Source organism: Antechinus flavipes, chromosome 2 (assembly GCF_016432865.1).
Source record: "Antechinus flavipes isolate AdamAnt ecotype Samford, QLD, Australia chromosome 2, AdamAnt_v2, whole genome shotgun sequence".
Lineage (NCBI taxonomy): Eukaryota > Metazoa > Chordata > Mammalia > Dasyuromorphia > Dasyuridae > Antechinus > Antechinus flavipes.
Window position 1 is genome coordinate 650,790,732 of NC_067399.1, and position 72,089 is coordinate 650,862,820.

Below are 72,089 nucleotides of genomic sequence, written 5' to 3' on the forward strand. Positions count from 1 at the left end.
TGAGAGTTAAATAGTAGCTATTTTATAAGTGTTTATTAGTTGAGTCCTCAAATGGGCAAGAGATGGAATGACTGTGCTAAAGAAACAATTTTAACTTCACTTAATTATCTATTGTCTACAAAGAGCAGTAGAGCAGTACATGTACTAGCTGGGAGAAGGTGAAAGACTGTGAACATTTGTAAGACTTCCTTCAGTAATCCATCATTGCCTGGTCTCTCCTGCGCAATCACTGAAGAACTGTTGGTGGTTTTTGAGTAGAAGAGTAATAATTAACATCACAGCAGCACATTAGGAAGATTCCACTAGACACATTCCAAATGATATTGGGTAAAGATTAGAGTCAGAGGACCTGTTATAAGGTTATTGCAATAGCCTTGCAATATTGCAATAACCCAAGTGAGAAATTAAAAGAGCCTGTTTTAGGGTGAGAAAAAGAGGGAGTACATTAAGAGATGGTGAAAAGGCAAAAAAAAAAAAGTCCACAAATCTTGTATCTGCAGAATGAGAGACAAGGAAGAGTCAAAAATGATTCTAAGATTTCAATTCTGGGTAACTGGGGGATGGTACTACCAATAACAGAAATATATTAACTATATAAAGAGATTTATATGATTTAGTCCTTGAAAAATAAATCTTTTTATGGAGCTGGTACTAGGAGAAAATATGTTCTTATAATTACTTCAGTGAATTCATGACCTCTCTTCAGTGTGATGACTATTTCCAGCAGTGCAGACTACAATCCATCGCACTTATGTTTAGATGGAGATCTTTACCAGAATGCCACCATGCTTTTATTCAAGGTCTTATTTCTTTTGTTCATCTTCCATCCCACTGAAGACATTAGCTCCTCAGTCTTGCAATACACCATGTGGATTTTGCCAGTGAACAAAGGACATCTCATCTAGGCTCAGAGACTTCTGAGAAAAGCAGTGTTAGAATGATGAGCAAGTATCCAAATATACACCAATAAATCAATAGAGCTATGACCTCATCAATTTGGGTACTCTTCTGAACCCATCCACACATCCTCATTTTTTGCACTTTTTTTGTACTTTTGCATTTTTCCTGAGTTGTCAGGAAATGGAGGTGGGATGGAACAAAGTGTTGTGTGTGAATTGTTTCTTCTGAGTAGTCATAGATTTTATCAAAGAGGCTCTATGGTATTCTGAAGCTCAGAGCAATCAGCATTAAGTCATTATAACCCATATTTCATGATAGCTAGGTCCTGCAGTGAACAAAGAGCCAAGCCTGAAGTCAAGAACACTCATCTTTCTGAGTTCAAATCAGACCTCAGCCACTTGCTAACTATGTGATCTAAGCAAGTCCCTTAACCTTATTTGACTCAGTTTCTTCATCTGTAAAATTAGCTGGAGAAAGAAATAGCAAACCATTTCAGTATTTTTGCCAAGAGAAACTCAAATAGAGTCATGAAGAGTGGGAAATGCTTGAAAATGACTGAACAACAATAATCCCATGTATCATGGATTCCCCAGTGCTCTCTTTTCTGAAGATTGGAAGGTTTCAGTTTTAGGGTTTTAACATTCAGTCTTTCAATCTCTCTTAACAAGAACCTCTGTGATTTGTTGCTACTATTCAGAAATCTCCACTGGGAACATCAAAATCTGACTCACATTTTTCATGGGAATATTAATCTTGCAGCAGGCTTTGAAAGCATTAACATGAGACAAGCCATTTAAAGGGAAACAGAGATGGAGAGGGATAGAAACAGAGACAGAAACAGACAGAGAGAGAATTCATTGCTGAGCTCTAGTAACAATACCAATTCATCACAGGCTTGATTTCATAAAAGCCTGGAAAGACTTAGATGAACTGATGTTGAGTCAAGTGAGCAGAACCAAGGCAACACTATACACAGTAAGTGATAAATAGAAAAATAAATACCAAATAACTTGAAGAGAGAGTGGCCTTTAAGAAAAATACGGTTCGTGTTTACAAAAATACTTAGAGTAGCTCTCTTTGTTATAATAAAGAACTGGAAACTTAAGAGGTATCAATCAGTTGAAGAATGGCTAAACAAGTTAAGGTGAGTGAATGCAAAGGAATATTACTGTAATGTAGCAAATGATGAAAGGGAAAGAAAAACCTGGAAGATTTGTATGAACCGATGCAAAAGGAACAGAGCCATGAGAATAATAGATACAACAATTTTGTAAAGAAAAACTTTGAAAAAATCTCATCAGTGAAATTCTAGAATAATAATTAAACACACTAGACTTCCAGCCAAGATGGCAGAGAGAAGGCACATAGCTGTGTAAACTTCACGTTTTCTCTCAGAATCCATTTCATTATAAGCCTCTGAATTAATGCTTGACTGAAAAAAAAAAAAAAAAACACAAATAGTTACCAAGAGAAGACATCCTTGAAATTCACCAGGAAAGATCTGTTTTTGCTTGAGGGCAGGGAAGCTTTTGGATCGGGAGCAGGCTGAGGGCAGGCAGCTCACAGTGAGCAGACCAGAGCCAGGTGGGGTGTGATCTCAGTAGTCTCTGCGGGAAGAGCTTTGCTACAGGATTGGATACTTTGCCCTGGCAGCAAGCCAGCAGACAAGCAGAGAAGCTAAAAACACCGAGGATGAAGAATACAACTCTAAACAGCTGGAGTCTCTCGGGACCTGGCCACCCCCCCACCCCACCCCCTCACAGTGACTCAGCATGCTCTGGGATCTCAGAAGTGCAGGCGCTGGACAGTGATAGCTATTGCTGTCCTGTTAGAGCCTCGCTGCTATCCCCCCGCCCCCCAGTCTGTAGAGGAAGCTCGGTAACACCACCCAGCCCCTCCCCCCAAAAAAAGCAGATTCCATTTGTTTTTTGTTTTTCTTTTTTCCTTTGCTAGTTTGTCTTTGATTCTTCTCTGACAAAATGAGCAAAAAATTGAAAAGGACCTTAACCATTGACAGCTTCTTATATGAATAGAAAGCAGACTTTAAATCCTGAGGAGACTAAAAGCACACTGTTCTCCAGGTGAATCCCCAAAGGAGGAGATCATGTGTTCCTCAACACAGATGAATCTCATAGAAGAAATTTAAAAGGCTCTCACAAGAGAGCTAGAAGAAAAATGGGAAAAGGAAAGGGAGGCTTGGCAAGAGAATTTGGAGAAGTCATCCCACTCATTTAAAGACATAGTGGATAAAGAAATCAAATCCTTGAAAAACAGGATTAGTGAACTGGAAAGAGAAAATAGCTCTCTAAAAAATAAAATTGGCGAAATGGAAAAAAATTCCATAGAACAAAACAACTCACTTAAAAACTCAATTGGACAATTAGAAAAAGATATTTTAAAAGTGAGTGAAGAAAATACTTCATTGAAAACCAGAATCGAACAAATGGAATTGAATGACTCAAGTAGACAACAAGAATCAGTCAAGCAAAAGCAAAAAAATCAAATAATGGAAAAAAATGTGAAATACCATCTTGGGAAAACAACAGACCTGGAAAATAGATCTAGGAGAGACAATCCCGAGAATTATTGGACTCTCAGAAAAATATGATGAAAAAAAGAGCCTGGACACTATTTTCCAGGAAATTATCGAAGAGAACTGCCCAGAAGTCATAGAAACAGAGGGCAAAATAGACATTGAAAGAATTCATTAATCACCTACTGAAAGGGATCCTAAAATCAAAACAACAAGAAATATAGTGGCCAAATGCCAGAACCCTCAGATGAAGGAAAAAGTACTGCAAGTAGCTAGAAAAACCGAATTCAAATATAGAGGAGCCACAATAAGGATTACCCAAGATCTAACAGCGTCTACATTAAAAGATCGAAGGGCCTGGAATATAATATTCTGAAAGGCTAAGGAATTCAGTATGCAACCAAAAATAACTTACCCAGCCAGAATGAGCATCTTTTTCCAGAGAAAAAGATGAACATTCAACGAAATAAGCGAATTTCACCTATTTTTGATGAAAAAAAACAGAATTTAATAAAAAGTTTGACCTACAAATATAGAACTCAAGAGAAACCTAAAAAGATAAAAAGAAATCTTAGGAACTATATTTCAGCTATAAAGATGTATAAAGAATACATGTATGCCTTGTTCTAGAAACTAGAGGTGGAAAGGATATTGTACCAGAAAAAGAGTAAAGTGGGGATACTACATCTCATGAAGAGGCAAAGAAAACCTATTATATCTGAAAGAAAGAAGGGATGGCGTGAATATAGTGGGTATCTTACTGCCATCAGAATTGGCTTTAAGAGAAAAATTTTAGACATATTCAATTCATGGTGAAACTTGTCCCACCTCATTAAAAAGTAGGAAGGGAAAAGTAAAAAGGGAAGGAATAAGCTAAGCAGAAGGGAATATGGAAACTGTGAGGAAAAGGAGTAAGATAAGGGGAGGAACTTTAAGGTGGGGGGAGGGATATTAAAAAGGAAGGGCTGTGAGAAGCAAGTGGTGCTCACAAGTTTAATACTGGGGAGGAGGGTAAGGGGGAAAGAAGGAAGAAAAGCATAAACAGGGGTGAACAAGATGGCAAGTAATACAGAATTGGTCATTTGAACCATAAATGTGAATGGGGTAAGCTCCCCCATAAAGAGGAAGCAGTTAGCAGAATGGATTAAAAGCCAGAATCCTACAATATGTTGTTTACAGGAAACACACCTGAAGCAGGGAGATACATGCAGGTTAAAGGTAAAAGGTTGGAGCAAAATCTATTATGCTTCAGGTGAAGTCAAAAAAGCAGGAGTAGCCATCCTGATCTCAGATCAAGCAAAAGCAAAAATCGATCTAATTAAAAGAGATAAGGAAGGGCACTATATCTTGCTAAAGGGTAGCATAGACAATGAAGCAATATCAATATTAAACATATATGCACCAAGTGGTGGAGCATCTAAATTCTTAAAAAAGAAATTAAGAGAGCTGCAAGAAGAAATAGACAGCAAAATTATAATAGTGGGAGATCTCAACCTTGCACTCTCAGAATTAGATAAATCAAACCACAAAATAAATAAGAAAGAAGTCAAAGAGATAAATAGAATACTAGAAAAGCTAGATATGATAGATCTCTGGAGAAAATGCAATGGAGACAGAAAGCAGTACACTTTCTTTTCAGCAGTTCACGGAACCTATACAAAAATTGACCATATATTAGGATATAAAAACTTCCAACTCAAATGTAATAAGGCAGAAATAGTAAATGCATCCTTCTCAGACCACAATGCAATGAAAATTACATTCAACAAAAAGCCAAGGGAAAATAGACCAAAAAATAATTGGAAACTAAATAATCTCATACTAAAGAATGATTGGGTGAAACAGCAAATCATAGACATAATTAATAACTTCACCCAAGAAAATGACAATAATGAGACGTCATACCAAAATGTGTGGGATGCAGCCAAAGTGATAATAAAGGGAAATTTCATATCCCTAGAGGCCTACTTGCATAAAATAGAGAAAGAGAAGGTCAATGAATTGGGCTTGCAGCTAAAAATGCTAGAAAAGGAATAAATTAAAAAACCCCAGTCAAACACTAAACTTGAAATTTTAAAAATAAAAGGAGAGATCAATAAAATTGAAAGTAAAAAAACTATTGAATTAATAAAACTAAGAGTTGGTTCTATGAAAAAACCAACAAAATAGACAAACCCTTAGTAAATCTGATAAAAAAAGGAAAGGGGAAAATGAAATTGTTAATCTTAAAAATGAAAAGGGAGAACTTGCCACAAACAAAGAGGAAATTAGAGCAATAATTAGAAATTACTTTGCCCAACTTTATGCCAATAAATTCGACAACTTAAATGAAATGGAAGAATACCTTCAAAAATACAGCTTGCCCAAAGTAACAGAGGAAGAAGTGAAAATCCTAAACAGTCCCATTTTAGAAAAAGAAATAGAACAAGCAATTAACCAACTCCCCAAGAGAAAATCCCCAGAACCAGATGGATTTACATGTGAATTCTACCAAACATTTAAAGAATAATTAACTCCAATGCTATATAAACTGTTTCAAAAAATAGGGATTGAAGGAGTCCTACCAAACTCCTTTTATGACACAGACATGGTACTGATACCTAAACCAAGTAGGTTGAAAACAGAGAAAGAAAATTATAGACCAATCTCCCTAGTGAATATTAATGCTAAAATCTTAAATAAAATATTAACAAAAAGATTACAGAAAATCATCCCCAGGATAATACACTATAACCAAGTAGGATTTATACCCAGAATGCAGGGCTGGTTCAATATTAGGAAAACTATTAGCATAATTGACTATATCAATAATCAAACTAACAAAAACCATATGATCATTTCAATAGATGCAGAAAAAGCATTTGATAAAATCCAACATCCATTCCTAATAAAAACACTTGAGAGTATAGGAATAAATGGACTTTTCCTTAAAATAGTCAGGAGCATATATTTCAAACTGTCAGTAAGCATCATATGCAATGGGGAAAAACTGGAACCTTTCCCAGTAAGCTCTGGAGTGAAGCAAAGTTGCCCGCTATCACCATTATTATTCAATATTGTATTAGAAATGCTAGCCTCGGCAATGAGTCAAGAAAGAGATTAAAGGAATTAGAGTAGGCAATGAGGAAACCAAACTATCACTCTTTACAGATGATATGATGGTATACTTAGAGAACCCCAGAGATTCTACTAAAAAGCTATTAGAAATAATTCACAACTTTAGCAAAGTTGCAGGATACAAAATAAATCCCCATAAATCCTCAGCATTTTTATACATCACCAACAAAATCCAACAGCAAGAAATACAAAGAGAAATTCCATTCAAAATAACTGTCAACAGCATAAAATATTTGGGAATCTATCTACCAAAGGTAAATTAGGTATTATATGAGCAAAATTACAAAAAACTTTCCACACAAATAAAGTCAGACTTAAATAATTGGAAAAATATTAAGTGCTCTTGGATAGGCTGAGTGAATATAATAAAGATGACAATACTCCCCTAAACCAATCTATTTATTTAGTGCTATACCAATCAGACTCCCAAGAAAATATTTTAATGATCTAGAAAAAATAACAGCAAAATTCATATGGAAGAAAACAAAAGGTTGAGAATCTCAAGGGAATTAATGAAAAAAAAAATCAAATGAAGGTGGCCTAGCTGTACCTGATCTAAAACTATATTATAAAGCAGCAGTCACCAAAACCATTTTGGTATTGGCTAAGAAATGGATTAGTTGATAAGTGGAATAGGTTAGGTTCACAAGACAAAATAGTCAACTATTGCAATTTGGTGTTTGATAAACCCAAAGATCCTAACTTTTGGAATAAGAATTCATTATTTGACAAAAACTGCTGGAATAACTGGAAATTAGTATGGCATAAATTAGGCATGGACCCACACTTAACACCATATACCAAGATAAGATCAAAATGGGTCCATGATTTAGGCATAAAGAAGGAGATTATAAATAAATTAGATGAACATAGGATAGTTTATCTCTCAGAGTTGTGAAGGAGGAAGAAATTTGTGACCAAAGATGAGCTAGAGACCATTATTGATCACAAAATAGAAAATTTTGATTACATCAAATTAAAAAGCCTTTGTACAAACAAAACTAATGCAAACAAGATTAGAAGGGAAGCAACAAACTGGGAAACATCTTCACAATTAAAGGTTCTGATAAAGGCCTCATCTCCAAACTATATAGAGAATTGACTCTAATTTATAAGGCATGAAGCCATTCTCCAATTGATAAATGGTCAAAGGATATGAACAGCCAATTTTCAGATGATGAAATTGAAACTATCTCCACTCGTATGAAAGTGTTCCAAATCACTGTTGATCAGAGAAATGCAAATTAAGACAACTCTGAGATACCACTACACAACTGTCAGATTGGCTAAGATGACAGGAAAAAATAATGATGAATGTTGGAGGGGCTGCGGGAAAACTGGGACACTGATACATTGTTGGTGGAGTTGTGAATGAATCCAACCATTCTGGAGAGCAATCTGGAATTATGCCCAAAAAGTTATCAAACTGTGCGTACCCTTTGATCCAGCAGTGTTACTTCTGGGCATATATCCCAATGATGATCAATTCTGATGGGCATGGCCCTCTTCAACATTGAGATGAACCAAATCAGTTCCAACAGAGCAGTAATGAAATGAACCAGCTACATCCAGGGAAAGAATTCTGGGAGATGACTATGAACCACAATATAGAATTTCCTATCCTTCATTGTCCACCTACACTTTTGATTTCCTTCACAGGCTAATTGTACACTATTTCAAAGTCCAATTCTTTTTATACAGCAAAATAACTGTTTGGACATGTGTATATATATATATATAGAGAGAGAGAGAGAGAGAGAGAGAGAGAGTATTTAACTTATACTTCAACATAGTTAACATGTATTGGTCAACCTGCCATCTGGGGGAAGGGGTGGGGGGAAGAAGGGGAAAAGTTGGAACAAAGTTTTGCAATTGTCAATGCTGAAAAAAATGCCCATCCATATATCTTATAAATAAAAAACTATAATATTAAATAAATAAATAATAAAAGGCTTTAATTAGAAAAAAAGAAATGGTTTTATAGGACTACAGACAGATATATACAAACTTGAAAATTCTAGATAGTATTACAGGGATGGTAAATGAATATCTATAAAGAAAAGCAATAATCCCATGGAATCAGTAAGGTGTCATCAATTAGGAAAGATTACTAGATGGGCAGACCAGAGAAATGTGAAGTTAACTTGGCTTTATTATAATTTTTAAGATTTTTGAATTTTTTTGTTCTTTGTACAACACAATTGTTTTTTATTCTTTACACTACAACAATTTCTTCCCAGGTTTTTTATAACAAAAACAATTTAAAAAAAAAAAAAAAAACAAAACCAACCATGCCATGTTGATCTTGGCCAGTGTTAGGATTTGGCCTCCATAGCCTCTCAATCCCATCAGAGAGGAGAAAAACTAGTCACAGTCAAAGCAGATAGATTCCCTATCTTCCTCTTGTGAAAAAGTTAAGTAGACACTAATATAATTAAGTAGATTCAAAATACATTGAATGGCCAAAGCCAGCTTGGAAGGCCTCTGGCGAATTACTTGATGATCTGTCCTAAGTTCTGTGATATTTAACATGTTTGCAGTGATTTAGATAAAGTCATGAATTGAATTGAAACAATTTAGGGTGAGAATTTGGCCCTATCCCTTAAAATAGGTACTTGAGTATTTTCATCTTTTTTGTTCTTTTGTTTGCTTATTTTTTCTTATTTTTTTCCCTTTTGATCTGATTTTTCTTGTGCAGCATGATAAATGTGGAAATATATGTTTTAGAAGAATTGGCACATGTTTAACCTATACTGGATTAATTTTCTGTTTAAAAAGGAGTGGGAAAAGAAAAAAGAAAAATTGGGACACAAGGTTTCGCAAGGGTATGTGTTGAAAACTATTTTTACATTTATTTTGAAAAATAAAAACTATTATTGAGTAAAAAAAAATTATGGAACTTGACTAGTCCCAGATTACCTCTGCTTTAGTATATATGGCCTTGTTGAGAAGCACAGAGGCTCTCTGCACGTGAGCTAATTGCAGTATCACTGTCCATGATCCCAAGTACTTCCTGTGTAGCCTCTGGGAAGCAACAGCTTGCTTTTATCAGAAGGAAGGCTAAAGGCTGCCAGAGGAGGCCACATCTGCTGCCTCTGGTGCAGCAGAGGAATTTAAGAGGGCCGGTCATGTAGTTCCTTCTTTCTGATTCACATTCCTTAAGAGAAGCAACTCCAAACAAAGAGAGGTGAGGCAGGGATTTTTTTATTAGGTGAAGGAAGGACCGGTTCAGTAGCGTTGGGTCAGCCCCTCCCTTTATTTCTCAATATACTCGTAAGATGAACACATTTCCTCCCTTAAAAATGTTGTAGGCCATATCAAAGGCACCATAATTTTTAAAAACGCCCCACTGGCGGGCAGAAGATTCCAATTGTAATTCTCCTTTGGGTTAAGGATTGCGTGTCATTTGTTCATTCATACAACAAGCATGGATAAAGCATATCTTATATGCTTCCCTCAACCCAGTCATGATTCATCAAAGACCACATTTTCAAACCCCCAACATATCCCCTCTAGAAAATCCCCTTCTTAATATGTGACCCAAACATAGGGATGACCCCGACATGTTCTGAGTCAGGTTGCAGGCAATCCAGCTATTCTATTTCCCCTGACATAATTGGTTAAAAAGACACAATTGTCAAATATCGTTACCAAAGATGGCTGGAGCTGGAGAAAAGCTCTGCAGAAGTGAGGATGACGAGTGTCCATGTTTTGGTGTGTGCGCATGTGTAGTATAGTTCCTGATAAGGACATCAGGCCCAGGTGGGCAGAGATCCACTGCTGAATCGTTTTCTGTATTGGTACATCCCACACGCCCTGAGAATGCTTGGATAAGCTCTCAAAGTCTATTTACAAATTTGGGGTTTCCATTAGGTATGTTGAGAGGAGGTGGCAGACAGACCATGGCTTAGTAGGAAGTCTAGGACAAGAATCATGATCAGAGAAGACAAAGATTGAGCTCAACCTGAGCCAGGTGGTGTTTATCCTGCATAGGACTTTCTCCACCCTGGGGTCAAGAACTGGACAAATTCCTACGAGACTGTCACCCCACCCTCTTTCTAACTGACCAACTAGTCTTGTCCTCAGCCCACTACTGGCCAGGATCCAGGATGCACACTCAGGATTTCATGAGATATTAGGTCATCGGGGGCAGCTGGGTGACACATTGGATAGAGCACCAGCCCTGAAGTCTGGAGAACCTGAGTTCAAATCTGGCCTCTGACACTTACCACTTCCTAACTGTGCGACCCTGGGCAAGTCACTTAATCCTAATTGCCTCAGCAAAAAAAAAAAAAAAAGCTATTAGATCATCAATTGCCCTGTAATTTTTTTGACTTTTCCTAAGATTAAATAAATGTCACAAGAATACAACATATTACTTGCAAAAGTAGTCCCCAAAAGGTAAAATTACTGAGTTTTCTTTGAAAAACAACATGTTAAGTTAAAAAAAATTTTTTTTAAGCATCCACTGCCAGGAATCTGAAACCCATATTGTCAAGGTCCCATAGCTTCTGATTTCTGGATCTCAGTCTCTGACTGCTGGGATCCCACAAGCTTTGACAGTCAGGATCTCACAATCAATTACAAGGACCCCATGACCTTTGGTTCCAAGGATACAGACACCTCTGATTGCAAGGGTCCTTTGACCACCAAGGTCTCAAGACCTCTGGCTGCCCAAGGTTTGCGAGTTCAAGGCCAACCACACATATTGTCCAGATCTCCTCTGGTGATGCTATCACATTTTCTTCATCTTGGCCATTTTCTGATGCTCTCCACAATATCTCTCCCCTAGCTGAAACAATCTAATCAGCTCCAAACACCTTGGCTTTGACTATGTTATTCTTGTATTTATCATCTTCAAAACAGCTTCTGCCTGAATCACAGACCTTTCTTTGGAAGCATGATTTCAAATCTCAGAAAAGGTGGTGTCAGATGGGAGAAGGAAGAAAAACCACGGCGTGCCCTTCCAAGAGCGGGGCAGACCTTTAAGAATCCCACGCGCCGTCTGCAAGCGATAACAGAAACCCCATTAAGATGCAGTCGGCATGATATGGATCAGAGTTCCCTGCCAGCCCTGAAACAGTTCTGCTACTGGTGCAGGAAGACAGGCTTTCTCCCTTGGGAGAGGCTGAGGGGCCTCATGGTATGCAGAGAGTTAACATGGCACAATCACAAGAACTGAATTCTCTGAAAATCTGCATCTGAATCCAGGTTCTAGATATCATGACTTAACTTTGCAACGTTGAGCAACTTAACCCCTCTGAGAAATGAAACAAATGATTATTAATAACCAATAATCGGGGAGATTCAGAGTTCTCCCTCTTATTATAGTTCTCATTTCAAAGTTCATTTCGAAGGACATGACATATGAGACTGAATTAACTCTCCTCAATCTCAGTTCTCCTCTTGGAAATCTTCGAGACTGGATCATCACTTGTCCGGGATAGTATGGAGAGGATTCCTGTTCTGGCTCTGAAGTCCATTCCAACTCCAGAATAGAGAGTTTCAGATTCTGGGATTGTGTTCATTTCTTGCTCTCCTTACCCAAGCTCCAATCCCACCTTATTCCCACTGCCCACCTGAAGACACAGACTAAGTTGGAAAGGACTTCGGAGATAATCCAGTCCAAGCGGCTCATTTTGTAGGTGAGCACACATCCCTGGTGATTTCGTCTGTGACAGATTTCCAGTGAGACAGAAGCAAATCAGTCTATTTATAACTGGCTATCTTAAGGTGGCTTGAGGCACAGGGTCATTCAGTTCCTTGCCCCAGGTCACATGGCTAGTGTGGAAGCACTGTATAAACCCAGATCTGGTCTAACTTCAAAGAAAGCAATTTATGGAGATGTTAGAAACAAAAATGAGCATTCAAGTAAATTAATCCAAAAGGAGAAAGTTGATGGAAAATCGTGCTCCAAGGTAAGGAAGGAATGATTTGCGCATAAAATGCTTACTGTGTAAAAAGTCATGAGCTAAGTAAGCTTGGGGATATGAACAGAAAAGCACTGAAGGCAAGGACTTTGCATTCTAACACACGGAGACTATGAGCTGGTGTGTAAGCTGTGGAAATGCTTCTGCTGACTACATGACAGGAAGACCGCCTTGGGGGGCTCTCCCTTGGCACCTCTCCCTCTGAGCAGCTCCCCATTTCCTACTCTGCCTTGCCTGTGGCTTCTCAGATCATGTCCCATTCATACTGAATATATTGTGTACACACAACTATATGCATGCCGTCTTCCCTATTAGGCTGTGAGCTCCTTCGAGGCAGGGACTACGTTTTTGCCTTTCTCTGTACGCCCAGTGCCTGGAACACAGGCCATGTGTTGTCACGCTTGTCGACCGTTTTCCACCTTAACGCGTCCAGTTCCTCCACTCGATCCTCAGGAGGTGCCTTCCAGTTCTACCTCAATTACCTTAGGCCTACCCCCCACCCCAACATACACACCCAAAGAAGGTAGATCAAGAGCTCAAAAGAACCCAAAGAATATCTGGGCCAATTTAATCATCTTACAGGTGAGGAAACAGGTCCAGTGAGGTCCACCTGTCCAAGTTCACACGAGGCCCGTTTGCCCTCTTCTGGGGCAAACCTTCCAAGGATCAAATCCAATACACCAGCTATGACTTTACTGGCTAAAGGCATGGCAGGCACCACTTTCCTAGTCCTGGACACTCTTGCCTTCTTAATCCAAGTCCCATCGATATTTTTGGCTATTGGCTTTACCTCATTGGGGATTTACATTGAGCTTAAAGCTAAAATCTTTAGATCTTCCACAAAAAAATTGCTTATGTTTCCTCCATCCTGTACTTTTAGGAAGGTCATTTTTTTGAACCCAAAAAGATTTTTCATTAATGACCAGCTAAAATGCAGATAACCCTTTTAAGATTTGCAGAGTTCTTTACAGAGAATATTTCATTTGATCTTCACAACACCCCTGGGAGGCAGGCATTACTAGAGGAAGTCTGTACTCCATCCACTTTACTACCTGGCCACCATCAGTCACTATGAAACGCCATTGTGTTACAGGAGGAAGAAACAGCTAAAAGGCTCTTCAAGAGATATTCTGAAGGACCAAAAAACCTCATGTCCTCCAAGCAAAGAAGACATGGGCCCACAGGAGCAGTTCACCGAGACCATTCAATTACCTGAGAGGAAGAGATGAGTTAAGTGTAGAACAAAGTGCTTCAAGGAGGGATTTTTTCCAACTGGTAGAAATCAGGAAAAGCTCCATGGCATCTATGACATTTGTTCAGGGTCTTGAATGATGGGGAGGTTTTCTAGTAAACAAAAATTTGAGCCAGCCTCTCTACTTACTTTTGAAAATATAAGGGTAGTTTTTATGCATCATTTAACTAATATGTACCTAACATTTTATGAATAGTACTTTGTTTGATCTTAAGACCAACTCTGTGAATTATGTACTACAGGAATTTGCACCAAGAAAATATTTAACAAATGCTTTCTTGAACTAACCCCTCAGACCTTTTAAATTAACCTCTAACTTATCAGTGCCAACCTGCATATCATCAGGCACTCAGTAAATAGTTAACTGATTTTTCTTCAAATTCAAATCACTCGTCAGGTTCATCCATGTTTAACTTTGTAAAAAATTGTCTTTATTACTCATTTAAGGAGAGGACATTTTTGATAGAGGTGCACCCAAGACTAACTTCTATGTTAATATTACTCTAATTCCTAAAGATTGACAGTGCAAGGTACGCTGGACTTTAATAAATATTAAATGCTAAGAAAGCAATTCTCAAACCATGTAATCTCTCAGGTCTCCTGTAGTTCTAATTATTATGATCCTATAAAAAGGACATCTGGAAAGTAGCTAACCTCATTAGGATTGGTCCAGACAGCTTATTTTGGTGTCATGTCACCAAAAAACTTGGTTTCCTTCTAAGCCAGATGGACTCTCAAATCAAAGCTACTTTCCAGAGCACCATAGTATTCATAGCAACCCAAAGAGACTCGATTTAGCTGTCCTGAACCTGCAACACAAATTTTAGTGTTTGGAGTGTTGGCTTCAAAAATGAACAATATGTGATTGTCAGGAATGTGCAATGCACAGGTGAAAATCAACAAATTTAAAATTAACAAATGAAAAAAATCTTTGGCAAAAGGATACTGTCATTAAGTAGATCCTACAGAAAAAAGGTAATTGCTGTGATAGGACAACTTTCGTAAGGATAACTAGGGAGGCAAATGTAGATTTTTGCTGGAATTTGAAGCAAAGCTATTACACAGACACTGAATCAGGATATATATCAGAGTACACAAAACAAACTTTTATATTTGAAACACTACACGAGCACAAAACTGTTTTTAAATAAAAAAAGATTTATTTCCAAGACTTGTAAAACAGCTCCTGAAAGATCAACTTTTCCAGAAAATCATAGATACACAATAATGCTTTTTTCCTATTGTTAGAATGTGCACATTAGAATCAAAATACGAAAATGGTAACACAAATCACCAGTCTTCAACAATGTGAGCAAGGAGAAAAAAGGCTGAGGAACAGCATGTTTACTTCAAGCACTAAGAAGAAAGATGAGCACAAATGAATAAGTCATGAGCTATATGTGAATTAAACCTTTGGCACTAGGAATCAGGGTGTTTTATCACTTAGCATTCACGGGGGATCATCAAAGTGCTTAGTGTCAAAGGAATGAAACCACCAGAACTCAAGCAGCTTTGTCAAATATACACTGAAACATCCTATATACAGCATATCACTCTCAGTGTCCGTTCTTGCACACACTGGCAGCAACTCTGAAAGGGAAGGAAGAGCTGAAGCACCCCACCTTTACACTTTCTATTTCAAACAAAACAGACTATCTAAACATCAGTCCTGTTTTACATAAACACAATTTTAAAGTACGATATTTGTGCAAGAGAGGGACTAATAGAACATATAGATAGGTTAACAGAGACCCAAAGAAAACAAAAAGCATCTGACTTCTTAGACGGCTTTCCGATGATATTCAGGAGGGGCAACCTCATAGTCACTGGCACTAAATAGTGCTGAAGAATTCTTCGCCAAATATCTAGACAAAAAGAAGAGTTTATAGTTAAAGACACACTTATAATCTTAATCTACTCTCAGAAACAAGCAAAACCTGCTACTCCTAACCCACTCCCACTAATGCCTATCACAAATATTCATATTATACATGATTTATTCCCCTTTAAAAAGCTCCTTAAAAAGCCTTGTTCAAAGAATCTGAGTTTAACCATCAAAGATTAAAAGCCTGAAAAGATACTCTTTGATCATTTTGTCTCTTTCTGGTCTACTCAATATTTTTTTTTTCAAACTACTCTAACCCTCATTTACTTTAAAATTTGGAAGCACAATTCAGATAGTTTAACTATTTAAAGACTACCAAAAAATGGATCTACAAAACTGAATAAAAAACAATAATCAGAAGATATATGAGTAGACTTAGTTCCTATCAACTCTGACCACATACAGACTTGTAGCATGATAATACCTAAGATGAAATCTTCCAGTGTTCTAAAAAACAAATTATCAAGTTACATACACTTTAGAAATTAAGATCTGAAATAAGGATAGATCCTGTAACTCATTTCACTAATACAAGGGACTGACTCCCCTCTAACAACATAGGTCAACTCGTTCTCTGTAACAACTAATCTTTCTAGCTCCTAAAGTCCCTAAAATTGAGGCTTAGGGCATAATTTTGGAGGAAAATCTGATCTAACCCCAACATTTTACAAATAAAGACAATTAGGTCAAGAAGGGTGGGCCCTGCACAAGGTAAACCTGTCAGTGGCCCAGCCAACATTAGTGGCCAAGTGTGCCTTCCGTCTTAGCAGCCTCTGCATTCCAGACCCACCCTTACTTTCTTGAAGCGCACCACCATACTTACTTTAAGAAATCATGCAAATAGTTTAGCAATAAAGCCAAACTCTTCTCATCAAGGGGTGTATAGGCCAGCATTGCTCCAATTCTCACTATTTGAAACAAAAGAACAACATTAGCATCCGCATTTCCACTGAAAACAATAACATCCTATCATGTTTGAAAATAAACTCAAGCAGGCATAACTATATCAAATTCTATTAAGTCTGGATTTAGAAAACCAGCACCTCTGACTTTTACAGACTATGACTGCTAATACTTTAGAGATCTAGATCAGAATGCTATGGCCCGTTTTAGATGATCGTTTCAGATGATCGTTTCACATTTATCATTACATCTCAATCAAACAAGCAAGCATTGCTTAAGCGTCTACTATGGGCCAGGCAGTGGGACTACAAATAACAAGCGATCGGCTGAGAGGCCAAGGAACGAGGCCCACATACCGAATAACCGCAGCAGGTGTGGCGCCCCGTAGACCTGCGACATTGGTGCATCAGGGTGATCGGCGAGGATCTCCGCGTACTGTGGCCTCTCAAACTTGTAGAGCAGCTGAGTGCCCAACATCACGTTGAAGTATTCTTTGATCCCTGCCACCACTTCATTCACAGCGTACTCCCTGCAAACAGAAGCCACCCTGAGCATGAGTGGATGCAGAGACCAGCGTCATAATGAAGAAGAAATCTGAGAAACAGCTTCCAATGTGGGTCAGCCCTGGGCAGCCCGTCAGATGCAGCTTCACTCAATGGTCATTCACATTTAGCTTTCATTTCTCTGTGAACTATCTTTCTAATGAGACTACCAGAGCATTACCAGTGCATCCCCAGACTGCCCTAAAGCAGAGCTATCCGTCATGGTTTTTTTTTTTCCCCCCCACATCAAATTGACAAAATTAGAAGGGAACTTCTCAAAATAACTCAAAAATTTCTCTCCAAGATCTAGATAGGTGAGAGCTCTCTTCAGCTATTTAAGACTTAACTAGAATATCTATTTTACAACATTAAAATCAACACTGATGAATTTGTTTTTTAGTTCATTCATCAAGTAAGATGGTTTCAGAAATAAGCACAAAAGACTAAACTGAAAATTGTTAGATAAGTCTCCAGGAACTTTTTTCAGAATTTAAAGGCAGAATTTAAAAGCTAAAGAAATAAGAATATAAAGATTCCAATGAGGCCTTAGATCAAAGATTTGTCATCATGATGATCTTTCTTCTCTTACTAAAGAGCTCATAGAAAGTTTTTCCAACACTGTTACTTGATTGTCTATCCCGGGACTGCCATTTCCTGGGGCTGGATATCAAAGGAAATAACCTGTAAAGCACTTTGCAAACCTTATGTTCACTCTTGCTATTGTTCTTACATGGTCACTGCTACAACTAAAGTCAGACCCACAAGTTGAATTATCCACAGCTTTTATTCATTAGGCCAGTTAGACCAACAATCTCTTTCCAGGACAACCTGAAGCCAGGGGTGAGGTCAATGACTCTGGAACAGCAATACAGCTGAGCTGAATAAAAGCCAGACTTTGTCTCACTACTACTTAAGTAGGTAGGTTCTGATAAAATTCAGTAGCAAGCAAATCAATCTCTACAAATTCAGAACAAAAGACAGAACTACTATTTGGAGATGTTTTTCTAGAGACTCATGAAAATTTTGATATCTAGATAATACTATCTAGACATCCTAACATCTATGTCAGTCCCCAATTCCATTTATTTCCAATTTCACTGAGTCTGTTTCTAGTTTGAACAGTGACTATAGAAGATATAAGCAAGTAATTTTATACAGCTGGTGGATTAGATATTTAAATGGAATGTTATAGTACGGCCACAGGCTACAGGCTACTCCCTTTTACAGGGAATTCTATTACTGGAACAGGCGTTAGGAAAGAATGTGAACAGAGGAGCATACTAAAAAAGGAAAGCCTAGCTCAATTTTAAATATTAAGACATACTAATTGGCCAGTCTCTTATGATAAATATTTTTAAGCTAAATAAAAACTCCAGGTGACCCATCTAAATGAGAAAAATAAGTTATAAAGCTATATTTAGTGCATAAAAGCTTTATCTAGGACTTCTAAAAGGAGCTTTTTATTTAAAGTTATTTTAATCCCCTAGAAAATACAAAATGCTTACTTGTTATCTGTGTTTCCACGAGATTTCTTGTAACTTGCATAATCTTCCAGAATTGAGTCCACATTCTTTTTGGCAGGAAGATAAAAAAGCTACGAAAACAAAAATGTAGTTTAATACTAACACTCTTAGTAACTAAAAAAAGAAAAAAACCAAAAAACCACTATGGTAGCTTTAAGGCATTAAACTCAAATAAATAAAGGTCATTACAAGGCAACAATAGGAAAATTTTTTAAAACATTCATATAATCTGCTAACCTGTGTAGACTATAATGGCAAAGATAACAATACACTGACGGCCTATTCTGTCTCCTACTTTTAAGAAGTTAACTACATCCTAGTTGTAATATATGCAAAATTTCTATTCTGCACCAAGGAATAAGTAAACCAAATAAATTAATAAAAAAAATTTTTCTCATAAAAACCTTGATATCAAGCTCCATTAAATGTATAATACCAAGACAATAATACTGTTCTCCTATACTCCTGAAAGCATTGGACTGAGTGAGGTAAGAAAGGTTTTTTTCAAAACACAAAAGCCCTTTATTTATACATAAAAAAACAGTAACTCCTAAAAGATTCAGGAAAAGTTTCCTAAAATACAATTATAAAAAAAGTGAAACCAAAAGAATTATTGCCCTACCATTAAAACAAAACTATGTACAAAGTTATAATAATCAAATACATCATTTACCAGTTTTTTTTCAGTAATCAAAACTTAATCTGAAATACATGCATTTCTTTCAGGTTTGCCATTTGAAAGTACTCTTCCAATAATGCATTTTTAACACAAATATAAGAATTCCATTACAAATGATATATGATATTCCTTTTATTAACATGCTGCAATAGCTAAACCAGCTTCAGGACTGAAGTGAGGATTCCTGTCCTGTCTGACACAAACCTACCATGAAATTCTGGAGAAAACAGGGCACCCCCCCCCCAAGGTAGTTTCTCAATTATACAGGTTCACTCAGCTGGATTGGGAGTATTCCACTTTAGGAGTTCCATACACCAATGAAATCATAGGAAGGGCCACCTCTCATGTCTCCACAATTATTCTCTGGGCTATATGAGTCATTTCCCCTTCAACCATTAATCAAAAGAACATGAATTTGAGTTTAATAGTATTATAAGCCTATTATGCTGCTCCTATCCCAACATGAGTATTAAAGGATTCAATACGTGAAATTGACAAATCAACTCTTTGGATTCAGAAAGTGCTCCGACAGATCTGTGATCTTCGTGTGCCCTGAACTGTCTACCTGTTGTCCTACCCCTCAAAAGGCGCCCTACCTATTTTCTGGCACTTTAATTCTTCCAAGTACTTTACTCATTTCATTCACACCAACAATGTGCCTCTGATTCCCTGAGACACTAATTGCTTGGAGACTGCTGACTCCTATGACTCACTCTCACACAATATCCTGAGAATTTCATTGTTAAAAAGATGGATTTTTGTTTCTAGGGAAAGTCTCTGAGGCCCTAAATTTTAAAAAGTTCTGGAATTTCCTGAATATACTGATTCACTTGTGACCCATTACTACTGCCTATTCATGACATTTATGTTGATAGAGATAGCTCTCCAGGTTCTCTCCAGCTTTTACTGTGTGACTGGTTAAGTAGAGAATTTTTTTTTAAGGAGTTCCAGATCTCTTTCAGAAGGCTTTACAATGTTCAGGGGCTTGATAGAACATCATACCATTCACAAAGAGAAGTTCTCTTCATTTTGGGCTTATGCTAGAATTCCTCTCTGAAAGTGACACAAGCATCTCTGGTGAATAAGTGAGACTTCCTGTATTATTTCTAAACTGATCTTTATGATCAAAAGGCCATAACTAAGTTCAATGGGTTTTGCTTTTCAAGAAATATTGAATAATTTTTATGTATAAATGTTAGAGTTCAAATGTTGGAGTTTGTTCTTCTCAAAGCACAGCCGGTTTAGAGGCTTAGAGCCCTTCGGATGTCTCCAAATCCAAAGGTTCTGTCCTTCAGCCTCTGCCTCTGCTTTCTTCTGCCTCCAACCAAGACAGAGATGGAAGGTCTCTCTTATCTCCCTCTGGGGAGCCCAGCCACCAACTTGCCGCGGAGAGAGGGCTTCTGGCGTCCAGCCACCAACTTGCCGCGGAGAGAGGGCTTCTAGCGTAGCTCCCCTGGAATCCGTCAAAAGTGTTCTCTGCACCAGAGTCGTTCCTCTCAAGTCCAGCGCGATCAGCCAGCCAAGAGGAAAAAGTGTATTCTGGAATGGCTGTCTCGCCTTATATGTGAACCTTCTGAAAGAATGGGATTATGGGTTTTCTCCCATAGTGCTCTCTGGCCCAAAGAGCTTTAAGGTGTGGACTCTCTTGAAGTTAGAAAGTGTACTTTGTGAAGCTAGCATACTTGTGGACTCCAATGAGTAATGGTGGGATCACAAGCCTTGTCTTGATTAGTTCTACTTAGTACCTTGTTTCAGGTTCTGGCCAAAACAACTTCTTGTAAGATTAGATCAACTCTAATTACTTAGCAGTTAGTAAGGATTCCAACATATAAATATCACAAGTAATCCTGTAAGGTAGTGTTTTGCTCTACACCAAATCAAAAAGTCATTTTCTTATGACCAACAACAAGCAGAAAAGAATTGTATACTCTCTACCTCTTTTCAATCAGTTACATGATGCAAGACATAGTCTACTGTGGATTAATATTTGTGAAGGCTTGCCTCTTCTCTACTAATGCTCTCACTGAAGAAGCCCCCAGAGGATGTGCGTAGATGATTCTCAGAAATTCTGGGGTGATGGCCAAGCAGGCACACACATCAGTTGGTGTTGGGGTTTTTATTAGGTTTCTACCAGGCCTTTGGTATAGTTTTCCTCATTCAGATATCATGTGATTATCCTTTTAAGTTGTCACCATCACATTACTTCCAGAAAAAGTCTCCTCTCTGTATACCTAGTCTCATCCAGTTCTTTTGCCCATTTCTGTCCTCATTTCTACTTCTTGAAACACAGGACTATAGCATTAACAGCTACAAGGGACTAAAGACTCTTCACTTTATAAGTAAAGACATCAAGATCCAAAAAAGCTAAGGATCTTGTCCTAGGTCTAAAGCAGGGTTTGGAGACAAATGCCTAGTTGTCCATCTCACCCCTTCTCAAATTGCCCTGAATAGTTTTTTCTTAAATGACAAAAATATGTATGCAGATCTTTCCCATTTTCACCCATAAGTCTCTTTGGGATGATTTTGCTTTGTTGAGTCTCTCAATAGACTTTCTTTAAACTGGTTTTGCATGGAAGAGAAGAGAAAGGAAAATCAATCAACTGGATTTCTCAATCACGTTTGGTTTACTCCTCCACAGAACAGACTGATTTTTAAACAAGTTAATCAACTATGTAATCCTTATGCAATTATAATCTATCTCTCTCCTTTAATATAACTACTTTGTGTTTCTCTTCATAAAAGATTGGCAAAGAAAATACCATTAGTGCCTGATTTCCTGTTGATCAAATATGAATATAAATAAAGCACTCTACAAATCTTAAAAGTCTCTAAAGTGAGCTGTTATTACTACTTTAACATAGCATGGAATTATGTATAGTATCTTTAGGATAAAGAAATTTGTTATGGGCCAGAACTCTGAAACAGGGAATCTTATACAGTGTTAAGTCAGTGGAACTTATAAAGACAATAGTTATCTAGTTTAGCATGGTACTTAATAGTTCTCTAGTATAGTATATGTACTTAGTACTTAATATAGTTCCATAAGATTCACATGTATGATAATGGAATATGTAACAGCCAGCAAGGACTGCATGAGATTCATTCTATCTTTGGTCAGGCTCTTGGTGGCAGTCCTGGGGGAATGAGAGGCTGGAGATAGAGCCAGGGAAGACAAGCGGACTGGAAGCGGGAGCCAAGGAGAGAGAGATTCATTTGCATCTTCATCAGCCTTGTAGGGGCTAGCCTGTCTTCCTGCATTTTCTCCACTGAAACCAAGTCTCCTCTGAAGGCCAGGAGAAAGCTAGCTGAGCACCAGGCTAAGGAGACAATAAAGACTTTAACATCTGGCTATTCTTGTGGTGAATACTCTACTGAAACAAAGGCTGCCCCCTCCAAGACCTCCAGAAAAACCAAATTAAGATTATTACAGAAATTGACAAATCCCAGGAAAATAATTAAGTCACTTGAAGAGTTTTTTGATTGAATATAATTTGCTTTTGGAGAGCCAGCTGAACTAGAACCCTTTGTCCCCTTTTAGATAGCTAAAATGGAAAGTTTGGCATATTTCTCCTCAAAAACATGAGAAAAAACAGCCAAGGAAAGATGGGTTGGCTACATGGAATAGCCTTAATGTGGGCTCCCTACAAACTCCCTGACCCTACTGACAGCTCTTTCAGACAGCCTAAGATCTTGTCTTTTGGACAGAATCTCACTTTAATGAACTTGAGCTTTAGTCTGGGTCTTCTCTGCCAAATCATCACAAAGTCTTGGGCAAGTCAAAAGATGAAGTGTCAGATTAAGCCTGGGCTTTTCAAATAAATATAGCTATCCACAAAAAAGAAGGGATGATGGAAAGATGTGATGGTTATCATTCAGTAATTTTCAGTCACATTTGTCTCTTTGTAATCCCATTTGGGATTTTCTTGGCAGAGATTCCTTTTCCAGCTCATTTTACAGATGAGAAAACTGAGGCAAAACAGGATTAAAGTGTGAGGCCATATTGGAACTCAAGAAGAGAAGTCTTTCTGACTTCAGGCCCAGTCTTCTACCCATAGCCATCTAGCCTTCCTAGGAGAAAAGGTACAAGCACTATTTTAGTGAAGAGAGAGATGATGCTCTTTTCTGTAAGGAAAAAACATGGAGTGGACGGACAAAATGACTGACAGTCTATTGGAGATGTCCCTAAGGATATCCAGAACTAGAACAACAAAGACTTGTCACATCTAAATTTAGGAGACTTCCTAAAAAATTCTAGTCACTTTGACTTTTTTTTTTTTCCCACAAGTTCCTGTAAAGCAAAGAGATAAGATTTTCCAAGGATCAGGAAATTCTAAGTACAGGACCTCAGAATAACAACAAATCATATGATGAGTCACTGAAATAGGAGGGAATGGGCTTGCATGCACAGCATTATAACAAACTTATAAAAGGCTGCCAGATATTTGTAGGCTAACTGGTATGCTCACAGCTGGGTAAATTTTGTAGACTTGCTTTCTTTTGTTTACATTTCAGTATAAGGGATGGCTCTAATATGGAAAGAGGAAGGAATATGTTAGAAATTAGTATTATATAAAAACAAAAAAATAGTTAAAAAAGCAAATTATGACATGAGTGTCATTAATGTAACTACTATTAAAGTTAATAAAGGACTATAAATTTCTCTGGTATATACTAATTGTATAACCCCAAGTGACTCACTTTATATATTACATTTACACCAATGGCACGCACTACCAATGAAATCAAGTGTACATAATATACAAGGATATTTGTTAGCCACATACCAACCTAGAAAAATCACATCATAATCTTCTGTTCTATTGTTTTTTTTTTAATTTGGTTAAATATTTCCCAATTACATGTTAATCTGCTTTAGCCTATACACAGGAAAGTGATCCCATAAGTGTCTTTTTACCTCTACTTAAGGCAATTCTCTATAAGACGACAAATTGCAAAGATGCCATACAATAGTAGAGAAGTTTGTTCATCCTGAAATTGTCCAGACTGGGGGGGGAAAAAAAAAATCACAAGACCAATTCCTCTTCTCTATCCTTAATTACTTTTTACTATACCTAATATTCAGATGGCTTAAGTACCAATGGAATCTAAAAGAAAGTCAAGTTTTCTTAAGTCAGCTATACTAAATAATGAATCAGAGTATAAAAAGAAAAATCAAAAGAAGGGCCATATGCTGTCACAAAATAAACTGTTCATTCTCTATAAATGCTATATGCTAATTTTATTGTTATTAACAAATAAATAGTACCAGTTCACCGGTGAAAAGTTAATTCAAAGGGCCAAGTCCTAACAAGATGTCTAAATGTAAATTCTATAGCTAGATGATCTCATAGGCTATTCTCAGTGCCACCCTCTTAATTGATTTAGAAGTTAATATTGGACAAGAAAGCCAAAACAAGCTACAACAATATTTTTCCACTGAATGATAAAGTTGCTCCTACTACTTAAAAATACCTTCCTTATTTCTTATTGCCACTAACCCATTTTGAGATAAAAATAAACAATTTATATTACCTCTAAAAGATGAGCTTTCTTAACACAAAAATTACCTGTTTTTGTCTGGTAATCAAGTCCCAGTCATCAACAAGCCAAGGTTTTAGCTCTTCGGGAATTTTTACTTTAACTTCAACTCTGTTCATAAATGTTTCTTCCTGAGTAACAAATTAAAAAAAGCATATTTTCTTTATGATGAAAATAAAACCTCTAAGAAACATGATTTTTCTAGGCTTTAAAAATGACTGAATTATATATTTAAATACTTGAATGGCACTATCACTCCAAAAATTTTAAATGAAATCAAAAAACACAGCTGTTTTGAGAAATATTTTTTCTGTTAGGCATGGAGCCACACTTAACACCGTATACCAAGATAAGATCAAAATGGGTCCATGATTTAGGCATAAAGAACGAGATTATAAATAAATTAGAGGAACATAGGATAGTTTATCTCTCAGACTTGTGGAGGAGAAAGAAATTTGTGACCAAAGATGAACTAGAGATCATTACTGATCACAAAATAGAAAATTTTGATTATATCAAATTAAATAGCCTTTGTACAAACAAAACTAATGCAAACAAGATTAGAAGGGAAGCAACAAACTGGGAAAACATATTCACAATTAAAGGTTCTGATAAAGGCCTCATTTCCAAACTATATAGAGAATTGTCTCTAATTTATAAGAAATCAAGCCATTCTCCAATTGATAAATGGTCAAAGGATATGAACAGAATTTAAAAAGAACTATGCAAGCTAATATTTGCAACTATAAATAAGTTGAACTATTTCACATTTTTTATTATGAATTATTAGCCACTTTAAATATGATCTATCTATTCAACTCTGTTGTCTATAATCAACTATCAAATATCTTGAGAACAAAGGAAAAGAATACAGATACAGACATTTCACAAAAACAGCAAAAAAGTAGTCAGTGAGATACAGAGAAATGCCATAGCTGTAGAGTTTCTGGCAAGGAAGAAGTTTAGTAATTAAATTTTCATTTAAAATTAAATTTAGTAATTAAATTTCATTTAATAATTCATATTTCATTAAATTTCATTTCATTTAAAATTTAAAACTGATGCAAAAGTAGTTTTAGGCTTTAAGAAATTCACCCTTGTAACAAATTAGCTATATTGACCATTTTTAAATTAAAAAGTAGCATGATGCTAAATGTGTCAAACATGACTGCACATAGAAGTATGAGATATTTGATTTTTAACTACATAATGAATCTATGATATTTTGATGCTGTCAAGAAAAACTTTTCGTGCTTTAGAATTCTGCATTTTAAATGCACACCATGAAGAGATACCAATTTTTATTTATATGTAATTTAAAAATCAAAGGACATACACTTTCAACTGTTGGATCCACTCGAGCCCTCTTTTTCCGAGGTGGTTGAGGTGTCTCACTGGTACTACTACCCTCTCCAATTCCAGGAGCTTTTAAAAAAAATGAAGAACATAAAGTGATTTTAACAAACATTTTGCTAATAAGATGTATAACATGTTAAAGAAAATGTCATTCAATTAACAGAATTTCCAATCATTTAATATTATGTCCATTATCTAGAGGTTACTCAAATTAAATTAAAAGACTGCAATATATCTCTACTATTCAGCCAATACAAACAAAATGTAATAATATTAACATCTTGTATTTATGTATTTACCTTTATGGGACTCAATAAATCTCTTTGAGAAAGATCATTAATCCCATTAATAGATATGAAATCCAACAAAACAAGATCACTAATTTATAATTAAGTCCCATTTTCTCTAATGTCCATTTTCAGCAGTGTCAACAAGCACTTTTTAATTACTGTACTAGACAGATCAGGGAAGGATCTGCTCTAAATAGTTCCCTATCCTCATATTTAAGGGGGAAAGAGAATGAGGTAGGAAGATGAATTAACTACTACAACAAATACTGGCTAGATATAAATTAGTTAACATCCCAAATTTGTGGCAGTGGGGCTAGAGAGCAAGGTACAGATGGTAGATGTTGGGAGATAAAACTTTTAATAACTGATTACTAACATAGGAGAGAAGAAGAAAATGACAATGATAATACTAAAGTTTAAAACATGATGACTGGCTGAAAATTACAAGATAAAATGAACTTTGGGCACAAAGTTGTCCAGTCTGAGACACGTGGAATTTTTCATATTGATTTAACAGCCAGGAATAAATAACCTACAATGAGCCTGAGATGCAAATCTGAAGTCCCAGAAAAGTTATGGCTAGAGATGCTAATCTGGGAATCATCTGCATGCAAATCAAAGCAATGGGAGTTATATTATCACAAAAGAAAAGCAGATGAAGGACAAACATTTGGGTATAATAATATTAAGGGCTAGAACCTTTCCCAATAAGAGTCAACCAGGGAAAGTGACAGAAAAGTAATGTTTTAGTTTCCAAACTTCTTCCAAAGAAATATTCTTCATAATTCATTAGCAAAATGCCTAGCAAGGTAATAATCATATTTATAATGTACTGGGGTAACTAAGTGGAATAGTAAATGGAATGCAGGGCCTAAAGTCAGGAAGACTCGGGTTCAAATCTAGCCTCAGACACTTTCTATCTAGTGTAACCCTGGGCAAGTCATTTAACCTATCTAAGTTGACTTATTTGTAAAAAGGCAATAGCAGCACCTACCTCAGGATTGTGGTGAGGAGTAAATCAGATAACTATAAAGTGCTTAGCACAGCGCCTGACACATACATAGTAGGTACAAAATTAATGTTAGCTATTATTATTATTATAGTAAGCAGTGTTTCCACTCACTTGAGTCACCCCAACTTGACATCTTAGTACTTTCTAAACCCGGTTTTGTAATGTTGACGGAGAAGGAGAAAGATGGAAGGGGAGATATCACCAATTAAGGAGTGTTCTCTCCAAAAAAAAAGTTGTTCAACAAATTTTAATATACATCTGTAAAAGAATTCCTTTAAGGTGAAACAAAGTCACACTGTGACAAACATAAGGGAGTTACCAAACCAAAGCAGATAAAAATCAACACCCAATTTGATTTCAGTATGCATTACTATCATCATGCCACAGGGCATATACTTAAACAAAATACTTAACAAGTACCATAAATTACAAGCACTATATATTAAACTGGAAAATACCTTAAGTGTTTTCTAAAGAAAGCAGTTCTACTTTGTTTCAATTATCATGTACATATTAAAGAAAAAATGTTTAATTCAAAATAGAAAGTTTGCAATCATATATACCTTGCATTTCTTCTAAAGAAACAATTACGTGACATTGTGGAATAGACTATCTCCATTAGAAATAAACAATTTAAAAGTTTTTTTTTTTTTTTACATAAAAGTAGATTAGAACATACTTTTCTAAAGTAGCATCAAAAAGAAAAAGGTCAAATTTTTAAAAATATTTATCCATTATGAAGTGTGTTTTACTTTTGTTAACACATGGATATTTTCCCCCTAAAATCATGCACTGGTAGGGATAAAATAAACTTTTACTAAATATACCTAAGAAGATTGGACAAATATGTTCTCTGGCTCAAAACATTTAAATGGGAAATAAGCAAACAATAAGGAGGGATGTAAAGCTGACCTAAATTTCACAAAACAGCATAAAGGACAGTCATGTCCCTCTCTTGGACTCTACAATTGACTTGTATTCTTTACAGTTGAAATGAGTTGGGGCAAAGACAAGAAAAAGACACTTTGCAATAGATCAAAGAAAGAAAACTAAGATAAGCCTTCTCACTTAAACAACAAACTAGGCAAATTAAGAAGTAACACATAAAATTATGAGTGTCCAAGTCTTATACTGGAGAAGTTTTACGAACATACTGTTCAAAACTTGGCACATTATCCTGAAATGACATTTATTAAAATGTTAAAAAGATACCTTTCAAATAAAATTTCCTGTCATATGTAAAATGTGCCATGTTGACAATGAACATTATTATTCCATTATAATAACTTAATGACAAATTCAACTGCAACAATGAATTTAAATTTTGGATTTCTAATAAAATGAAAATAAAATTTTGAGGAAGAAAATTAATGTCCTTACTTTTCTGTTTGTTCTTTTTGGTTTTCCTAGAGGGCAGGGAAGAGAAGAGAGTGGAAGAAAAGAAACAAAAAGTTAATTTAAGCAAAATGCTATTTCCTAATTTTAAAAAAAAATGTCATTCCCTTCGCTTTATTCAATCTCGATGATCAGTTTGTGCAGCAATGATAATATCTGTAAAGGACACAGGAGTGTAAAGATGTTCTCCTGTTTAGACTTAAAAGCTACACAAACAACTGGATGAATTCACATCATCATCCAAGAGATGAAAAAGAAGAAATCCAAGACCACTAGACCACTAGAGAGGCCGCCATGTGACTCTATCACCATCATGGCTGCCATAAAAATACCTAGCTTTTCTTCCACGGAGTCATTATTTAACATGAGTATTTCAAGATTCAATCATTAACCAGCTGTTTTATGTAAGTACATCTAAAACAAAAAAGGAAAGCAACCACAATAATAAGCTTTTCCAGTGAAAATAGACTGGTTTCATGCTAACCTAAGTGATTCTCTAATGGTCTAAATGTAACTTGATTCCTAATTCTAAATTAAAGGCTTTTAACATGTAAGTGGACAAAAAAATTTTTTTAATTATGTTAATAGCAGCAGCAGCAAGGGTTTCATATTATCTGCTTCTCACTGTACTCCTCTAAGCCAAAGCTCCTTTGGTTTCATTGGCTCTATAGGGGACAGATGCCCTGGAGATCAACATCATGGTGCATAATTCTCTGTGTAGCTCCAGTTCAGACAGAACACGCCATAAGTTAACTTGCCCTTCATTATTGTGTTTGGAAGCAATTTAATCTATAGTTCCATTCATATAAAAGTAGAATGGGTGCCTGATTTTTCTGTGGCACTTGATGTGCACTAGACTTGACTTGGAATCTGACACCCTACCAGCTGGATGACATTTAACCTCTCTAAGTCTCAGTTTTCTCATCTATAAAATAGAGATAACACCTCCCTCATAGAGCTATTGTGAGGATTGAATGAGATATACATCCATAAAGCACTTTATGATCCTTAAACCATTACAAAAATGTTATTTTTAAGACTATCTGTCTATAGAAACTCCTTGTAAATTACTGGCAAAACCTCCTTCCAACAAATTACCCTGGCTTCTCAAAGGCTACATCAGGGCATGGTTGCATCCACTCCATTAAACTTAAAGCATACGGCTCTGTCACCAGAGAACAACAAGCAAAGAAAGCCATATGCAGGAAGAATCCTTGCCAGAATGCAGAATGCATTCTCAATACCAATACCTAGGGAACAGTAAAAAAGTGGAGTCTGCCTTTCCTGTTTTGTAGGTGATATATGAAAGAAGTGTACCAAAGAAGGGAGTAGTCAAGAGTAAATCCTGGGTCCCTGAAGTACTGAAATGTTAAGAAAAAGACCTACATATTAGAATATCCTAAGATATAAAATGGACTTAATTTTTATTAGTTTTCATCAAAATAGAAGGAATCTGGCAATGAGTTCTTACTTTTTTGTGTCATGAACCTCTCTTAACAATCCATTTAGAAACAATGGATTCCTTCTCAGAATGTTTTTTAAAGTATAAAAAAAGGATGATAATGGAAACCAATTATAACAAAATATAGTTATCAAAAAATTTTTAAAAACAAGTTCCCAAACTGAAGGCCAAGAACCCCTGACACAGAAAATGTTCAATTAACAAATGTTAAATGTGGCTGGAGAAAATATAACAATAATATGATTACTGTTAACAATTCAAATTTATTTGTTCCAAGTGCCTATTTAAACAGTTTCTAAGATTATTATTATTATTAAATAAGGTCTTTAAAAAATAAAAAATATTTTACTTTTTAGAAACTCAGCTTCTACAGTTAGAAGGAACTTCAGAAGTCATGCATATCAATTTCATAGTAATTTAAGAGTAATTTGTAGAATGACCTATTTATAATAAACATTCAGGTCTAATAACTGGCCATATAATGGATTTTTTTTTTTACTCCTGCATGAAATTAGTCTTTGAAAACCAAATTTCAAATATAAAATTATCCTTCATAAGCGTGTGTGTATATTTAATTCTACTCTTACAATCACCAGGGACACAGTGGAAAGAATGCAAGATTTGGAATACTAAAACTTGGGTTCATTCCCAGTTCTGTCATGTATTAGAGGGCAGGCAAGTCACTTAATCTAAACATCTATTCACTCCTTCTCTCTGCCCTTATGTGGTGGGCTGTGAGAAGCAAACAAGTACAAATGTACCTTGGGATTATCAAGAGTTCTAGATTGGCGGGCTATTACTGTAATTGAAACTCTAAAACTTCGTCAAATTGCTCTATCAGCGCTTCAGTATTTTCATACATAAAATAAAATGGAGTAGACTCTCACTCTCTGTGTCAGGTCAAACATGAACTTCTATGGTATTTTTTCCTAGGGTCTATGAAGAGAAGATGCAGTCTAATAGAGAAGCTCTTTTCCATTGAACATCAATCACTAATCACCTCATAGAAACCATGAAGGTCCAGCTGAGAAATCATGTGCTCATTTCAAGGATGAAGGGCCTCAAAATAACCTATAAATTTGCCTTTCCAATCATTCCCAAACTCAATCACACGAACCATGTGTAGTCACTAACTGTCTGTCTGGCAACCTCAATAACATCAATACACCTCCTCTTCTTTGTGACAGTGAAGAGTGTATGGTAATTTCTAGGAATAGGCAAGTGGTTCTACAAACCAATTACTTGGATAATTACTCTATGCCTCTTTTGTTAATTGTTTCTATTTTAAATTCTCTATTCCACTAAAGAAATTAGAAAATGGAGATACCACAAATGTTAACCCAGATGGTGCCACACAACATGTCACCCAGACTCAGTAGGAGGGAAATTATTACTAGACAACAAGCACTTAGGATCTGAGATGGCTATTTTAAACAGGGTGCTAGACTGAGGAGTCTGAAGAGGCATGAGCACCAATCCCACCTCTGATAATACCTAGCTGTATGACTTTTGAGTTCAATTTCCTCATCTGTAAATAATACTTGTGGCCACTACCTCATAAAAGAGATTGGGAATATATAGCATTTTGTAAACCTTAAAACACTTTGTCAACTATTCTTACTAATGAGCAGCCAATACAAAATATTTTATGAGACAGTGTAAAAAACTACAAAGCAGTGTGTCCTGGATTCTGAGACCAAGCACTGTTCAAATGACACACCCTTCACATGTTGGCCCTGGGGAGCCACTTAAGTCTCTGTAGGCCCTGGTTTTCTCATCTGTAAAAACACAGAAACTGAACTAGATACCCTTGGCTTTAATCTATTGTGCTCTGATTATATGCATCTGTATTCAGATCAGCAATAAGATTGCCATGTTTTGCAGCAGAGAGTGAATCTAAACTCTTAACTACCCGTGAGCCTAACAATCTTGTCAAATCCTAAAAATAAAACAAATGGACTCTGAATTACTGATTATGACTATCTTCAAGAATATTCTAGTTAATCCATGGGGGAAAGGAGAGAAAAATAATTTTAAACTATTCTAATTTGAATAGCAATGTGAGTATCTTCTACATAAGGTACAGGATAAACATGTAATCCTGTTTCCTAATGGAATGGAAAAGTTTATTACTTAATTCTCCTTTTCTCTATTTTTTCTATACAATACTCTTTTTAAAAACTTCAGGCATTAAAAAACTTTTAATATGAGAAATGATGTGTTTCATTATGCTACCCAGAGAATTCATTCCACATGTTAGGCTTTTAGGAGATGTTTTTGCTATTTTGTTAAGCTACAAAAAAGGAAAGCCTCAATTCTTCCAGTAAAAAAAACTTATAGTGATGCTCTAATTTCAGCTAAACTGAAATGTATTGTTATAAACTATGAAAGATTTCCAGAGAAAGTTTCTATTAATCCCAGTTATCAAAAGAAATCCCCAAACCCTCCAAAGTTAGTGCAAATTTATCAGTTTGTACATAGCACTTTCAAGTTGAAAAGGTATCCATGGCTATTTTTAAAATTAACATGTGCTTAAGAAACTAGGGATCCCAAAATTTAATTCAAGATATCCTAAACATGTACATACCCAAGTCTTTAGCCAGAACACCTGATTCCTGGTTGTTTCCTCAATACTTTTTTTAGATCCAATTTTCAATGGGTTCTGGAGGATAATAGTATTTTCCCCAATCCTAGAACTGGGGCCTCTACTGGGGTAAAAAGGCAGGACGAGGATTATCAGTGTCTCAAAAATTGTAAAAAAGTACCAGGGATCATATATTCAAGCTTCCATGAGTTCTTATGTCAGACAATTAATAACTCAAGAAATAAATGTGCAGAAACTCATCCCTTTGTCTCTATACCCACCTGTTTGTTCCCTATATTACATCCCCTGACTTTAAAAATCTTCAAACATCACACATTTCAAAACTCCCACCTAGAGCACCATGGAAAAATCCTGTGATCTTGGTTAAGTAACAACCTCTCTGGGACTGTTTCCTCAAATGTAAGATGAGAAGCTTGGACTAGAAGATCTCTAGTGTCCCTGAAAATTCTAAAATATTATAATTGTTTAAAAAAAAAGAAAAAGTTAATGATGACAGGTGAATGAAACACAATGAAGAGAGTTAGTTGGAAAATGGGATGTCACTTTAATATAAAGAACAGGAATAACCAGAAAAGTATAGAACTTGTTGAGATAATTCAATAAGATACTTGTGGCCAGATTAGGTGGGAAAGATTTAAAAAAAAAAAAAAAAGAATTCAACAAATAAAAGTCAGATACAGGCCATTATTGAAAAGTGAACCAGAAAGAAAGGAAGGCACCAAGAAAATATTCAGGCAAAAATTATGTAGTTCTAACAGGAGCCCAGGTATTAAAGATATAAACTATAAGGAAAACTGGCTATGAAGCCCATGAGGCATACCACCTAAAGACATTTTAAAATATTTTACGTGAGTGTTCATAAAAGTAATGTAATAAGACAATTATTAAATGCCCCATGTATGTCTCTTATAGTTTACATAACTTTTCTTATGGACACTAAAAAATTCTGTGTAAACATCCTACTGTACTAAACAGACTGAAAATATTTTAAGTTTCTTATTTTTAAGAACAAAAAGCCTATAACTTTAAAATGATGCCATATTTAGAGGGCAAAATTATCAATAAAAAGCAACTGGTAAACCATTAAAGTGCTATGTAAACATAAACTATTATATAATAAGCAAAAAAGAATCCAAGCCCAGGTTTACTAAGCTTGTTTGAATACTGTGAATGTGATGTCTTCCGAAAATGTAAAGTTCACTGGAAAAGAAAGACCTTTATTGAAAAGGCAGCATTATGGAATTGCTTTTTTGATTTTCTAGTTCAAGATCCAGATCATGAATTTATTAATATTAAATTCACAAGAAGTTTTGGACATAACTAATAGAGTCCAAACAATAATTTACTCAAATGATGGTATATCCTGATGTTTTAAAAATTATACTGATTCAAAACTGAACTTAACATAGGTAGTCAAATTATGAATCAGATTACTCATCTCAGTTTGCTACTTAACATAAAGACCCAACTCTTAAGCAAAAAAGAGACTACATATATACCTTTTGACTACAGAAAATGCTGGTCCATTATGACTTAATTTTTAACTGAAATTACATATGAGTGAAATTTTAGTAAGATTTTTAGGGCAGTGCTCCTGTAACACTCTTAACTTTATTTTGATCTTTTGAGGAGCTACACAATTAAAATATGTATGAATCACTGACAATTTAGTTTACTATTAAACTTATACTGAAAAAGAGATCAGAAAATTTCCCCAAACTGAGCAAACTATATTCAGTAAAACTAATTATTTCCTAAACTTAAAAAAAAAAATCTTAGTACTAATACACCCAACTGAAGAAAGTTATCAATGATAAAATCCAAATCGAAGCCTAAAAGACTACAATTATACATGATTAAAAATACTCTTATCAAACCTACAACAACAAGGGAACATGGATATCAGGATGAAAATCTGGTATGACAATCCATCCTTAACTCACCGCATTGATATTGCAGAGGTCTCCAAACAGCGAGTGATCCATCTGTTCTGAAAAAGTCTAGGCACAATGGGTTATGGTAAGGACAGAGTGTCAGACCTGATGTATAGTCTTCAAAGAAATGAACCTTACTTTCCAAAATAAACCACAACTTTTCTTAAATGGAAACTATTTCCATATGACCTCCATGAAAGAACTTAAATGTATGAGTGTCTTTTCAAATTAGCTTTTTTACAGTGAAACTTCATTATAATGTATTCCATCATCCTTATATTTCACAACTTATTTCTAATAGTGTCACAAAGGGTTCCTAAGCCTTAAAGCATTGACCCCATATGCAAGCTTCAATAACTCAAACTCTTCCCCCAATGTATTATAAGGAAGCTTCACTTTGTATATTTTCTTAATAATGATCCTGAGACTCCACCAAATAGTTTATATACTAATATAAGAATACATATCACAGTAAGCACTTACTAGTTATGAAATTGTTCAATTGGATGTTATATAATAATCCCAGGAATAAAATGTGGTATCGCTAAATTCCCAAGTCTTTATTTAGTAAAGATATTTTTCTTGAATTTCTTTACATTTTTATCCCAGGTTTAACATACAGTCCTTAAAGAACTTGATGTAAATCAAAATATTATTTTAATATTGCATTTCTATAGTATCAGAAGCTTACTGCATTTTAAAATCTCATTTGCCACTAATTTTATTGCATGCTAGTACATTGACTAATTTCCCAAAGAACCAAATCACTAAAATGTTATGACATGCAACAAAGGAAACCTATTAATACCAACTAAACAATAATTAAGAATATCTAGTGACTTATGACCACCAGTTACACTCCTATTTTAAGAAAAACAAAAAATACCACCACTTATCTTCTTACAAATAAAAAAAAAAAATCTTCTTAAAATGTCTAAATATAAAACTAGTTGTATATCATTCATAATTTCAAAATGAACCAAATTAAATGAAAAGCTCTAACATGCATCAACTGCATTTTCAATTTTAATTCTGTAACTCTTTTAAGTAGAAGTAGAATCAATACGATATGATGAACTATTTCATCAATTCTTTTAATTGTAAAAATATTGCACTAATTTCTCTGGGAAAAGGCATAGTTTAAAGCATGAAGTCTGGCTCTTTAATAAGTATGGCAAGAAAATAACCACATACTGGCCTTATTAAAATAAAACCACCTTTTAAAATTCAACCCAAAAAATGGCAAACACAACAATTGTGCATGTCTGAAAAACTGCGAATTGGAAATTATATGAAAAACTTACAATGAATTTTGAAATGGCTTACAAGTATGAATTGTGGATATTAATGGTCACTTTAGGTTTCGTCTACACAGAACTCAAAAGAAATGGTTTGCAAACACTATAACATAAGAATGAAATTAATTCTATCATCTACTCCAAGAAGTAAAGTCCTCTCTGTTCTGTGCTTAGTAACCCTCATTCATAAATAACTCTATTTATTAAATTTTTTTTATCCTTTTATATGTACATATACAAAGTCACATGTGGCATGTGCATGTAAATAGGAGCCATATTAATATCTGTCTTTACTCTCTATTGAAACTAGTCACAATTCTAATCCCTAGACTAGTCTTTTGTTTTCCAAAGAAAAGCTCTTGCTTTTTTCTGAACCTCAATCTCCAGCCAGCCACCTCGCAAATTTATGCCACCAGTTACAAAGGGACTTTGATAAGAGTATAGATAGCTCAGACATTGTCCCTACTAAATAAGCAACTGAAAGCTCATCCTACAAGTGTTAGGGGAATAGTGTTACTTCTGTATGTGAAAGATCACATCACATGTATGTATGTATGTATGCATACCCTATTAAAAAGGAGGGGAGAGAAAAAAACAGTCAAGAAAAAACTGATGGAAAAATAGCTTAGCATAAGTCACATTCAACAATTCTATTAATGATGCACATAAGAATTTATTCTCACTGGCATTCTCACTGTTCCAAAACACAGAGTTTTAGCTGTATAAAATCTAACTTAAATAATAAGTTTAAACAAAAAGGCTGACTGTGTCTATATCTATAAAAAAAGCTATATAAAATTCCAATCTCCTCACACTAAGTAAAAGATAAAGCTTCTTACGCTTCAACATTTTTCTGCTGTAGACCAGAAGTCTTCTTTCCTGGAGCTGCCCCTCTCATCTTCCCTTCTGCATACTGCTCCCTTCAAAAAAGAAATTCAACTTTAAAATTTATCTTAAAATTAAAGCATGCCAAGAAAAAGGAAGTGGGTTGGTTTAATTACTTCCAAGACACCTATAACATTCAAATAGGAAAAAGAAAACTTCAGCTGTCCTCTATGAATTTCCACAGGGAAGCTTCTCCAAAACTACAAATAGTCAATATAGTATCAAAATTAGGAGATGGGGTTTAGCATAAGGAGACAGGCTATCTAACCTATAATTTTTTGTCCATAACAAATCTATTCAGAAGAGAAAAGGAAGAAGACTAAAAGTTTTATTGAAATAAAAGAGACTACAGAAATTTATTTCTTGTTTATTTGAAAAATAGTTCCATTTTACTGTCAAAAGACACAAAGTCCTAAGACTACTCAAAGGAGTTTTACTTCTAATGTCATTTTATTATATAAAATGTGTTTCAACTCTAAGAAGAAAAAAAAAAATTTCAGGGGAAAAAAAGTGAAATATAAAAACCATTAACTTAAATCAGACTCCCTTTAGAAAAAAATTAAAAAGCATAAAATGTAAGGGTGGTGGAGGTGAGGGTAGGGGGGAGAGCTTGGGAGAATTATTCTGCAGTCCTTTAAAATCTTCCAAAGACTTCCGGCTCCTGAAGTATAAAGATCACAGTGGTATAACACTAGGATGTAAACTTTAAATAGTACTGAATCATGCATGACTCACCCTACCACACCCCCTGCCACTCCTTACTCCACTACTTTATGTGAAACTTTCAGAAGCTAAATGTTTTAATATACAATCTCTCCCAAGCCACCCAAGAAAATGAACTATAAAAATTCCACCTACACTGAAGTTAATGGTTCTGTCTCCTCTGTTTCTAGCCTGGCTCTGATGACAAAGGATTCAAGCAGTAACAAGCACTGAATGCTTGGAGAAGTACCTCCATTTCCTTAGCAGAGAGTAAAAGTCTTGCCTGTACAGTCTCAGCTACAACCCAATAGGTTTAACATGGACTCTAAAATCACTCTATCGCAAAGTTCAAATGTCCTTCCAGCCAAGTGTCCAAGGATTAATTTAAAGTATTACTAACCTTATAACTATTTTGCAAAATAAACTTACTGATTGGCTTTCTGAAGTTCTCTCTGTTTCTGAAGATTTGTGTCCACGTATTTGAGTACTCTGCTTTCTGGAACCCATTCATCCCAGCTGGGGGTAGAAAAAAGTTACGTTAAAAGATCAGTCAACAATTAATCATTACTTACAGTCTGTTCCCAATCATTACTTGAGAGACCCAAGCAGATAAAATTATTCTGAATTAAATTCGATGAACTGGCACTACATGTTGGGGAACAGCTAAAAACATATTCCCCAACTGAAGTGCTTTTTCCAGCAGAGACCAAAAAGCTTGTCAGTCTCTCCCAAGAAATCTTGTAATTCTAACATTTCTAAGCACGATTCTAAAAGCAAAGTTTTAAAAAAAATTATTTTGGAATTGGTATAAAATAGTATTTTAATGTGTATAATTACATATTATATTTTTTAAATTACACCTTCACAAGATTCACAGAAACAAGACAACACTATGCAAACCATGAATCCAAACTTTAAAATGCCATAATGAAGCATGAGTCTACAAATTGATTCTGTTAAAGATTCAAGTTCGTTCGCTTTCTCTGATTATTAACAGTTCAATATGTGGGCTTACGGATGCATTTCTAAAGCAATCTAGACATTATTTAGTCTGTTATTTTCATATGAATGACAGTTATAAAATGTTTTCTGAGCACTCCGCCCCCCCCCACTAGAATGCTTAGGAGTCAGCTTAAATTACCTTTTGCATAGTCTACAACTAATTACAGAGCTATGCCATTTCAATCATGAGTTCACTACATAAAAATATCCCTCATCATATGTTACTGCAGGCAATACAATTCCCTCACCTGCCTTCTTGCTGCTAAGATATTTTGTAATGCCATTTGGTCGAGTACACCAACCACCCCCAAATCTAAAGCTCCTTCCAATAAAGAGGTTCTGCAGTGACATTGCAAAGAAAAAAGAGGAAAAAAAAAAAAGCTAACCCAAATTAAAAAACAAATTAAGAAGAAAACTCTAATGAAGGGATGCAGCCTTTTGGGGTATCAAAGTTAGTAAAAAGCCTTTTCTCCTGCTGATGGAGCTCCTTTAGTAACACAGTTCTCTGTGTCCTCAAAGCAAAGAGGAAAAATTTGATTGACTAATTCCCCACTTCTTTGACCTCCTATTTAAAATGAACAAAAAGAAAAAGAAAGGAAAAAACATACTTTCTATCTTAAAAAAAGAAAAAAGGAGGGAGGGCATCCCCATAATCCTCAATATGATTTCCTAAAGAAAACTTTAAAACATGCATTTACCTAGAGGTCAGGAAGGGGTGGTGTACTGAGGGAGCTCCTTCAGGAACAGGAAAAAGGGCTACAATATCCTCACGTGTCTTCAAAGTTTTTTCAGAGCGCCTGGGCCTCACAGCACTTCTGATGTAGACAGCATAGTACAAAGTAATCTCAGTAACTATGTGCAGAATTTAGCTTAAGCTTTATTTAGATTTATTTACAAATGGAGTATTTAAATGGCTGTATCAATCATTTCTAAGAGGTTCGGAGACTTTAGATTAGAACAAGTATCTTAGCATAAAGGGTTGGCAGAACTATTGTAAATTTTTTAAAAATAAATTAACATTAATTTGTTTGAAAGGAAATCCAATTTTGGTTTGGGGTTTTGTTCTGTTTCTTCTTAAAGAAAACATTCTATCCCCATTTTGATGAATTAGTTCAAAACAAATTATGAATCAAAGGCATGACTTTCCCACTAATTATTTTCCATCAGCCTTCCAACTACTGATAACTTCCCCACTAGCCCTCAAAATTACATTAAAATACAAGAAACAATATTAGCAGGACTAATAAACAGATTATCTTTTTGATAATTTAATACTGATTTGTCTCCTAACAGCTTGCCAATGTGTTCACTCAATTTTGACATTAAGAAGCTTTAAGAAAAATGTTAAGCCCTTCTGTTACCCCTTACCCAAAGGATTATTAAAGTCTTTTACAAAGCATTAATTTTGGCTGATGTTGTTGTAAAATTATCAATTTATAATGTGTTTAATACTTTAATTTATACAGGAAGTACAACTGGCTAACACTAACCTAAAATTTTATTAAGTTAATTTAGTAGCTTAAATACATAAATGTCACATTGTGTCTGATAATTTTTTTTAATAAACACCTTTCCTAAGGTGTTTATTCAACTTCAACCAAACTTCAAACAAAAATAAGGTTACTGCTATACTTCCCTTGATTTCTTTTGTGTTAAATGATTTTACTGAACTACTATTAGGAAATATGCATTCATAAATCAAATATTCTTTGTTCTGATATCACTAAGGTAGCTTAGCTGATTACTAATGACTAAAATGTGAAAAATAAAAGTTACATAAGTGGTCAAATTGATCAAAGTCAAAATCTCATTTTCTAAAGTGACAAACAGCTGACAAACGATTAATAAATAATAAATAAAACCCAATAAGCTATCTAATCCTATAGATTCAAAATACAATATTCAGGACATTTACTGCTGGGCTGGAAATTGTCAAATCAGTTTTAATTCAGAAATCCCCAATATAGGTAAAATCTAGAACTAATTTACTAAAATTATTTATCCTCCTATTTCTCTCCTAAGTCAATGACAGAAAATGGAAAATGATTTTTTTTTTCCAGATGTATTTACTTTTCCATCCATATACATGAAAAAATTTTAGGGCTAAGTAAAAATTATTTGTAATATCTAACTTTTTTTGAAGGAAAGGTTATACAAGAATTTGTATATTTGTATACAAGAAATTGCTGAATTTGTTAAAAGAAAAAAGCAATTAAAATTGACTTTTTAGCTTGCAACGTGCTCAGAATGCTACAATATTAATTCCAAATCTAAACATTCCCTATTAAACCTTATTGAGTTTGGGAGCCAACAAAATATAATATAAGCAGCTACTCTTTGCTTTACTAACTTAAAATAAAATTACAAGTTCGATAAAAATAAATCCAGAATTACATCTGTTTACATGAAATTATGCATTTAAAAATATTATTTCAGTTAGCCACATCTGCTGCCCTAATTTTTCTAGGTAGTTTGGACTTCACTAATTATTGTGCAATCTTCCCTAAGGATTTTCCAAGACCTAGACATGACCTCACTGCCCAGTTCCTGATCCCCTTTCCCTCCCATGTGGCTTTGGCTTGTACAACAATTAACAGACTGCATTTTATGTGCCTGTCATTGCCAAATTCTCATAAAGAAGGAAAAGTACAGAGCTTCCTAGATGATTACTCCTAGAAGAATCAGTACCACAAGTGAATTTGGTGCTGACAAACTTCTTCACAAATACTTACAATTACCAGAGTCACCAAATTTATGTCAGCGAGCTAAAAATCTGTAAATATTTTCTTTTGTTCATACCTCTAAGGAGGCAGAAATCTAACTTTTAAATAATTAATCTTACAAGGTACAGGAAGTAAATCAAAATCATGAATTTATTACTCATTCTTCCCTCGTTTCTTTTAAATATTTTATGCAGAAGTAATGCTGTTTTTCTGGAGGAATTCTCAACCTCACTGCAAGTTCATGTTGATCTGAAGCATTCTTGACTATTTTAATGCTAATGGGCTTTCACAACAAAACTTTTAATCCGGAAAGAGTAATACCTACATATCAATAGAAAACTACATATTATATGAGACAATATACCAAGGTTAACAAGATAAACAATCAACGAATGAATTCTGCCATATAATGGAATAAATGGAATATTTTTATTGACACAGAAACTTTAATTCTAACAATCCAAAAAACTGAAGCTTCTAATTACTTCTGAAAGTATTAAATATGAAGGCTCAGTTTTGCTGGGTGGACTTTGTTTTTAATGGATTAATTTAGGAGAAATTACTATTGAGCAATAATCACATTACCAATAAATCAATTGCAAGACCTACACTGATAAAGGGAGGTTCCACACCAGAAATCACCATATTGATAAAATTTAAGATGTAAGCAAAACAACAATAACAACAAAAACCCTACATATTTTAACACCAATTAAAGAAATAAGTAGGGATTTAATTAGATCATTAGACATCTCAAGTAGTAACCATAAGCTAATCTGAAAACATATACACTAGTATTTTTATCTATTGGAATGATAAAAATATTACTTTAGGACTGGCTTCATAAAGACAAGTATGAAAAGTTACCCTAATCAACATTATCTGAATATACACTAAAGCTTTCAAAAGTCTAATACTTAACAAATTCAAAAAAAAAAAAAAAAAAAAGCAACATGATTCTAAAAGATACTATACCTTAACTCTAAAAGAAATGAAGTAACAGCTAATGGCAAAGTTGCTTTGGGAAGCAGACACGTGGGTGGAAATCAACAAAGAGATTACAAAGCACAAACCTAAAATTTAGGTGGTACTGTAACTGGCTCCCAGGTCACAGCTAGGAAACCTTTTTTTGTACACTACAGGCAACAATTATACTTCTTAAAACAAAAGTCTAACTAAAACTTCCTCTTAAAACTAAAGTCTAAACAGAAACTAAAGTTTAACAAATCCCTTTAGAAGCTCCAAAAAAATATAGTAATGGGATAGAAGATTTAAGAGTGAGACTGCTTGCCAAATTATCACTATACTAAGGAAATAATTCTATCACTTCTACCAAAACAAACTTATTTGGCCCAGATAATACAGCAGGATAAAGAAAGATAAAATCAAAAGGCAGAAAAGTAAACTACTTTATGCCTAGGAAATTTCCATGCTGACTACTAGCCAGTCTATGCCCATTTCCTAGACACCATATGCATCTAACAAGGTCAAGCTTCTACATCAAGAATCCCACAGGCCAGGCAAATTCATAGGGAAACAATTGTTTGCAGTAATACACAAAGAACCCAGACAGACAGACTATGCATGATGCAAGAAACAGTAGGAAATAGAATGTGAAAGGCCAGACAAAAGCTATCAACACTACAGAAAAACAACTCCAAACAAATGCCTTACTGAAAGGGATCTAGTTACAGTTGAAGAAGAAAACTCGGCTGGTGAAGGAGAAAACCCTGCTGATCAAATTAAAACTGATCAATCTTACAACAAAAAAGAAAATGAAAAAAGAAATTACAAGTGGCTCCATCATATTGGAGAGCTAAAAATAATATCTGGATAATTCTGGAACGTGGTAAGAAAAATCCAAAATTGCTGAGATGATGTTTGACTCGGAGATCCATGGGCACATGCATTCATCACAACCCAAACCCTAGCAGAACACTCCAATTCTCAAGATAAGAAAGAGCCTTGGTGACTTAAGATTCCACACTTGGTTTGTAAATGCTTTGTGCAAAAAGGTGTCAAATTTGAAATCATGTTTTCAAAATATCTGATAGTAGCATTATGAATTTGGATTTATCTAATTCTTTTTTTTTTTATGTTAAGGTCACTCCCATGAGAAACAATCACTTTCATAACACTACATACCTGCTAGTAACTTAAAAAAAAAAAAAAAAAAAAAAAGGCTTACTTTAGTATTTCAAAGTATAGGAAATGAATAACATACAACAAATTGTCTCTGGGGACAGCATACTATGGAGCAAAAACTATGCCTACACAGAAACAGATGCAGAGCTGAAGTGAAAGCTGGTTTGTTTTGTTTTGTTTTGTTTTTACATTTTAGCTGCCTCATCAGTACAGGGTTGTTTATCCCAATGTAGCACAGGACTTTCAGTCACCTGAAAAAGGCAACTGTTACCATAGTCCTGATATAAAAAAGAAATATTCTTCTGGAGTCCTTATGAGTTCTAAATCCATTTTAAAGTAGCTATGTTTGGCAGCCAAAAAGCGGAAACTGGAGCTTAAGTTTCCAAATCAATCCCTCTGTATAATATAAGAAAGTTATGAGTTCAATTTTCATATTCTTCCTATTCACATACAGTGTACTTGTCATAAGACTAAAATCTGACACAGAGATTACTGTTAATAAATCATATCTCCAAGGATTTTTTAATACACAGACACACACATTCCCAAAGCAAGCAATTGTTTTTGATAAGTAAATTGTTAACAACCAAGCAATCTAGGTTCTTATTTTAGCCAACATTTAATTCATGCTTCAAAGAATTAAATATATTCTAAATAAATGAAAATGGTTAAAAGGTTGTTACTTGCTTTTTATTAATTTCTTTCATCACATTACAGTTTACTTCTGCAGTATAAAACACTGTGGCTTAAAAATCACTTGTAAAAACATCAAGTTCCTAGAAATTCAAGCTTATGCCAGTTCATGATCCAAACTCTTTTGTGACTTTACTCTGGTTAAAAAAAAGACAAAACTTGTGGATAGAGCTCCAATACTCACTTTTTATTCCAACCACTGTAATGTATAAAGTATTTCACTTGCTTGTCCTTTATGGCAACTTTTACACACTGAAACAAGAAAAAAACAAGTGATTCAGAAACATCACTTTTTAAAAGTCTGTAAATTATTTAAATGGCTTTAGTCTTTAAAAGAGAGACTGCCAATTAAGAATTAATTCTGTAGGTTAACGTAATCCACCTAAATATTAAAGTATGGATGACCAAAACAACTAGTCATATTTAAGTAGAGTAATGAGAAATCAGTCTTATGTAAAATCATATGATGAAAGAAAAAAAAATCAAAATTATTTTAGAATTATTAATGGAATAAAAAGTCATAAGCTGACTTCCTAAAATAGCATGTTCACTTTTAAAGAACTGATTCTTATTGAGGAATTAAAGTGTAATAGTAAACATTAATTTAAAAGAAAACATTCTATCAAAACAACTAGAATAGCTAGGGAAAAGAGTTATCCAAACAAGGGTGATTTTTAAAGAATTAGTTTTACACCCAAAAGAAGTACCCACTGCAGAAACATCAAGAATTAATAGCAAGATTAGTGTTACAAAAAACACAGGGCAGTCAAAGAGGCAAATGTGAGGCTAAGAGGGAAAAAAATGGTAAAGATGTCAAGATTGCCAACGACATTTTAAGAATTAAAAGTGTCATACTATTGTGTACTCAGGGAACAAATTCAGATGTGGAGAGGCTCATTTAGATAAAGAGCCAATAAAAACTAAGTAGAGGGAAACATGGAAGGGAAAAGACAGTAGAGACACATACATATCAAGATAAAATTTAAAATTTATACTGGCATTTCTTCAAGAGGCATTAAGTAAACATCTTCAAAACATTTAACACTGAGTTAAGTAAATGTCTTTTTAGTAAAGATTACAACACCTTCAGGTCTATAAATTTACAAAATGACTAACCATATATATTTTGGGTTCTTCCCCCCACACTCCAATTTTATTGAGAAAAAAATAATTCACTTTCCATGGCTTTATTGAGAATAAATTTCACCTGTAATTTCCAAGTATTTAGGATCTCTATATGGATATGGACAATATATGGTGGCAATCTCAAACTGATATATACAGAGTCCCCAGTCTTAAAAAGTTATTGAAGCTTCAAAAACTTAAAACTACATTAAGACTTTGGAGATACTTTAAACTATTGTTTTTAAAAAGGCTACTGGTTTTTTCAATTAACGCATTCAGCATAGCCAGCAATCAAATTGGGAGTTTTGCAAGAACCAGCAGCAACTTTTATTTATAATTTTACCAAGCGTGGTAGATTTTTTAAAATACATCTTTAATCTTGAGAGTCCCCTATTGGAGAAATAAGTTCTCATCTTGGGATGCTTCTATTTGACAATGTTTTAGTCATATTCAGATGAAGAAACTCTTCAAATAAAAATAGGTTCAGTTGTTCAAGTAACCATTTAAAACATATTCCAATTAAAGGACTGTAATTTAAAAATTTTAGCTTTTTGCTGTGACAATTAAAAATTTGACAATTTAGTATGAATCTGACAAAATAATATTAAAGGAATCCACAGGACTCACATATACTTCTTAACTTTCTAAGTGTCACTAAGATCCATATTTGTACATATAACATATACAAACAAAAAAATTTTTTAACTTAGAAACCCAAAGCTTTTTTTTTTTACAATAATTTCATAATTCTAAGGGTGCCTTCAAGTACTTATATTAGGTACAACTACATAATAAACTTTAAAAAATCAATATCATCCTATTTATGTGAGAATTTACTAACACAGGACGATTATTTTTACACATATAACAACAAATGAATTAACATGATGTATACTGTCTGTCACCAAGGCCACACATCTTTAAAAGGCAAAATCATAACATACATGTTAAAAATCAAGGCCACTTTAAACATCTATATTAATCAAAGGAAGAGGGAACATAAAACCCAACATTCCTTGTACTTTGCTTTTTTAGAGGGAATATTGGGAAAGAGGAGAAATAGAAGACATCACTTGCCTTCCTAATGTTGTTTCTCTTTCTTTGCTAAAATACTTTAAATGATTATTTAATTGCATTTTCGCTGTGAGGCCTTCTGTCTATTCCATTGGTCCATCTTCAAAGTCCTAAACTCTGAAATGTTCCTCTTAAATTGAAGCTCATGTTCACCTCTTCTATCTCTGGCCCCTCACTTATTCAAACCCTATTCAAACCTGTTCTTCAGCATTATTGTTTCCTACTATCTCAGATTTACATTACTCAATTATATTTCACAGATACAATCTTCCAATCAACCAGACACACTCACTTTGACCCGGTCCTAATCCAAACCTCTCTATTCTGCTATCTTTATTCTGCACTATTCCCCATACCTAGAATGTGCTCCCTCCCAGCCCTTCATTTCTGAAATCCCTACAACTCAGGTATACCTACCTCCAGTCTTTCCTGGGCTCCTGACCCTTAAAGGAAACTAACACTCTCTGCTCATCTCTCTTTCTATCCTCTTCTCTCTCTCTCTTTCTCTCTCTCTACCCCCTTTCCTTTGTTTCCTCAATTTTCTTATAATACTTTACATGTATCTCCCTTTTGCAATTATCACTCCTTTTCATCATTTATTTCTGAAAAAATCTTCCCCCTTCTTAGTATAGACTCATTGAGAAAAGGGTATATATATCCCTTCAAGACACAATAAAATGCTTTATACAAAGCAAGCATGTAATCCATGGTTTATGTTGGTAAGTAATAAAGCTTAAACACAGTAACCAAGGATACCATCATCTTAGAAAACATACTCATCTATGTTATAAACAAGAGGGAACAGAAAGAAGAGTGAGGGTGAGAAAGCTCAGCATGATGCTCAACTGAATCTGATGATCCTGGAAGCACTGAGGCAATAAACTGAATGAAATGTGACAGACGTCTCAAATATTGTTACATGACTTCTCGCTATAAATGACAGAAAAAAACCCTCACATTCAGATTCCAGGACCTGAAAATGCCATAGAAGGAGATGTTAGAGTCTAAAAAGAAGAAATTTTAAAGATGAGACTAAATACTTGATGAAGACAAAAGAATTTAAAATTCAAGAAAATTTGTTTTCAAGGCAACTAGAGAAGAATTTTAAAAAGGAAAGAGCAGAGGATCCCAAAGAATGGCTAACATTAATACATCGGGGGGGGGGGGGGGGGGGGGGGGGGGGAGAACAAGCAAAAAAGCATAATCAACCCCAGTCTATGCTCATCTACATAATCTTTATAAGAATGATCTATGTCTGAATCAAGAAGATCCTTGATGAAAACTTTGCAGATGACTTATGGCAGAACATATAGCCACAGGCTGGGGTGATCACACCACAAGGTTCTCTTCCTATCCACATGTGACCAACCTGACAGTGCAAAAGGGTCTTAAAAGCTTATCACCAAATAAGGTCTCTATCACAAATATAATGTTCACACATCGATTCTCTGAAAAGATGTATACACAAAGATGTCTGTTAAAAAATCCAGTTCATAAACATTAAGTGAAACATAAAACAGGAAGCAACAAGTTTATTAGCAGTAGCAAAGACTATCATGGAATGTGGTCTTATGTGTGGTGAGCTCTCTCAGTCTCCTGATGACCTCATGTTATATATATAGCCTATGAGGAGGCTCCAACTTCATGAAATCCAGAGCCATTCAAGAGACTGGCCAAGCAAGCTACACAGGAAAAACCAAATGTTTTTTGCAAAATACCCATTGCCCATATAACGACAATGTTGGCAGTCCATATTCTGAACAAGAACTACAGATGGGCAACAATCCAGGACACGGAGCTGAATAGGAGAAAAAGATTGATTTCATTCAGGAAATGCAAAATCCCTCCAATAAACCTCAACTACGCCATATACCAAAGATCCACCTAACTATACTAATATTCTCCTGGCAATGTTACAAAAGAATAAACCACAGAACAGTACAATCCCAGAAGAATAATAACTGCAGGTAACTCAAAAGGCAAAGAAGACATATGCTGGTGAATATAACTGGACTATAATACTATCAATGGTGATTTGCAAATGATACTATCAAGAATATTTGTGACTTGAAAGGAAGAGGGGGTTTACCATGTTTCAAGAGAAAGATACAATATATGAACAGTCCAAGGAATCACTGTTTTCCACGAGAGATTAAAATATCCAGGAAAGACTTCAAATCAGGTCCACTTTCCTTTTTTGGTAGGTTTTCTAAAGAAGCTTTATGGAAATATGTGGACAAAATTTACATAGAATGACAAGTCAAATATAACTTACAATATATACTATTTGAAGGGAATAAATTTGCAGATGAGATTCACTCAGGTTTACTAGTCAAATTAGTTTGTTTCCACTGAGCATGAAGTATCAGCTACAAAATAAAGGAAAAAACAGATCTGAAATTGGAACTTGGGCAAAGATAATTCATAAGCTGGATAATTCTATACATGTAAAATCAAAAATCAAACATGCTGCTTTAACTAGTTTTTCAATGTCGTCTTTACATTTAACCTGGTATAATGAAATGCTTACCAAATATCAACTTATATAATAAATAGCATGACTTTATTTAGCTAAAATCTAAACCCAGTCTCATAACCTGAAAAAGCACAAAAAAAAAAAAAAAAAAAACAGATTTCACTTAACAGACAGTTCATGTGCTTTTTCTACACACTAAAATACGAAATCTTTGTTGCCTCCATCTTATAACTCCTGTAGTTTTTTCCTAATAGTGCTCTTTTAGCAGCCTGGCAGGGCCAATGATTAAGGAGAAACCATACGCTAGAAGAAAAGAAGTTAAGCAAATGTATGGAAACAAGTGGAAAAAAAAAAAGATGAAAGATCAAGTATGCTACCAAAGCAAGAAGTAAAGAGAGAATTCAAAAGAAAAAAATCTATTTATGAAAAACTAATCAGAAGTAGCTCTCAGGAACCTGGTAAAAGAAAAGAGGTTTCATACCTTTGCTTCATAAAGGAGTGGTCCATGAAAACACAACACGCGTTCACCTGTAAAATATTTCAAAGAATTCAATTAATTCATAATTATTTAGGTTCAAGATAAGGGACAATAAAATAAAATATAAAATCATTCATGCCTTTTGTACTATACTACCAGCAAAATTGTAACACTAAGTGGAGATATGGGGAACGTTAATATTTCAGGTCAAATTTCAAACCTCTATTTCAGGTCAAGTTTCAAACCTATCTACAGATGAGCAAATTACTGTTACAAGAACTTGAAACATACATCAATCAATGAAATAAACAAAAAAGAAGGTACAATTTAAATGCCTGAAATTGTTACAGTTTTTGACATGAGCAAAGACAATGCCTTTAGCATGACCATCACCTGATGTGTAACAAATATAATGTGTAACAATATAATCTATATATTGAAACATTAACATCTTTCTTCTATGGACCATTCAATTTATAGTTTCATTTTTGCTTGCCTTTTTTTTTGGGGGGGGGGGGGGCAGGAGAGGTGAGGGGGAGAATGTTTTTCACGGTGCCTCATTCCATATGAATCCACATGACAGTTTTTTAAAAGCTAAACAGTTATAGAAGGACTAGATGAGCCCTGAAAGCCTAAAATCAGCTAGAGATTAGCTATGAATCCTACATTTCCAAGTCTAGTCTGTGTATTCTAGATTTAGTCCTTGTTCTTAAATTCCCTAGTAACTCAAGAAGAAGGATACAATCCCTGCAGGTCCTTCAGGTTTAAAAGGTGAGGAAAGCTCTGTTACTCCTAAATGATTTATTCCAGACAGACTCAACAAATCTTCAATGAAATCAAAAAGAATATCAAAAAGTCCAGAGCATCAAGCTCCACAAAGTTATTACAGGTTACAAAACCATCTTCGTAGTCCAAAAAGACACTCTAATAATAAAGTTTAAAAGTACAAGTTTCCACAAATTTGGGGGTAGCTTCTGCTTTTAAAAGCCAATCACACTTTGCACAAAGGAGCAATAATTAAATAATCATAGAGACACTTTAAAAATAAAGTACTAAGATGGTACAAAAAGTTTACTTATTAGTTTTAAAATATCACCCAACTGACCTTTTAGAATAGATTCTTAAACTGGGATCCAAGGATCCCGGTACCCAAAATATATCAAGATTTTCAGATCTGAGAACTTAGTTGGAGAAAAAAAAAATTACATCTTTTTCATCGTTTTATTTTATAATCCTAGATATTTCATTTTATACATTCAAAACTATTATTCTAAGAAGGGGCCCACAATCTTCACCAAACTGCCAAAAAGACTCAAAAAAAGAGGGGAAGAACTCATGTTTTAAAGTAGTGTTCAGTTAAAATACACCAGAGCATTAGGAGTGATTTCATTATAGCACTATTGTTGTTCAGTCATTTTATTCATGTCTGACTCTTTGTGACCTCTTTTGGAGTTTTCTTGGCAAAGATACTAGACCTTATTTTACAGATGAGGAAACAGATGGTTAAGTGACTTGTCCAGAGACACTATTAAGTGTCTGAGACTGAATTTTAACTCACGTCTTCCTGATTCCAGGCCATGCTATCTACTGCACCACCTAGCTACTCTCACAGCATTAACAACTTACTATTCTTCTCTATAATAATCTTCACTGCAATGAAGCACAAAGTAATGAAAGACCATTTAACAAAAACTATCTGTCAAGTCTAAAGATGCTGAATTTCCACAATAGAAACTGTGGATTCATAAATTTAGAGTGAGAAGAGAACATTAAAAGTCAACTCATCTAGTCCTCTAATTTGAGAAATGAAGAAACTAAGACTCTGAGAGGTCAACTAATTTGTGCAAAATCACACAGATTCTAAGTGATAGGTTAAGGACAGAAACCCCACCCTCACACTAATTTGGTCTGGCAAATCCTGTCTCAGATGAGACTGTTCTGCTGAACCCTCCCTACTAAGACTTGAAGGTCACCCTCACTTGCATTTTATCCTCTTTACTATCTGAGAATCACTGGAATAAATGCTGTATGGAATTCTCTTTCAAACATGGAATATGCTGGCATTATACTGTTTATAGAAAATTTGCTTCTATTCTGAATGCCCTGTTTTGTTTGCCCTTTTGTTTCGTGCATTTCCCAAATCAGTATGATATGCACCGTATCAAAGGCAAGTTACTAACACTTTTTTTAATGCACAATACTTTTGAAATAAAAATATGCTTTTTTAAAAATATTACCAGTTCTTTAAAAGATACAAACTTTTTTTAACTTGAAAATTATGAAAATTTATAAATCCCCAGCTTTAAGGAAATTGGTTTTTGTTAGTCATACATTATCCATGTACTATTATGGTCCAAGATATCAAACTTCTAACTTAACATTAAAAGATCCTACTTTCCCTCAAGTTATTCTTATAAATTATCTTACTGTAAACTAATTAGTCAAGCTTTCTCAAAAAATCTGACCTGAGATTCATTTGAGACAAGAGCTTGTGATTACAAACAGCAAACCTCAACCATTCTGCCCAGCTTTCAAACCTTTTTGGAGGCTGGTTCTGATGCTTGCTCAAATACTGGTGTAATGCTACAATTGCATTCAAAATATTTAATTCAAATTAAAATGCATTTAATTCAAATATCTATATTCTACACTTCTATTTTAAAATGTTGAGCTGAATCCAGTATCTATAGCATGCAAACCCAGTGATGCATTACGATTTATTTAACTCAATGCCCATACTCCCATCATTATCTTAAACAGACTAGTACTGTCCTAACACACAAAACAGAAGCAGTGCAATGTAATTAAGAGTTTGAACCCTGACTCCCTCATTTTAGACATAGACTAGTTAGTCACTGCCTTTCTCCAAGTGTGTGATGTCAATGATACACAAAAAAATGCTAAAGATACAACTTAACAAGTTGACAAGGACTATATACCTGAGAGGTAAACAAAAATCCAGACCTTCCAATCAGCAAAGTAACCCTCTAGATCCAAGGTCTAAAACAATAGACATATTCTAATCAAGAAAGAGGGATATAAAGAACAAAACAATGAAACTTTCAAGAAATTTCAGTTCTAATGAATATAATACAAAAGTGAAAAGATAAATCTTACAAACACAACATAGGATGGTAAAGGACTCTGGGCAAGTCAAGGATGACCTAGACTTTGGAGAAGTCCTGCCTCAGACACATACTAGCTAGCTAACTCTTTTTAAAAAAGTCACTTAACCTTTCAGTGTACTAGGAACACCCTAAAAAGAGAAGCTGAAGCTACAGACAAGACTTAAAACTGGTAGTGTGAGTTTCCTTCCTTATCTCTTCAATCCTAATATCAATTAAATTTTAATTCTACTCCTCAAGCCTCATCTAATTCATGAGTAGCCTTGTGGAACAAAACAGCAATGCCTACTAGCATTTCTTCATTCTCCATAGAACCTTCCCCCTCCGTGACCACTGCTAACCTCAGATCCAACCTCACACTATATTTCTGATATATATGGAGCATTTACCATGTAAACTAAATCCTAGTCTCCTTTTCCCAACTAGCTTAAAAGCTTCTCCACAGCAAAGACTTCCTTTATATTTCTTTTATTGCCTGCCCACAGATTTAAGCTAAATTCTACTACATGCTCAAATGTCTGCTGAGAGAGCAAAAGTTCCTTAAGATAACATATAAAAATTAATTCGGCTAAGGAAACAGGGTTGTCTAGGATCAAATATTATATGTAAGTAAAATAAAATCTGTCACTGATTATAAGAAAAGACAATGTACGTGTAGTAGTCTAATATATTTTCAAGAATAGGATACAACAAAAGCGTAAAATTATGTGCTGTATCACAATGGTTTACATTATAGAGAACAAATGTTTCCAAGGTTTTACAGTAACAAGTACTCTACTGAAAATTCGGCATCGGCACTGCTCTCAAACAAAGCAAAGCAAAATGTTTAATGAGAGGTTAAGATGAAAGTCTCTTTGGTCTCTTTCTCTCCATCCCCCCAGCACAATGAAGCCTGGTTTTAAAAATGCTGCATCAGCCCTAAGAATTCCTCCGCCATCAGGCTCAAGGTGTGTCTCGGGCAGCCATGTTAGGAAGCAGCTTAACATGGGGAAGAAGGCCCTTCCCAGAAGCTCGGTCTCCTCCGACAGACGAGAAGAAATCTATTTAACCCCAGGATGACCCCTCAGGGCTGGAAGACGCTCACAGGGGTAGAGATCTCCAGCCAATCAAGCTGCTGGATTGGGTTGATTGCAACCCCCTCCCCCAAACGTCCAGTTTCTGACTGCCTTCGGGGCCTCCCTTCACCCTCCCCCTTTTCGCCAACAAAACCCTCCTCCTTTTCTCCAACAAAACCCTGCCCTTCTTCGGAAGTCCCCCCAATTTGGGGGGAGGGGAGAGGGCAACGCTGGAGGGGTCGATGGCCTGCAGCTATCGGGTCCAAGACTCGCCCTCCACCTCCCAGGGAGGGCCTGGAGAATTCACGCTCCATTTATTTCCTCACCTGTCAAATGAGGGGGGCTGGCCCGGGGAACCTGTCGGGACCCCCCAACCCCTAACCCCCACCACGCTGTGACCTCTGACGACGACAGAAGGACACAAAAGGAGCGCAGCGGGGCAGGACCCCCGGGAGAAGCGGGATCGTCGCTCGCCCTCTTGGGCCTCAGTTTCCCTCTCAGTCAGCAATGGTGCCGGCCGTCGGGAGGCCCGCGGTACCACCGCCGCAATCACGCCTCGCAACTGCAGATTGCGACGGCAGGTCAAGGTTAGGAACAGGGACAAAGAGGGCGGCGCCGTCCGAGCGGCGCTGGGACACAAAGCGGCCCCGCCGCAGGGGTGGGCCTCTTGGGCCCAAGGGCAGCCCCCGGCCCCTCCCCTGGCCGGGCCTCGGCTTCTCTCGGCAGAAAGCACACCAAAGCCCTTGAGCGGCCTTCCAGCCTCGACTCTCTCCGTGACGAGGCATCCTCAGGCCTTCCCCAGCCTTCCCGCCCCCGGGGCCCCGAGGCCTGCGTCCCGCACTCACCCTCCTGGAATTTGGGCTTCGGGTCCTGCTTCGGCGCCATTTATGAACGACTCTCCGCCTCCGCCTCCTGCTTCTCCGCCTCCTCCCTCCGTCGTCGTCGTCGTCGTCGTCGCCGCCGCCGCCGCCGCTACCGCCGCCGCCGCCGCCCCGCACCACGCCCAGCCGCGCGTCACGCCTGGCACCGCCCCCGGCCCGATTCTCCAGCCGGCCGCGCGCCCCTTGCCAAGGAATGCAGCGCCTGAGCGTGCACCCGCACGGCTAGGCGCACATCTAGGCGCATGCGCATACCCGCCCCCGCCCCGTCTGAGGCATGCTGGGAGAAAGTTGGCTTGTTTTTATTTCCATTACGTCAATCAGTCTAGGGCAGGGCTAGAGCATTTAGTGAGCGCCTAGTGTGTGCCCCAGGCAGGGCGAAGGCGGAGCTCACAGTCTGATAGGGATATTTTCGTTCATTTTTTTAATTTATTTTTTTTAATTTTCAGCTCAATTTTCTCCACCCTAGTGAGAAGGCAAACTTACCTGTCCATGTGAAGTCGCGAAAAACCTATTTCCACATTGGCCCACAACCACAGGAAGGGTAGATTGTATATAACCCCTGAGTCAAGACACATTTATGAATCACCTACTATGTACAAAGCCCTGTGCTAATCCCTGGGAAAATTAATGCTCCACGAGCTCTCAGCTTAACGGGGAAACCCCCACCAGGGGACATCGAAGGTAATCTCGAAGCCAGCCAGCCAGCGCTTATTAATCGCTTACCATCTGTCAGGCACTCCTTAAAGAGCTTCCTTTATAATGAGAAAATAACATCAATAACTACGACTAACTAGAATTTTCGTTTGTCAAAATTTATGATGGGAGAGGGGAAGCATTTCGTCTCATCCCCCGTGCTTAGTAGGTGTTTGGTACATGGTAGGCGCCCAGTTAAGGCTAGCTGACTGGACGGGAACATCCAGTATATTCTGAGTCGATGGCATCTCAGAAGAGATGTGCTACATGAATCTAGAAGATAGCCAGGAGGTAAAACTGAAAAGAGAGAGCGTGATGCAACCTTTTCAAGCTCAGGGGTTACGCTGCTAATAAGTAACCAGAATGAGATTTAAACTAAGATCCTTTGGTTCCCACTGCAACGATTTTATCTGTTGTACCAAGCTGTGCAGAGCACTCCGGACTGGAGGGTGAGGGTGTAGGGGGGTGAGTTTAAGACAAGGGGGAAGACACCATTAAGTTAGACTAATTTCCTAATGAACTAGCTATTGTGATGCTTAGTAAACAAGCTAACCCTAAAAGGAGTTAGCAAAGAAGTGGGGTACCGGTAGATTCTTTCATAGGAGAAAAATGACTTTGGGGGTTGACATCATAACTTGGCCTTTTGATTAGATACTAGTAATTGTGGGGCCCTGATAATTTTGTTAATGCAAGGAATTTGACAAATTCAACAAGGGTATATTGCAATGAAGGTCCACTTAAGGATAAGGAAAGGCCCACTAAAGGATGGGATAACTTGGACAGCAAATCAGGCTCTCTCCTGTTAATGACCCTCCCTATGAACTACTAGCTACTAAAGACCTGGTCTTTGTTGGGGGACTTATTCACTCCATCAATGCCAAGGAAAGAAGGAATGCCCTTTCCAGAGAAAAGTACCTCATATTGCTTAAGCACTTTGCTTCCAATAATTTTGCAAGACATTGCCATTTTATAACTAAAGAATTCCCAAGCTTAATCTTGGAATAGAGAATGACTTGATCAAAGGAAGGATATGAGAAGATGAGGAGACAGAATCAAGTCATTTTTTTCTGGCACTTGGAACAACTGAATCAAGTGAGATAATATTAGAAATAAAACCAGCATAAATACATCATGACTCCAGTTAGAAGTTTATATTCCATAGGAAACAAGGAGCCAAACAAAGTTTTTAAATAGCGGAGTATCACAAGGAAACAATCATTTATTAAGCACCTATTCTGTGCCAGGCACTGGGTTAAGGATTTCTTAGAAGTGTCTCATTTGATCCTCACAACAATCTTGGGAGTTTAGTGCAATTTTTATCCCCCTTTTACAGTTGAGAAAACAGAGGCAATCCCATGGTAAGTGATTCACCAGATCCGTAGCTGGATTTGAACATAGATTTTCTGGTTTCCATGCTCAATGCTTTTATCAACTGTGCTACCACCTACCTGAAATAATCAGACACTGTTCATTGCCCTTGGTAGGAACTAAGTATATATTGCTATAATTGGCAAATAGAAAGAATGATACTTTCCCTTCAAAAGGGGTTGGAACAACACAATGTCCCAAATAACACTGTTGTCAACAGCACAGCCAGTAGTCACAAATAGCCAAACGTGGTAAGTGATTGAGAAACCAGTAGTGGATTCTTTCCAGCCAAAAGGGGGATAACTAAAAATAATTGTCAAAGATTAAATTGAATGATAAAGTCTCTGTAGTCAACACCCAGGGACATCCTTACCCAAATCCATACAAGATACATCAGATTTTGGAAAAAATCCCATGTTTGGCCTGAGAAATGATTTATCACACCCACACACTAATTTTTTTTAAAGAAATTTTGTAACAGGTGTTTATTGTCATTCACAGAGTTAAGAAAAAATCCTTTTGGCAAATGCTTCTCTATTTCTGTGTCTTGTAAAGTAACTTTTTCTTGGAGGAAAAAATGTAAATTTTTCTGAATAGTTCTCTAAGTCTTCAAAAAAGCCTCCCTTTTTCTCTTTTTCTAAGCTCTGGCCAAGTTTTGGGAGTGCAAAGAGAAAGGAAGAAAAGGGAATAATTTCCCTTAGACTATATGGTATTATGACATCATAAGCCAATTAGAAACTGACTTTATGACTAAAATGTTAAGTTTTCTACTGTGAATTTTCACATTGCAGTTTGAATTACTTTTATAGATGATAAAATATTCTAATACATTTGTGATTAACAGTCTTTAGAATGTGTTTTAAGGAAATTAAGAACATAATTGTGAAAGTTACATAGACCTTTTATTTCTCTTCTGAAGAATGACAGATTTATTGTTTTCTGCTAAGAGAGGAAAATCATTTTGTTTATTAGAAAGAAGCTAGTTTGAGAATAATATTACTGACTTTTTATTATTTTATTTTAATGATATATTATTTTTCCAATTACAAGTAAAGATGGTTTGCAGCGTTCATTTTTGTTAAGACTTCCAAATTTTTTCTCCCTCCTTCCCTGACCTCTCCCTTCTCCAAAGTTGCAAAAAAAAAATTGATATAGGTTTGCTTCCACAATCATTTTTTAACATTTCCATATGAGTCATGTTTGGAAAGAAAAAGGAAAAATTATGAGAAAGAAAAAAAAAGGTAAAAATAGTATGTGCCAATCCTTATTCAGTTTCCTTAGTGCTTTCTCTAGATGCATATGTCATTTTCCATCGAAACTCTATTGGAACTGTCATGGATTATGTATTGCTGAGAAGAATTAAATCTATCATAGTGATCATCATACAGTTTTGCTGTGTTTTCCTTATTCTACTTACTTTATTCAGCATCAGTTCATGTAAGTCTTTCCAAGCTTCTCTGTATTCAGCCTGTTTATCATTTCTTATAGAACAATAGAATTATATTAAATTCATATGCTATAACTTATTCAGCCACTCCCTATTTGATGGGCATTCACTCAATTTCCAATTTCTTGCTACCACAAAAAGAGCTGCTGAAAATATTTTTGCACATGTGGATCCTTTTCCTTGTTTTATGATTTCTTTGGGATGCAGACCCAGTAATGGCACTGCTGGATCAAATGGTATGCAGTTTTATAGCCATTTGGATATAATTCCAAATTGCTTTTCCAGCAAAGTTTCAAAGCAAAGAGGGAAAAAAAGTTTACAATTTGAAATGGTATATTTAAGTTTCTGCCCTATGGTAGCACAAGAAGGCTATGAGCAAACTTAAGAGCATAGCTATATATGAAAAAAAAGAAAGAAAAATCTGAACCAAAAACCACCCTGATCCCCAGAGGGGTTATACCATTGCAGCTTAAAGAAGGGGAAAGTTAGTTTGGGCTAATTTCAAAGGCAGTTTACAATGTGAATTTTAAGAACAGTCGTGTTTTTTGCTTATGAAAAAAATAAGCTTATTTAAGGGAGCAAGTGAAATTTAATTTGGCAAAATGCTTTATGTGATTTTTATGAATAATAGAACAGAATTTAATTGCGTAAATTACAAAAAGCATTTAATAAGAAAGATATGAGAAACACCTTGTGGTTATTCTGTATGATATAAACGTTATAATAACATTTTTTTCTAACATGGAGTTACTTGAAGATAGTATACTAAGTTTCTGTCCTTGAAGGAGCATTAGTTATGTGAAGAATGTAAAATTCTCTATCTCAGTTTACTTGTAATGCCCACTTCCTAGGATTTTTATGAGATTGGGCATATGATAAGCACTATATAAATGTTTATTATTGTTAATTTTTTTACTTGAATATAATTGCTTTATACCAGATAACTCTGTACTGAGTTTTAGACATAAATAATATATACTGCCAAACATGAAATATGAATTTTCTATGTAAGATAATTTGGAAATGTATTCATCTGATGTAATAAGTTTTATTTCATGTTTTAAATTCATTATAATTGTATTATTGTTCTATAGGAAAGGTGACCAGGAGGCTCTCAGAAAAAAAACCTGGAAAGTCCTCCATGAACTCAAGGCAAAGGGAAATGTACTGTATACAAAGTAATAGCAAAGTTCTGGGATGATCAGCTAAAAATGACTTTGCTATTCTCAGAAGTACAGTGATCCAAGACTACTCTGAAGTACTCAATGAAAAATACTATCCATACTCAGAGAAGAAACTGATTGTGTCTAACTACAGATTGAAACATTCTCTGTCTCTATCTCTAAATCTATGTTTCTCTGTCACTATTTTTCTTGAGGGATTTTTTTTTTCACAAGGGAGATCTATGATTTCTTTCACAACATGACTTTTATGGAAATGTTTTGTATAACTTCACTTGTGGTTTCTTAATAGGGGATGAAGGTGGGGAATAAGGGACAGAACTTGGAATTCAAAAGTTTTAAAAACTTTAAAAGTGTTTTAAATGTAATGGGAAAATATTAAATCAATAAGCAAAAATATTAAATAAATTCATAATATTGTGAACGTTATTATATTTCTAAATTTTCTAGTGTTGTAAATTTTGAAAAAACATTATATAATAAATAGAAGAATGATGAAATTGTGTCCTTGGAAAATTTAACTTTTTCATTTGGATACTATGAAATTATTAGTTAGTTTAGAGGCATTTGTCATGATGTTAAAACTTATCAAGTATTTAATGGGATCTAATTTAAAAGGAAAGAATAAGAATTACTATATTGGTTTAAAAAAAAAAAAGAAAAGAAAAGAATGTTCATTTTTTTAAGACCTGGTAACTGTTTTATTGTTAACTTATTGCTACAACATGAGTGAGATAATAACTATAATCAACCTTAAATTATGATTAGTGAAACTTTACTATTTGAAGTGAAAAGTCATGAGGCTATAACCTGATATTGTTTTGACTTTTGAATTTAGGTATATCAGAATGACAGTAATGTATCATTTGAGTGAAATGCCATTAGCTGATCAAAGGGAGTCTGATTTGAAAATTACTACAGGTAGTAATTTTGTCTATTTCAGTCTGTGCCTCAGAAAGGTTGTTTTTGGTGTGGACTAAGACAGGAGCCTCTTGACTCCATTCAGATAAGGTGGAACTTTGGCTGTTTCAAATACTAAATTAATTGAAACCAAACAAAAGTAAGGATGCTTTGTTCTATTCTATCTTTATGGTATCATTCATTGTTCTTAGATAAGGCTAGGAGGACTAGTTTTGATGTTGTAATCACATTCCTTTTTCTTCCTTTCATAGCAAATCTCTCTAACCAGGGTAGGTAAAACTGTGATTTTTTTTTTTTTTAAAGATTCTTGTTGTTGCAATGTTTCAAGACCTTTGCACTACTACAACAGTATGCAAGGTTCTTGAAATATCTCAGAATAATATGAGAGATTTGTGTGTGTGGTATCTCAAAGATATCAATCTATTAATTGGTGAGGTTAAAATCGGAAACATGTTCTATTTGGTTATAAGGAAAAGAATTTCCATGCAATCAGTTATCATAGAAGAATGTAACTTATGAATTATCTTATGTTACTTCAAAGGGAAACGCAATTTTACTTAAGATTTATCATCAATTTAGGATTAACACCTGTGTGTAGAGCATGTCTTAGAAGTGCTGGCAATTTACAAGTAGATAGCTCCTTTGAGATAAACACTGTTCTCTTTATACCCTCTAAGATTAAGTACTTAGTATATTTACACATTCTATTCCAGTCTTTTGTCATCTGTTACAAAAGAAGCTAAATAAGTGTGTTTTATGCAAGTCCATTTGTGTGGCTAATGAATCTAGGGATTAAAGTTATCTTCTTACAAGAGCTATTAACTATGTTGTCATATTTAGTATTATATCCCTAAAGGGTCTCATCCTCCTAAGCAAGGAATTAACTAGAATGGAAAATTTTGAGAAAGAAACAATATCAAACAATCATATACACATATGTGTGTGTATGTATATGTATAGTATATGTATTTATATCATAGGTAAATAATTCTAATGGAATATAAGGATCTTGAGCATGTTCAGATAATTCTAAAAATTGGGTTCACGACTTTGTATATAAAATTTTATTGTTCACTCTCTGTACAAGGCTTTTTTAATGCTTAATTTATAAAGTGTCAAGAGTGATGCCTTCTCTGGTTTTAAAAATGTTTAGTTTCTGATTTCTTTGCAAGTGAATATGAGATCCTATTTATTGACAAATCTATGCTTTACTAATAAATTGGTTGTCAGATTTTATCTTATTTTGACCATAATGTGCCACAACAATAAGAATTTAGGAATGAATGTTAGGAATACTAGACTTGCATTGAATGTGTCCCCTCAACATTAGAAAAATCAGAGATAGGAAAAACTCAGCAGAAGGGAATCTGGGGTATTATTCTAGGTAACACTAAATAGACAAAGGAGGGGTTTATGGAGTGCTGAAAAGGATTAGCACCTCTTCTGTGAGGTCTGTCAAGTCCCTTTTGGGCTGTTTATGCACCTTTGGTGTCCACCTGATTCATCCAATTCTTATCTTGACTCTAAGTAGCTCCATGGCCACACCCTGGTAAAACCAGGTTGACAGACAGGCTAACCAGGTTGAAAGAACTGACAGGCCTCAAACCTATCTGTGAATTAGGGAAATGTCTACCTCAAGCATGTGAAGAATTCCCCTGGAGGAGTGGAACAATTTGTTCCAATGGCTATGATGACAACTGAAGCCAGTGATGTTGAAGACTTGAAGCTTGATCAGATATCAGAAATGTCAAGGTCATCTACTGCATCCCAAGCCACTGCCAATAATCCTGACTTTTCTTTTGTTACTGAACTTTGATGACTTAGGAAGAACAAGTCAAGCTACACACTTTGTGCACCTCTGCCTCACCTAAACCCAACTCCTGCAAGTCAAGCCATCAGCCATGATGTCACTGGCAATCTTCAAAACTGAAGGATAATTCTGAAGAGCAATTTGGAATTGTGTCCAAAGGGCTATCTAACTGTGATACCCTTTGATCCAGCTGTATTTCTACTGGGCTTATATCCCAAAGAGATCCTAAAGAAGGAAAGGGACCTGTATATGCAAAAATGTTTTGTGGCAGCCCTTTTTGTAGTGGCAAGAAACTAGAAACTGAGTGGATGTCCATCAGTTGAAGAATGGCTGAATAAAGTATTATGGTATATGAATGTTAAGTATATTGTTCTATAAAAAATGATCAGCAGGATGATTTCAGAGAAGCCTGGAGAGACTTGTTAGAACTGATGCTGAGTGAAATGACCAGGAGATCATTATACACAGCATCACCAAGTTTGTATGATGATCAGTTCTGATGGACATGGTTCTCTTCAAAAATTAGATGATTCAGGCCAGTTCCAATGGTCTTGTGATGAAGAGAACCATCTACACCCAGAGAGAAGACTATGGGAACTGAGTATAGCTCACAACATATTATTTTCACTCTTTTTGTTCTTGTTTGCTTGCATTTTATTTTCTCTTTTTTTTTCCTTTTTGATCTGATTTTTCTTGTGCAGCATGGTATTTGTGGAAATATGTATAGAATAATTGCCCATGCTTAATATATATTGGAGTACTTACCATCTAAGGGAGGAAGTAGGGAGAAAAGGAGGAAAAAAATTTGGAACACAAGGTTTTGCAAGGGTGAATGTTGGAAATTATCCTTGAATATATTTTGAAAATAAAAAGCTTTAATTTTAAAATGAAAGATAAAGAACACTAATAAGCAGGCAGTCATTAAGAGAGGAGTTCATTCATTTGACACATTTATTAAGAGGATATCAAATACAAGAACTGAATTTAAAATGTCTTGCAATCTGGAAACCAAATAGTTTGGCTTTTTTCCTCTACAAAAGACATCTACCTAGTTTCCTTGTCCATAAAGGAATCCTTTTAAGAGCCTCTCAGAGATTCTGCTTAAACACTGCTAAGAACAAGAAGCTTACAATCTCTCAAGGTCTTCTGTTCAGAAACCATTCTCATTCTTACAAAAATCTTTCATATTGTGCTTCTTTGTAACTTTATCCAATCAGTCAGTGAGCAAATAGTTGACACTTGCTGTATGCTAGGTACTGTACAAAATGCCAAGGGTACAAAACAAGGCAGAAAGCAAGCAAGAAAGAAAGAAAGAAAAGAAAAGAAAAGAAAAACTCCACAACAAATTTATTCCCTATCCTCAAGGAGCTTCCATTCTAATGGAAGAGACAAGAAAATTTCTAGGTACAAGAGATACATAGTCTAGGTTCTGCACTCTGGCCGCACAGAATAAACTGTACCCCTCTTTTTCACTCATAACAACCTTTCAAATATTTGAAGACAGAAATCATACCTCCACTAAATCTCATCTTTCCAGATCAAATATCCCTAGTTCCTATTCTTCATGTATCATGGTTTCCAGATCACTCAACATCCTAGTTCTGTTATATTTGAGTACAAGTGACCATCTAAAATTTGTTTTGCTTGAATTATATGTACCTGTTACAAGGGTATTCTTTTTCCAGTGGAAAAAGGAGAGTAGACAAAGCAAAGAAATTGATTTTTGTTAATTGAAGAGAAAATTAGATTAATTAAAATTTTATAACAAGATGATCATTTAGCTGGAGGCGCAGAAAAGAGAACGTATACTCCTAAGACAGGGTTGGTAGTAGAAACATTTTTTTTGGTTCCTTAGCTGAATTAATTTTAATTAAATGGAGTCAGGCAGGTTTAAGGGCTCTAGTTTAAAGGAAAACATCTTCTAAAGACAAAAACCTATATTGTCATGGAATATAGAATTTATAGACTGCCTAGTCTATTTCATAAGTACAGAAACTGAGATCTAAACATGATTTGTTCAGTGTCACAAAGTTTTAAAAAATAATAGTATTATAAAAACCTTAGGACCAAAGTACCCTTAACACCTATCTAGAATATGGCAGTTTGGATCCTGGACTCTTAAAGACTGTCAGCAAAGCATGAGCTCATGCAGGTTTTTCAAAGATAATAAAGAGTCCTTAAATTCCCAAAAGATCATAGTCTGAGGTTTGGCAACTCAGAGAAAATACCTATAAGTAATGGTAGCAATCCGTGTAAGCAGAGACAAGAAAACTGATGAAAATCATGGATCCTTGAAATGCAGAAGCAAATTGCCATCTGCCTCTGGTGTTTAACTAAGAAGTTCTATTTCTATGAGCCTGTTTAATTGGCCGGTCCTTCCATCTGCTCTTCCAGCATCTGTCTACATCTGTTCTGAGTCTCTACACAAGTGTAAAGGATTGCCCTCCAGAGCTAGAGGGATTTCACACACCATCCACAAGGAACTTTACCTAAAAGGATCCTCATTCTCCTACTTATCCCAGCATTTTTCTGCCATCATTGAGCTCAACTATATTCATTTCTTCTCTCTGCTTATAATTAAAATTTGTTTCTTATTTTTTTCCTCTCCCTCAGGCCCTAACCCTAACCCACAAGCTCAACTGCTTACTTGGCATTTCCCCTTGGAAGCTACCATCCTGAATCCAGTATGCCAAAGAGTACTGGAATTAAAGTAAAAGGAACTGGGTTCAAATCCTGCCTCTGTCACTTAAGACTCTTCATGTGACCTTCGCTGTGACACTCAAGCTACTTGGGACATATCAGACATTTAGTATCTATTGACTAACTCTTTTTGGACTTAAGTTTTCCATCTATAAAATGACTGAGTTGAATTAGACAGCCTCGCTAGGACAATTCTGGCTTTAAATCAATGATCTCTATGAACTAATCAGTTATGGGCCCATCTCCATCCACATTTCTCTGTCAATTTCCCTATCTCTGCCAAGGTATCATTATTTCCCCAGGCACCTCAAATATAAAATTCCAGTTATCTTTCTTCTCCTCCCTGTCCCCATCTAATCAGTCACTAACAGTATAAGATTGTATAAATAATCATTATTGCTAGCATTCCTCTGTGGAGCTGTTCAAATTGATAAGAGTACAGATCCATTTTAGGGTAATTATAGTTCTATTTATGTAGCATTTCATGGTTTACAAAACATTCTGAACAACCTTGCAAGGAAGGTGGTCAAAGTATTGTTAACCCATTTTATAGGTGAAGAAATTATAACTCAGAAAGATGATGGAAATTGTGCATGGTTCCAGGTTTGATACTGCATGGAGCTGGGACATAAACCCTAACCTCTTTAATTCAAGGTCCATTGCTTTTGAGTTTATAATCTGGATAATTTCTCCCTCTTAAATTTATAACCTAGTTCAGAAATGAAAGCAAACATAAGAAGATACATTATAAATTGTGATTATTTATGGAATAATGCAAGTTGGGATTTTGCCTCAGGCCCCATTTCCTGAGGGTCAAATGTTATTTGCTTTCTTGTTTTTAATTAGGGACAAGGAGTCCAACTATTGGCATACCATCTATTGTCAGTTTGGAGTAAGAATCTTCCCAGAAAGTCAACATGGCCTAATGGAGAAAAGGACAACTTTGTTAACAGTAATGACCTGATTTCAAGTGTCATCTCTGATACAAACTAGGTGACCCTGGGCAAGAGACAGCATGTCAGCCACCAAGACAATTCTCTGAGGCTATAAATTACAAACTGACAGGGTCCATGAAAAGAGTTTCACCATTTAGAAAAATACAAAATCAGAATGGCAAGGTAAATATTATTTTACTTTATATGTTTTTGCATTTACACAATAGTTTGTTTTAATTCAATTTTTTTTAAATAGAGCCTGGGACACATGGGAAAATAAGCCCTTTTAGATGATTCAATCATTCTTTACTTATTTATTAGTCACTTATGAAGTGCCAGTTATATACAGTGTGGTTAAGAGCTGAAGTGAATGAAGAACTTTAAAGGAGAAATTCGCAAAGAGCATCCAGTAAATGAAGTTAAGATTTGCATTTATAGGTAGAGATTCCAGAATCATGTCCTTTCTATTTTCTTTATTTGGGAGTTTTGAGGGGAAAGAAACTATGGACTAAAACTCTCACAACTCGGGAAATGGCAATTGGCATTTGTGTAATGATTTAAGATTTGCAAAATGCTTTAACCCTATGAAGGAGTTGCTGTTTGGGAGGTTGGGGAAGAATGGGAAGGCTGGCTAGAACTGTGGTTTCACTCATGTAAGCAAGTACCTTCTAGGGAAATGCTTTCAACCAAAGCAGATCAGCAACTGTTTTTCAATTTAAAGTCTTTGAGAGTTGACTAGAACACAGTTTTAGCAACTTGATCAGGGGTCACACAGCCAGTATGGATCTATGACTGGATTCCAGTGAACCCAGTTCTTTCTTGCTCTAGGTCCAGCACTCTATCCTCCAAAACCCACCAAACTCAGGAGGAAGATAGAGGATCAAAAATAAATCGCAACTTGGCCATAGCTATTTGTTTTCCTTTCAAAATGGGTATTTGTTATTTGTTACTTTCTAGACACATTTCTTGTCAATTTCCATCTTCCTTTTTTGTGAAACCTAATTTAGCTTTTCTTGGGAAAATATTTCCTCCACGGGGAGAATTGCTCCTCTTCTATGATAGTGGGATGTTTGGGGTTTTTCATTATTTCTAAGGGCTCAGATCAAGCTGTTGAAATTTGCCAGTTTTTGTTAAGAAACTGCAGCACAATTTGTCAAGGCCCAGAAACTTGAAATGGTTTCTATTGTAAATTAAGTATAAGCTTTGAGAGAAACTCATCAGGAGAATTATCTGAGCATTGCCAGAAAGCACCAACAAATACGGGTCAGGACTCTAGCATCTGGAGTTGGCAAGATGAGGGCCAAGTCCTAACTTGGGAAATGGTTTGAAATGGATTGTCGGGAGCTGTTGTTGTTTGTCTCAGGACCATGACCTCAGGGAGGTGATGCTGTGCCATGCAAGTGAATTGGACTGAAGTGAGGGAGTGCAAAGTCACCAGCCTCACTTTCTCTTCTGGAGCCATCTGAGTCCAATGGCAAAATATAGATCACTATGCCTGAAGATGGCCCTGGATGCAGGGGGAGACCTGGACTTTTTAAAGTTAAGGTCTTTAAAAATGTTAGTTTGACTGAGGCAACTCCCAGTCAGTGATTAAGAGGAGGTAAGAAAAGAGACAAGAGAATGCCTTCTTTTACCTATTCTCCCCCCCCCAAAAAAAAATCAGTTTGGGGGAAAGGAAGACCTTTAGGGGGTCTGTCCAAAGCAAAAATAATTCCTCTTTACACTGAGGAATGGGGCTGAACCCATGATCAAGTAGGGGTTGATTTGGGACTCAACTTTGGCCAGTAAATGAGAGCCTGAGTGATTTGGGTTTATGGAATAATCCTGAAGAAAGAAATCTCAATAATTCCTAGATGTCTTGAAGAGGAGGGAAGGGAAGAGAAGGGAAAGAAGACAAGTTAAGGAAAGGACCTGTGTCACTCAGCAGAGGATCTCTAGTGGGGCAGCTCCTACTACTCACAGAAGTTGTTTGTCCTCCCTTCTTTGAAGGGGGGACCATGATGTTGGGGAGGTGATATGCAACTGAATCGGACTGAAGTGAGAAAACTGGGCAAAGTCACTAGCTTCATTTTCTCTCTGGAGCCATTTAGATTTAGCAAGATGTAGATCAGGAAGACGGGATTTGCTGGGGGAGGGGAGCGAATATCGAGGAAACCAGGTTTGGTTCTCAGTGCATTTAGAACACTTCATTAAGGGAGAAGACTTCTCTCCGACTCTGTAAGGACAGAGAGTGACAGAGAAGGACAAGAAAAAATAGGGTGGGAGGGTAATAGGAAATCTATGTTCACCTAGAAACTTGCAGCTGTTCTTAACTTTTGGTGGAGTCCTTTATAGCTAAAAGCCTGCTGTGCAGCCCCGACTTGTTTGACCTGCCCTCTCATACCAAGGTGCAGGAAGCAAAGGGGAATAAGGGAAGGAGTGGGAGTAGTGTGAATTAAAAGAGCTTCTCAATCCGGGTAGGATATCTGAGTTATCTGCAAGATTTCGTATTAGTTTATCAGTCGATTAATATTTATCAGGGGATTATTTTGTTCCAGGTGCTGTACTGGGGATATAGAAAGAAGGAAAAGAGTTCTTGTGCTCTAGAGCTTACTTTCTAATGGGGGAGACATGTCAACAAATATATAAAAAGCAAGCTATATGTTGAGGAAATAGGAAATGATTAAGAGAGCAAGAGAGGTTGGGAAAGGCTTCCCGTAGAAGGTGGGACATTAGTTGGACTTAAAGAGAGCCAGGGAGTTAGTAGTTAGAGCGGAGGAGAGACGGAGTTCCAGGCATGGGGGGTGGCCAGAGAGAATGACCCGAGACCAGAGATGGGGGGGTCTTGCCGGTGGGACGGCACGGGACAGCGTGGCGGGGAGTTGGCGGGCGTGGGGGATGATGAATTCATTAGAAGCCCTGGTCTGGCCCAAGAGGGAGTGAGCCTCCGATCACTTTCCATGTACCTTGGGGTTCCAAAAATTCAGTTTTGTCTCGTCTTCGTTCAGGATGTTCTTCGTGGCCTCCGGGGGAAGAAACCGCCAAACTGGCGACGCCCGATCCGGCTGGAGCCCGGGTGAGAGTAGTGACGTAGCGCGCTTGGGTACTTCCCGCGGCTGTCCCTCGTTCTGCCCTAGACACATTGTAACCTTCTGTTTCCAGTTTCCCCGCAGTTACATAGATAAACTCCGGAACCGAGCAATTGAGTTGTTCATTTTTTTTTTTAATTTTTTTTTTTTTTTTAACCCGAGTCTAAAATGGGACCAGAGAAAAAGTAACCGTCGCCCAACGTGGGGCTCGAACCCACGACCCTGGGATTAAGAGTCCCATGCTCTACCGACTGAGCTAGCCGGGCAGGTCGAAATTTTGGGCTTTTCCTTGTCCTTTCATAGATTAGACGCAGCACTTCCTTTTAAGGAGAGTAATGAAGTGCTGTCTGAGCGGGATGTTTCCCTGGCCACTTTTTGCTTCAGGAAAGTTTTCTCGCCGCTTCCTTCGACTTCTGACTGAACTTTTGATTCTCCGATTCTCAGGAGGGCGCTTCTAAGGCCGGCTCCAGGACTACTATTTCCCAAGAGTGTCACCGCCCCCTAGTGGTGAACACCCCTTCCCCCATTTCAATCTTGCAAGTGCCCTGCTACTAAGTAAACCTAGCAATTAGTTACATTTGCCAAGACTTGCAGATCGCCGGAAAAACCCCTTACTCCATCATAGACCCCAGACTCGAGATTGTAGCTAACGAGGCAGGAAATGAAAATGCGGGAGAATAAGACAGTTTGTGCTTTTGTAATTCCCCAAATCAGGGAGTGTGGGGGTTAAGGAGATGGCTTCTTCAGGGGAACCCTCACAGTTTAATCTTGGAGAGATCATGGCCGACATTTAGTCCAGCTGGCTCAGCCACTTTACAAATGAGGAAGCCCAGAGTTTCTGGAGTTTCATATGGCAGGACCTTGACCTTTGAGTATATTTTGTGTATAATTTTCAGCTTCCATGTTTTCTCCCCTATAGAATGTAAACTCCTAGAGGGCAAAGGCCACTTCATTTTGTCTTAATCTTCCTAGGGTCTAGAATAATGCCTGGAGGACAAATTCGTATTGAGACAAAGCCAGGAACACAAATATAAAACGCTTTCCACACAAATAAAGTTTGATCTAAATAACTGAAAGAATATCATGTGCTCATGGATAGGCCGAGCTAATATAAAAATGACAATTCTATCTAAATTAATCTAAATTAATTCAGTGCCATGGCAATCAAACTGCCAAGAAATTACAGAGTTGGAAAAATAATCACAAAATTCATCTGGAAGAACAAAAGGTCAAGAATTTCAAGGAAATTAATGGGAAAAAAAATGCAAAAGAGGGTGGCTTAGTTGGACCAGACCTAAAACTATATTACAAAGCAGCAGTCATGAAAAACATTTGGTACAGGCTAAGAAAGAGTAGTCGATCGTGGAACAGGTTAGGTTCACAAGATATAATAGTCAATGACTATTCTAGTGTTTGATAAATCCAAAAAAAATATTTTTTTCTTCTGGGATAAGAACTCATTATTTGAAAAAAAATGTAGGGAAAATTGGAAAATAGCATGGCAGAAACTAGCATTGAAACTAGCACCCTATGGGATGGGGAGAAGCGGGGGAGAAAAAAATTATAATACAAGATTTGCAAGGGGGAATGCTGAAAGTTATTTTTCCATATATTTTGAGAATAAAGTTATTACTTAATTTTTAAAAAATACTGTTTATCCTTTGTTTTCAAAGAGAATAATAATGAAATTCATATTTGAGGCAACTGGGTGGTGCAAATAAATCGCTAGATCTGGAGTCAAGAAAACCTAAGTTCAGTTTTGATTTCCCGCATTTATTAGCTATGTGATCTTGAATAAGTCATTTGACCTCTGAATGCCTCAGTTTCTCATCTGTAAAATGGGAATAATGCTAAACACCTTTCCTTGAGGGTTGTGAGGATCAAATGAGACAATCCTTATAAAGCACTTATAATGGTAGGCACAAAATAAGCATTATATAAATATTAGTTATCATTATATGGAGGGACAAAAATCTTAAGGCAACTAATGGAAAGAAGTAGGAACAAAGGAAGCCTAACAACACATTATCAAATGATATGGCAAATCAGTAATTCTTAATCTATGTTAGTAATAGTTAAAAATAGGGAGATCAATGAGAGAAATTGGTTATAAATCATACAGAAGAAGCAAAAGTATCTTTTACCTTCTTAATATTTGATATAAAAAAAAAAAAGACCCCAGCTACTGGAATAAGGACTCACTATTTGACAAAAACTGCTAGGAAAATTGGGTAGTAATATGGAAGAAATTAGATTTATTTACAACACTTCATGCTTTATACCAAGATAAACTCCAAATGGTTACATGACCCAGATATAAAGTCACATCTGTTGCTCTGAATCCAACTTGACCCATCACAAACAAATTAGAGAAACATGAAGAAAAAAATCCTATCAGGTCAGTGGAGAGGAGAAAAGTTCATGACCAAACAAGTGATTGAGAGGCTTGTAGAAGATAAAATGAATAATTTTGATTATATGAAATGAAAGGTTTTGCACAAATCCAATGAAACTAAGACTAAAAACAAAAACAACTGTTACCAAAAAAAAAAAAAAGGTTTCTCTGATAATTTCTCATTTCCAATATACATAAAGAACTGATTCAAATGAATAAGAGTAAGAGTCATTCCCCAAATATTAAATGGTTTCAAGATATGAATAAATAATTCTCAAAGGAAGAAGCCCATAAGAAAAAATACTCCCAAATCACTACTAACTAAAAATAAGAAACTTAAAGCAATTCTGAGATTCTCCTCATACCTATCAGATTGGCAAAAGGTAAATGATAAATATTGGAGAGACTGAGAAAAGAGGCATATTAATGTGTTGTTGTGAATGGCTACAATTATTCTAGTAATCATTTTGGAACAATACACAGTTACTAAAGATATTAAATAATACAAACTCTTTGGCCCAGCTACTTCACTGCTAAGGCTATACACAGTTACTAAAGGTATTAAACTGTACAAACTCTTTGACACAGCTACTCCATTGCTAAGCCTATACCCCAAAGATATCAAAAAAATGGGAAAAGGTTTTATATATACAAGAATATTTACAGCTTTCATATGGGGAAAGAGGTGAGAAAAAACTGGAAACTAAAGGGATGTCTAGCAATTATGAATAGACAATTTCAAAGGAAGAAGCCCAGCTATGTATCATCATATGAAAAAATGCTCCCAAATCACTACTAACTAAAGATAAGAAAATTAAAACAATTCTGAGATTCTGCCTCATACCTATTAGATTGGCCAAAGGTAAATGATAAATGTTGGAGAGACTGAGAAAATAGGTATTGTGATCAGGTAATGTGATGGAAAGAAGAAAGGAAGAAAGGAAAAGAAAAGATGATTTCAAAAAGACTTGAAAAGATTTATATACTGATGCAGAAGGAAGTGAGCAGAGTGAGAACAATTTATAGTATAACATCAATATAATGAAAATGAAC

At 35.8% G+C, this 72,089-nt stretch overlaps 1 protein-coding gene, 1 long non-coding RNA gene and 1 other non-coding gene across 11 annotated transcripts; all 3 read right to left on the reverse strand.

The window, feature by feature from the left end:
* Positions 1 to 14,870: 14,870 nt before the first annotated feature.
* MORF4L1 (mortality factor 4 like 1) lies at positions 14,871 to 54,596 on the reverse strand. 9 transcript variants are annotated; one of them, XM_051982395.1, is made up of 15 exons: positions 54,483 to 54,596; positions 49,461 to 49,507; positions 44,489 to 44,556; positions 39,442 to 39,558; positions 38,171 to 38,257; positions 36,994 to 37,074; positions 34,866 to 34,922; positions 28,841 to 28,866; positions 27,572 to 27,604; positions 26,139 to 26,227; positions 24,832 to 24,933; positions 18,568 to 18,656; positions 16,877 to 17,067; positions 16,441 to 16,525; positions 14,871 to 15,597 (listed from the first exon to the last, which is right to left on the reverse strand). In XM_051982395.1, the coding sequence occupies exons 1-15, from the start codon at positions 54,520 to 54,522 to the stop codon at positions 15,513 to 15,515; spliced, it is 1,197 nt and encodes a 398-aa protein (XP_051838355.1). In that variant the 5' UTR covers positions 54,523 to 54,596; the 3' UTR covers positions 14,871 to 15,512. The 9 variants fall into 9 exon arrangements, with proteins under 9 accessions (XP_051838355.1, XP_051838356.1, XP_051838359.1 ...); XM_051982396.1 differs by having other exon boundaries at positions 16,877 to 17,049; positions 54,483 to 54,595; XM_051982399.1 differs by lacking the exon at positions 34,866 to 34,922.
* Positions 54,597 to 62,871: 8,275 nt separating this feature from the next.
* Positions 62,872 to 68,607, reverse strand: LOC127552039 (uncharacterized). Its single transcript, XR_007951227.1, has 2 exons — positions 68,519 to 68,607; positions 62,872 to 65,560 (listed from the first exon to the last, which is right to left on the reverse strand). It is a non-coding gene; the product is annotated as an uncharacterized LOC127552039 (long non-coding RNA).
* Positions 68,608 to 68,834: 227 nt separating this feature from the next.
* Positions 68,835 to 68,907, reverse strand: TRNAK-CUU (transfer RNA lysine (anticodon CUU)). The gene has a single exon. It is a non-coding gene; the product is annotated as a tRNA-Lys (tRNA).
* Positions 68,908 to 72,089: the final 3,182 nt, after the last annotated feature.

What these genes read in the sequence shown, in the direction of transcription:
- MORF4L1 (XM_051982395.1), bottom strand. Translation starts at nt 54,522, where the DNA reads ATGGCGCCGAAGCAGGACCCGAAGCCCAAATTCCAGGAGG. An exon ending in GTCAAGTTGGGGTGACTCAA is followed by an intron (nt 26,228 to 27,571) that starts GTGAGTGGAAAC and finishes TTTTTTTAAAAG; the next exon opens with CTCCTGGAATTGGAGAGGGT. An exon ending in TGGATCCAACAGTTGAAAGT is followed by an intron (nt 24,934 to 26,138) that starts GTATGTCCTTTG and finishes TTTGTTACTCAG; the next exon opens with GAAGAAACATTTATGAACAG.